The sequence below is a fragment of the Emydura macquarii genome, unplaced genomic scaffold (assembly GCF_026122565.2).
Source record: "Emydura macquarii macquarii isolate MOO-44397 ecotype Brisbane River unplaced genomic scaffold, CSIRO-AGI_Emac_v2 contig_3062, whole genome shotgun sequence".
Lineage (NCBI taxonomy): Eukaryota > Metazoa > Chordata > Testudines > Chelidae > Emydura > Emydura macquarii.
The window spans coordinates 6,709,168-6,781,256 of NW_027133199.1; the positions used below are offsets into that span (position 1 = coordinate 6,709,168).

At 39.8% G+C, this 72,089-nt stretch overlaps 2 protein-coding genes across 3 annotated transcripts; both read right to left on the reverse strand.

Annotated features, from left to right (window-relative positions):
- Positions 1 to 1,999: 1,999 nt before the first annotated feature.
- On the reverse strand, positions 2,000 to 32,137 carry OTOP1 (otopetrin 1). Its single transcript, XM_067530315.1, has 6 exons — positions 31,369 to 32,137; positions 23,292 to 23,428; positions 15,143 to 15,201; positions 10,543 to 10,673; positions 5,075 to 6,003; positions 2,000 to 2,906 (listed from the first exon to the last, which is right to left on the reverse strand). Exons 1-6 carry the CDS (start codon positions 31,787 to 31,789, stop codon positions 2,736 to 2,738), a joined length of 1,848 nt encoding a protein of 615 aa, XP_067386416.1. The 5' UTR covers positions 31,790 to 32,137; the 3' UTR covers positions 2,000 to 2,735.
- A 19,656-nt stretch (positions 32,138 to 51,793) lies between these two features.
- Positions 51,794 to 63,618, reverse strand: TMEM128 (transmembrane protein 128). 2 transcript variants are annotated; one of them, XM_067530318.1, is made up of 5 exons: positions 63,489 to 63,618; positions 61,158 to 61,296; positions 58,128 to 58,289; positions 56,219 to 56,328; positions 51,794 to 54,375 (listed from the first exon to the last, which is right to left on the reverse strand). In XM_067530318.1, exons 1-4 carry the CDS (start codon positions 63,604 to 63,606, stop codon positions 56,229 to 56,231), a joined length of 519 nt encoding a protein of 172 aa, XP_067386419.1. In that variant the 5' UTR covers positions 63,607 to 63,618; the 3' UTR covers positions 51,794 to 54,375; positions 56,219 to 56,228. The 2 variants fall into 2 exon arrangements, with proteins under 2 accessions (XP_067386419.1, XP_067386418.1); XM_067530317.1 differs by having other exon boundaries at positions 61,158 to 61,299.
- Positions 63,619 to 72,089: the final 8,471 nt, after the last annotated feature.

Here is a 72,089-nt window from a genome sequence, read left to right on the forward strand (position 1 = left end):
AAGTTATGGGGCAGAAGGCCCCAGAGGGTCCTGGTGCAAGAATAGGTTAGGGGTCCTCTTCCCAAATCTAAAATTTTGCTCACCCCCAACATCACAGCCCCCAGCCTACCCCACTGCTTCCCAACATCCTCCATTCCTCTCACAGTCCCTCTTACCTCCCCCACCACCTCACTCTGCAGCCCTCCAACACTCCCTACTCTCCCCATAACCCACCAACAACTTGCCCCCATCCACTCCCCCACTGCTTCTGGAACCTTCCTGGCCACAGACCAGTGCACCCCTGGCTTAGCACTCTGCTCCTCTCCCAAGCCTGGGCAGCTTCTCCCGGACCTGCTCTGCTCGCTACCATTGCCCACCCCGCACTCACTTGGTGCAGTTCAAATTTGAGTGATTAGTGAGGTTGTGACTGGACACACAGGTTTGCAGCACTGCTCGGGTTTGGCCTGTCCACGCCTCCGTCATGACCTGTGCTCCAGGTGAAGTGCCAGAGCACCACTTCCTCTGGCTGGGCCTCTATAACCTCATGGGCCCTGGCATGACTGCACCACTTGCCCCATCGTAGCTGTGCCATTGGGTGGTGTCAGTAGCGTGGAAGCTTGCTTAAAGGGGCCAGTCTGGTAGGTGAGCTCTGAGTTTGTTTACCAGAGCACGCCCTGCAGGGGAGTTAGGCAGATGAATGTCTATCTTCCCTTGTTAGGGAATCGCTCTGGCCTTAAGCATCCAAACTCTTGGCATGGGCTACAGTGTGCATGCTCAGAGGTAGAAACGTAGGCGCCTAGGGAACTTTAGGTGCTGAGCAAGTTTAGGCATCTACTGGACTTGGGGCAGCTGAGCGGAGGTTTTTGTGAATTCCAGTGGAGGCTGAGTCTGGGATTTAGGCACCTAAAGTGGCAATAAGGTGCCTAAGACCTTTGAAATTAAATTTGTTAGTTTTTAAAGTGCCACAGAACTCTCGTGGTTAAGACCTTTCATGAATCTAGCCCATAAAGTGCAGTAGATAAGCTACATGGAACTTCACCTGCTCACCTAATATTTCACAGAATAAAAACAAAGCAGTGGGGATACAAAGTGCTCCTTAAATCTAATCACTTAAATTATTTACTGCACTATTCCTGTTTTGCCATGAATTCAATTTTTTTATTGATGTAAGAACACCACCTAGTGGCATGCAGGCAAAATTGTTGTTTTTATCAGTTGAATTTAAGAAGGGTAATCCTTCCTTTGGTAGTTTTTTTCCAATGGTTAATCACTATCAGTGTTAAATATTTGTGCCTAATTTCTCATTAGAATTTCTCTGAATTCAGCTTCCAGCCATTGGCTCTCTTCTGGATTAAAGGATGCTTGACTCCCTGGTATTTTCTCTATGTGAAGGTATTTACACACTGTAATCAAGTCACCTTGTGATCTTCTTTTTCATAAAATAAATAGATTGAGTTCCTTAAGCCTCTCACAGTAAGGAACTTTATGCAGCCCTAAAAGCACTTATACTCCAACAGTTGGTGTGGTATAAGAGAACTGGAAAATCTGTAGGGCAGGGTGGGAGTAAACACTATTTATTCCTGTTACCCCTTTCCTTGTAGGTAGGTTATTCCATAATGGCATATGGCAAGTTTCTTGCTCTTTCCCCTGAAGCATCTGGTATGGGCCACTGTCAGAGACCACTGGTCCACTAACCTGGTTCAATATAGCAGTTCCTATGTTCCTGACACCACATATTCATGGTTCCAACAGCTCATGAAAAATAACAATTACACTATTATATTTCTGTGTGATTTTCCACCCAAGGATCCTGCCAGTCTTCACAGGCATTATTAGCTAAGCCTCACAGCACCAGTGTGAGATAAATAGGTATTATTATCCTCATTTTACAAACAGGAGAATGGAGGTACAGAGAAACTAAGCAACCTCTCCAAAGTCACATGGAAAGTTTGTGGCAGTGCTGTGAATAAACACTGATCACCTGGAGTTGAACATAAACTACAAGACTAGCTTTCCCCTCAAACAGTTTCAAAGATCTGGAAACCAACCTGAACAATTAAAGAAATTAATTTTATTCAAGTTATTTCATATAGTAAGTATAAAACAATGAGGATTCATGGATAAAATCATATTTAATTCATAAGGAATTATGTACAGTACCATATCTAAATCTATATAGTTTCTATATTTTCAAACAGTATACTCAGGAACATAACAACATATTATTTTTCTCAGTCAGAAAATTAAGCATACTATTTCCCCATCTAAATAAGATTGTTTCCAGTTTATGTTATAAAACATCTTGCTAAAAATTGAGGGTGAGATTTTCAAAGGTGCATAAGTAATTTAGGAGCATGGGACTGATGGAAAATCAATGGGATCTTTGCTTCTAATTTTTGAAAAATCCACTTCAGAGGCAATATTCAGAGGAAAACTGCATGGGTACAAATAACACTGAGAATATACCTTGTTTCCACACGGTGAGCCTCAGATGATTTAGACATCAAAAGATTCAGAGACATTTTGATTAACTTTACTCTACAATAACATAGAAAAGTCTGTCTAAAAAATACAGTAAAATTTGGAAGGGGGGGGAATTATATTGAATGTTAAGTTCTATTAACTATAGTCTTGTTTATTAAAATAGTTGTAGAACATATTAAGTATCAAACAGCTGCTGGTAGATTCATTCTTCCAGCCTTTCATTTATTCAGTTATGCATTCAACCAATTTTTCAGTGATAGACTCTATATAGATTATGTTTTGCAATTGACTTCAAAGAGTGAGGCAGCTGAATGCATACGATAGAAAATAGAAAAAGGCATCGCAAGGTTAACAACAATTATCCAAGGTTCAAAGCCAAAAACTATTTCTTCCAGTCCATTGTCATACTCTGGGCGGCAACCAAATGCTGGTGGAATCCAAAGCTGCATGGAAAGAAAACAATACTGGTGTCAGTCATCATCATCATAATGCTTGCGTACTGTGACTGTGATATGACATGTTCATTCTTACTATGCTGCAAATGAGCTAATATAATTCCGTGTCAGAGACCTATGAGCCCAGTTCTCCACTCACATGGATTTCAGCAGTTACTCCTGATTTATTCCAGTGTAAGCAAAAAGAGAATCAGGCCCTTTGTCTTGCTTAGAGCTAACAGATTTGGCCTGAGTTCCTATTCCATATAATACATTAAGAGGTGGCTTGTAATGGAAGACTTATTGCACTTACAATATAATGTATATTGCTTAGTTCCAATAGCAAAATTGCTGGAAAGCACTGTCAGTTTTTAGGCCCAGATCTTTAAAACTATTTAGGGATTGTGCCACTCAACATTTACAGCCTAAATGAATGAGACAACTAAGTTGCATTTTCAAGAGTATATAGGAGCCTAAAGTCCCGCTGATGTTCAATGCAACTTTGGCTCCTAAGGGCCAAATTTTTAAAGGCATATAGGTGCCTGAAATGCAGATAGGTGCCAGTGGGATTTTCCAACATGCCCAAGCATAGTTAGGTGCATAGGAGCTTTTGAAAATCCCACTAAAAAAGAGCTGTCTGCACCTTTAGGCACCTAAATACCTTTCAAAATCTGGCCTCAGGCACCTACCTTCATCTTCAGGCACTGAAATAACTTTACAACTTGCCCTTGGGCCTTGCAGTGCTGAGCAGAGCTATGCCTAAATACCTTTAAAAATCGGGGTCTTCATGACTTTTATAAAACAATTCCACAGCAAGTGAATGAACCATTATCATCAAGAGATTCTTGCCTTAGTGTGTGTGCATAATTAATAGTTACTTTAATGAGAGCTACATTTGTGTATTGGGTTGACAGATAAATAAACTCCTTAAGCCATGTTACACTGGGAAGTTTCACAGAAACAATTCCCACAGGTGTTATCGCAGGGACAGCTGAACCATTCCTAGTACTAGTGGGAGCCCTAGTGTAGACAAGGATCCCATGGATGGGCCCGTTTTTACCATTATGTTAAACATACAATTTAGGGCTAGTTATTTCACAGAATAGGGTCCTATTTTAGAAGGTGATGAGCGCTGTCAGTTGAGGAAGTTTAGTATGTCACAGAATCAGGTCCATAGTGTTTCTGGTTTGTGATTGTGGGACGTGGGTGGTAATGTAGTTATGTACAGTAAATTTTTACATAACTACCTACAAGGTTTAGCCTAAAAATGTATTATTTGCAGGCATCAGCTTCTCATACACAAGCTAAACAATGGGCTTTTAATGGGTTTTGTATTGTCAGCGTCCTCAAAGCAAATCTGTTTGGCAGAGGAGGTTGTGGCACTAGCTAGCCACCCATGTACAATCTTATTTTTAGGTAAGTACTCAGGCAGCTAGCCCATGCAGCTGCTCGCACCACTGAGATTACACCGCTGTTTTCAGCACACTAGTTCAATCAAAAAGGTAATGCATTTACCTGAGCTGGAAATTACACCTCCAGCTACAGTGTAGATGTACCCAAAAAGAAGAACTGTGAAGTCATAATGATGTGGATATGACATCATTCTCAGAATGGGGAGAGGGCTGGCTGGGTGCCTGTCTCAAAAGGCTGGCAATAGGCCCCTGGAATGTTATACCAATAGATCACTGGTTCAAATCTGGCTGACAAAGAACAATAAATTGTCAGCTACTGAGTGGCCAATCTGAAGTGCATTGGGAGTCTTCTATTGGACCACTATCCACACTATAACTGTCACTAATTACATCCTGTCTTGTTAGCAGCCTCAACAGAAAAACCAAGGATTGAGACTGAATTACTCTTTTCTCCTGTGTAAGTAATTCTCCAGGTCATTAGTAGGGCTAATTGACAGGACAGGGATCACCGCCTGTGCAGTTCCTGTACTGCAGGACAGATAAACAGACTTTAGTCTTCAAGGTTAAATACCTTCTCTCATGCCTATTCCCCTTCTAAGCAGATGTTATTCCCCAATGGTGCAGTCAATCCACCTTCTTTCACAAGCACTACAATTCACTTATTATAAAGAGTAAAAGTGAGTAACATTAATATACTTCTCAGTCTTGGTGGTTTTAGGGAGCTTTTTGGTATTCATTTTGGGAATTACATTCAAAATACCTTACCGAAAGATTACACAAGAATAAAAATGCTGCAATGTTCCTCAGGACTCTCCTCTTATTATTAACTGAGTTTCGACTATACAATGAGGTTGAGTGTGTAACTGGACTGCTGGTTGGACTCCTGACTTCATCAAAATCATCACTGCCACTTCTTTCTTTCACACAGATATTCTCATTCAACATGTATGGTAACTTTCCATTGTCCATATCAGCTGCTCCATTGTAAATTTCTTTGTATAATGGGGTAAGTGACAGAGTGCTCCCACTGGATACAGTCACTATTCGAAGAGTTTTAATGTCATCATTCACCTTTTCCTCTTCACGATGTATGGACTCAATGATAAAGACGTTCTGAATATATTTCTCAATAATTACCAGGATGGAATAAGGCAGATTGTACCATGTGTATGCTGGATGGTCCTGGGCACAGATAATTGCTAGGATAGAGCCCCACGAGAGGAGCCAGGAACCTGAAGCCGTACCAACTAATAGGTCTGCATCAAGTTTCCTGGCAGGATTTTTTGAATTATCCAGTGATCTTTCTTCTAGTCTGTAAATTAGAAGGGCGACAATTCCAGCTGCACACATGAGAGTCAGTACGGAGACAGCATATATGTAAAACATAATAAGTGCTAACTCGCTCTTGTGTTTTGAACGTCCTATCTGAATTAAGTACACAACAACGATCGCTATTGTGCTTATCAGCACAATTAGTCCAAAAATCATGCCCACTGCTATACCGTGAAACTTGAACTGGGTTTTGTGTTGTTGGTGGTGTTCTACTTTGCGTCCGATATTCTTCCATACGACATAAAGTACTGTGGATGCTAAAATATGATACTCTATGTTGAAGGGATACAGGTAATATATTCCTTGAGAAAATATCGAACAGAGATTTGCTGTTGTACAATTACATTGAGGTGCATGGTCATCTAAAAGTAAAAAAGGAGAAAGATTAGATTCTCTGGTGCAATAAATGTTTTTTCTTTTAAATGAGAACACCTACAACAGGGAGAATGATGATTTCTGTCAGACAGCTGATGTTGTACATTTAGTCACCTGCAAAAACAAAATTATCTGGGTGTTGGACACTAAAACCACTAGTCTGACAGCAACTTTTGCACCTCCTCCAAAACTTGGACTATAGCCTTTTTACAATTTCTAGGCAAAATCCTCAACAAACATGAATGTTAAAATTACACACACATCTCTTAAAGTTCAGCACCATTTTGATGAGAACGAAATTGGATTTAAAATACTTAAGATATCCAACCAGTAGGGGCTTGATTCTGCAGCCCTTCTGCAGATGACGTTCCTACAGAAGCCAGTAGGAGTTCCACATCTGGAGCAGATGCAGAATTGAATTCTAATGGTATAGAGGCCTAATTCCCCTCTCAGCTATACACCACAGCTGTACACTCCACTGACTATTCCTGATTTACACATGTGTAAGTGACAGGATAATTGGTCCTTTTATACTTACACTTAAATCTTACCAATTTTTTATTTAAAACAAAATATTTAAAAATCAGTTCCCTTCCCATTTATCTGCCAAATGATGAATAAGGGGTTCTATCAACTGTTGTAGGGAAAACACACACTTAATCTTGTCAGGATAGTAAGGAGAAACTAATTATCACTTTTCTTTTGGATTGAATTTATCAGTAATATATAAATTTACATATTATGAGACAAATTTTCAAGCAGGCCACAACTATAGCGTACTAAGACTTTTCCAAAAACCTTTGACAAGGTCCCTCATCAAAAGCTGTTAAACAAACAAAGCAGCCATGGGATAAGAGCAAAGGTCCTCTCATGGATCAGTAACTGGTTAAAAAAGGAAACAAAGGTTAGGAATAAATGGACAATTTTCACAATGGGGAGAAGTAAATAACAGCATCCCCCAAGGAGCTATACTGGCACCTGTGCTGTTCAACATAAGAACAGCCATCCTGGGTCAGACCATTGGTCCATCTAGCCCACTATGGCTTCTTTCAACAGTGGCCAGTGCCAGATGCTTCAAAGTGAGTGAACAATAGAGGCCACTTTATAGAGTCATCCACTCCCTGTCATCCACTCCCAGCTTCTTGTAGTCAGGTGTTTAGGAACACCAAAAGGTGCACCAAAAGTTTGCATTCTTGATCATCTTGGCTAATAGGCATTAATGGACCTAATCTCCATGAATTTATCTGATTCTTTTTTTAAACCAGTTATACTTTTGGCCTTCACAACATCCCCTGGCAATGAGTTCCACAGGTTGACTATGCTTCATGTGAAGAAGTGCTTCCTTAGCTTTGTTTTAAACTTGCTGCCTATTAATTTCATCAATTGACCCCCGGTTCTTGTGTTATGTGAAGGGATAAATAACACTTCCTTATTCACTTTCTCTACACCATTCATGATTTTATAGAACTCTACCATATCCCCCATTAATCATCTCTTTTCCAAGCTGAACAGTCCCAGTCTTTTTAATCTCTCCATGTATGGAAGATGTTCCATACCCCTAACCATTTTTGTTGCCCTTCTCTATACTTTTTCCAATTCTAATATATCTTTATTGAGATGAGGAAACTAGAAGCAATATTCCAGGTGTGGGTATACAATGGATTTATATAGTGGCATTGAGATATTTTCTGTCATATCTATTCCTTTCTAATGGTACCTAACATTCTGTTAGCTTTTTTGACTGTTGCTGCAAACTGAGCAGATGTTTTCAGAGAATTATCTACAGTGATGCTAAGATCTCTTTCTTGAGTGTTATCAGCCAATGTAGACCCCATCATTTTGTATGTATAGTTGGGATTACATTTTCCTATATGCATTGCTTTGCATTTATCAACATTGAATTTCCTCTACCATTTTGTTGCCCAGTTACGCAGTTTTGTGAGATCCCTTCCTTTGTAACTCTTTACAGTCCATTTTGGACCTAATGATCTTGGGTAATTTAGTATCATCTGCAAACTTTGCCACCTCACTATTTACCCCTTTTTCTAGGTCAATTATGAATCTGTTGAACAACACTGGTCCCGATACAGATCCCTTGGGTACCCCGCTCTTTACCTCTCTCCACTGTGAAAGCTGAATATTTATTCCTACCCTTTGTTTCCTATCTTTTAACCAGTTACTGATCCATGAGAGGATCCAAGAGCTTCCCTCTTACCTCATGACTGCTTAGTTTCCTTAAGAGCCTTTGCTGAGGGACCTTGTTAAAGACCTTCTGAAAGCCCAACTTCACTATATGAACTGGATCACCATTGTTCACGTTTGTTGACACCCTCAAAGAATTATAATAGATTGGTGAAGCATGATTTTCATTTATAAAAGACATGTTCACTCCTCAACAAATCATGTTCATCTATATATCTGATAATTCTGTTCTTTACTATAGTTTCAATCAATTTGCCTGTTACTGAAGTTAGGTTTACCAGCCTGTAATTGCCAGGATCAACTCTGTAGCCTTTTTTGTGCCTTATTTGTGCCTGTATTTTTTTTGTTTTGTTTTTGTTTTTAGGCAAACTACACAGAAGTGCAAACAAATAGAGTTCTCAAATCAGTTCTTGGTGTGGTTCACATGTTAATACAGAGGTTGTCTCATGGATCACCTACCCCAGTAATCCACAATTTCATGGACTATCTTTTACTATTTGCAATTGCATAATCTCTGTGGCAACTATAGCCATTTATTGCATAGAAAAGTAATATTAGGAATGTTTTGAACATATTTTAGCTATCTCTCTAAATGCAATTTAACAGATGGAAACTTGAAGGAGAGCCAGTAACCTGCTCACTACTGGCCACTGGCACGTACTCCACAGACTGCCAGTGCTACCTGCAGTACAACTGGAGAAAATCTCTGAACTACATATCTACTGGATCTGCAGCAGCAATCAAGTAGCAGGGCATCTGGAGTCTATTATTTGTACCTATAAGGGACAGTGCTTGTAAATTGCAGGTATGAAACTGTGGGTCCGATTTCAGAGGTAGTTTTTGAAAAAGTGGACTATATTATTAAGCAGTTTATTTTTTTTACCAGTTTTGGAGTTTAACTTGAACTCTACTGGGAGCAATGGAAAATTCCAAACTATTTTCAGCTAATCGGCAATAGAGAGAGGCAAAAATATGGCTGGTTTGGGTTTTTGAAAACCAAAACAAGGGGTTGTTAAAATCCCAGGTGCTATTGGATTCACTCAGGGGGAAAAGAATATTTACACAGAAGCTGCAAAAGTATTCACTCTTTGCAAATCTCTGGTTCCCTCCTCCTCCTCCCCCACACCCATTTGCTCAAAAACAATCCTACAGAATAATTTTGGGAGGGGAAGAGAAGTACTCTTACCTTCTGAGTGCATTTCACTTCCATTTAAACTACTGACTACTCTCAACTTCCCTTGATTTCACTGGAAGTTTAGGGTGCTCAGCACCTCAGAGGATCACATCCATAATTTGTCAAAGTCTGTGACATATTATCATGGAGAAAATTGTCCAATATAAGAAGAGATTCTTACAATATAGAAGGCAAACCAGCACCAACATGAATGTTTACATCAGTGGTGTTAATTGTGGGGGCGGGGCTGGATAGGGTTAGTGAATCCTGCTTCCCCTTTCTCCCCCAGAACTTTTGCACTTGCTTAAAGTTCCATAGGTTACAGAGGCGGGTGCGGGGAGCACAGCCTGACCACTTAAGCAATGGTCCAGTTCTAAATCCGTACACTTGCTGCCAGAATGATCTGGAGCATCGTTTAGGCTGAGTGGCAAAGCCACTGAAATTGGACCTGGCCATCCCTCCCTTGGCACACTGAGAGTCTGTTCCTGTATGGCAGAGGGCAGGGGAGTCCTCTGAGAACTCAACTCCTGGTGCCGCCGGCTCATGTACCATGTTAGTAAGAGAAAGAAGAGACTCCCTGTCCAAGGGAAACTCTGCAGGAGGAGAACCCGGGAATGAGTGGGGATCAGAACAGGGTCCCTGATGGAGTGGCAGGATAGGGACTGGAATTTGTTTCCCTTCCTCAAGAAATATTTGCTTTGGTTGCCACTGGAGCAATTTCATTCAATTCAGTGGGACTCCTCACCTGAGAAGACTTTGCAAGATTGGGCCTATGCCATGAGAGATGCTTACCACTAGTAACATGGCAACAATTAAAATCTCTCAATTAAATGCTTTGTTCACTTTACCCTCCATGCTTCCTTACTGAATGGGTGCTTTGGGGGATTTTATACATCAAAACAAATGTTTACAAGATGCCTTTTTTTTACAGCCTATGGTGGCCCTGATTAGGTAAGGTGCTGAGCACCATCAGTTCCCACTAAAGAAAATGGGAGTTGCAGGTAATCAGGGCCATTACTATGACTATTAGGTATTTATTCAGTGGTGACTCTCTGGTACAATACTCTCCATTGACCTGGTGGTATACCATATTTAGAATGATCATGCATTATAGCAGAAGTTCCAAAAAAGTTCTAACCCTTTAGCTTACCTACTGTTATGTTTCCAAAACCAAGTGTGATTAGTCTTTCCTTGTGTTCATTGAGTTGGTGTTTTGACTCTGTTAACACTCCATTTGTCCACAGGAGTAGATTTGTAAACACAGAATGGATCACCCCAAACCTAGAAAATAGCTTAATTATTGATACAACCTGTACAAAAGATTGTACCCCTTCTATCTTAAATGGAATGCATCACTTTGCGCTGAGTACAACATTTGACACCACTTTAGTCCTCAATGGCAGTAAAACATATGCTAAACAGCCTCCTTACCCAGTATGCTTCATGGTGAAACAGGCTAGATGAGTGGTCTTTCAGGATGTTATAGGAAAGCAATGGTTTAATGTATTAAATTGAATTGTAAGTAGGATGTTGCTCTTATTTGCTACAATCCCTTATATGATGCCATTGTTTATATTTATATGATGACATTATTGCCAGAATTAATGTATATCGTTCTTTGGGAATAGCCATAGATTATATAGCAACTTCCTGGACAGGTTCATATGAAAGTTCACATTTATGACAATGATTTACTAATCTAAACAGGCATTGGTTTATGTTAATAAACTCTGCTGCTCCCATTCCTGCCCAGGAATCCCAAAAGCATTCTGTGTTCCTTCCTCACACCCACTGTAGCCATTCTTTCCTTACCGAGATTCCCCTGCCTTCTCCACATTCCACTCTATTCATTTTCACCTACTGAATGAGATTCCCTGGTTGAAACTGTCAAAGCCACATAGGGGATTTAGCCACACAGTTCCAACTAAAATAAATGGGAGTTATGTGGTTAAACACCATAACAGCTTTGAAATCTCAGTTCCTGAAGGCGAACCGATCTGAAACTCGGTGCAAGAGAAAGATGTCTGGGGTAAGCAGTGGGATAATGGGTCAAAACATAACAGTAAAACTATTGCAAACTGATGTTTTGACCCATTATTGTAAAATACTATGGAGTGAGCCAGTCTTGGGCCCTCCACTTCTCACTGCTTACCGCAGACTTCTTTCTTTTGCACCAAGTTTCAAATCTGTTTGCATTCCTTCTTCTGGGCAGATTCTCTGATCAATTCTTTATCTCACCTTTGCACAAAGTCCCAGATTCACAGGTAACACACTACAAGCAGACCACTTATAAACAGATCTTATTTCACTTGCTCACACTGCAAGCATTATTCTGAAAATAAACTAAAAGAATAGTCTTTTACATGATTAAACAGAACAATGTGTTTTAATGTCACACTGCATAAGAGTTACTGAACAGCATATAACAAAGTCTCTATTGTAGTGCTGCATTGGAGCTAATGATGGAAGTAAAAAACTAGTACATCACAAACGTTTTCAAGAGCATTCCCACAATTGTATGAACTGGCCCCAAACCTTGCTAACAGTGTTAGTTAGTGGTAGTGTGTGTAGATTTTCACAGTTGTGATGCTGAAAAAATATAAAATATGACTTTTTAATTCAGGACTCAGGAACCTGTCTAAAAATGAAAACCAAGTCTGGTCAGATATGTATTATTTGTATAACAATAGCACTTAGAAGCCCCAGCCAAGATCAGGACCTCATTGGCTCTGTGTAAAGACACAGTGAGAAAAAGTCCCTGGCTCAAAGAACTTACAATTTAAATTGACAAGACAAACAAAGGGTGGGAGACAAAACAGAGTGAAAATGACTTGCCCAAGGTCACACAGCAGGTCAGTGGCAGAGCCAGGAATAGAAATCAGCTCTCCCGGTTCCCTGTCCATTGCTGTGTCCATTGGCCCACACTGCCTCCCTTGATCAAGACAGCACACTGGATTACCTCATACTGTCTCTCACTCTTTCAATTTCACTCCTCACAGTAACTATGTAAGGTAGCTGAGTAACATGCAGAACATGATACAAAGAGACATGCTAAGAGCCGCAGAGGGGGTCATCACTGCTGGCAAAATGAGGATTCATGCGTTCCTGGCTCCTAGTACTAAACTTGGGCCACTGGACCACACCTGTCTCTACTCAATACATGAGAAAGCCTTAGTAAATATAGTCATAAGAACTGACCAAGTTTCTTTGCTGTATGCTTACATAATTCTTATTGGCGTTCATGGGATTTACACACAAACCTAAAGAGAACAAAACCCATAGGGGAGGTTTCTGAGTCATTTTCTTGCTTTGTTTTCTATAAATACTTGGCGCAGTTCCTGTAGTTTGTTTAGCACTGATGTTTCAAGATGAGTATTATAAAAAATGTGTCAGGCATCAGCAGATAAACTTGTTGGCCTACATCTGTGGCACTTCATCATTGTATTATACAATACAATGGATGATGACAGGAGGATGAGCATTAAATCCCTCAGCTATTCTATTTTATTGTTGCTATTGATCTGAAATTTAGGGGTAGAGGGTACTCTGAAATCAATGATGGCATATGAAGATCTGAGGTAAAATTTTCAAATGTACTTATGTGACTGAGGAGCTTTAATCCTACTGAAAGTCAATATGACTCAGACTTCTAAGTCACTTAGGCCCTTCTGAAAATTTAATCTCTGGCCATTAATGCACTGTAAGTCTTTTTGCTGATTTCTTCTCCTTTCTCAGTGGTGTTGTCTATATTTTTTTTTAATTTCCTTTTCAATCATGGTTTAATTTTGTCTCTGCTGGAATGCTGCCTGCTGGTGCAACCATAGTTCTAAGAAGTATTTTCATATATGCTACAGTGTTTGACATTTCCATCTATTTAATTAAAAATAAAAAGGGCTATCACTGAGATCAGAAGATGTTGATCTGTATTCCCACATGAGAGACCCCACTGGAGTCTTAAAGAAAAAGAAAGCCAAAAAGGATGGGATGGGAAAAGCAGGAGTTGACACTCAATCCTTCCTTCCTATCTGACTGTGGCTTGGTCTACAATTATCTCGGCGATTCGGCAGCCATTGACAGGAGTTACGCAAAGTACGCAAAGAACTTGCATAACTCCTGTCGACTTCTGTGCTTCTCTTCTGTGCGCCGTCTTTACTGCACTGCGCCGACGGGAACCGTGTTCCTGTCGACTCAGCGCTATGCCATTTGAGGAGGTGGTTTTAGTACGTTGACTTCTGGATCAACTGAGCGGGTCTTCACTGACTGCTCAGTCGATCCAGAAAAATCGATCTGACGGCGGCAACTTTGCCACCATCAGTGTAGACATAGCCTGTGTGTCCATAATATTTCCTGAGGACATAAGCCTTATGCAGGCAAAATTCCCACTAAAGTTAATATCAGCTTTTAAGGATTGTACCCTAAAAGAGAAATGACTTTTTTAAGGTAATTGTAAGACAACTGAGCAGCTCAGGAATTTGGGGATGGGATATAAAAACATTTGTCTGGTGGTCACTGGTTCAGTTTGTGCGCATATGTGAAATCAGCTGGTTATCTCCGTTCTCTGTCTGTAGCACAGTTGACACTAGCTGACACTTTTGCAAGCAAATGGGAGACTACTGTCAGCATTGTTAGTGGTGTTCCTTCCAAGCCAGAGTTCAAACACACTGAGCCTTATTTTAGAGATGCTGAGCTCTCATAGCTCCAAATGAAGTCAATACAGGTTGCAGGGACTCACTGTTTCTGGAAATCAGGCCAACTTCTAGGGAGCAAGGTAGGAAAGTTTTACTGCTGCTGTCTATTCTATACCTATTTTGTGAATAAAGATATGGGTAAAGTCATTGTAATCTAGGACTTTATATTATCTACCTTAGGCACTTATCTGGTCTCCATCTGAGCACCTCACAATCTCTGATACATTTATCCTCACAACAGCCCTGTGAGGTAGGTAAGTACTATTAATTCCATTATACAGATGGGGAACTGAGGTGAAGAGAGACTAAATGACTTGCCCAAAGTCACTCAGGAAGTCTGTGGCAGAACAGAGAATTGAATCGAGATCGCCCAAGCTCCAGACTTAGAGAATATAGTTCTCTATTTCAAGACCATCTGAGTGTATTTAGTGTTTCCAATTAGTGGGATACGTAAATCATGCTGTAGATGCCAAGGTCTGCCCTCAGATGTGTGCACAAATCCATCTGACTTCAATGGGAGCTATATTACGTACCTCAGAGCAGAATTTGTTCCACAGTATATTTGCACATTTGTATCTGGTCCAAAGAAGGAATTCACCCATAACAAATTAAGATGTTGTCAAATGTGTGGCACTGAATCCAAGCTACCGTAAGAGTGACTGATGCCAGTACCCTTCAGACAGCTAAATAAATTAAACATTATGGTGGTTTGTAATCTTGAAACATACAGCTGATATTTCCTTATTTTGAGAAAGGTACTTGTAACTCCAAAAGTTACTATGCTGTAGCAGTCACGTTACATGATTTAATCAGTGGAAAAAATATGCATATTGTTTGACTATTTTTGTTATAGAAGAATAAACACTGTTTAAATGGAAAATATTGATTTAAAAATAATGATTCACCCTCTCACTTACTCCAGTAAATGGAGTTGCACCCAATTTACACAAATATAAGTAAAAGCAGAATCAGACTCCAAAAGTTTTCACCATTTTTATATGATAATACAGTACATGTTAAAACTAGAAGTAACATTCTATAGCTAAATCATACCCATTTTACCTTTCAAGTGTTTTGAAAGACTGGATAATATCCTTGGAATGACACCAAAGAAAATACACCTAAATGGAAATAAATACAGATAAAATACAATCAGTTCATTTGGGTAAATGTGACTATAATGGAGTATTAACGATGAAGGTGGATATACAGGAAAGCACTGATGGCCAGATTCTCTGCTGGTGTAAAGTGGTGCAGATCCATGTGGCTCAACTGATCTGAAATGACCCATGCCTCCCTGTGCCATTCACCCAGAACTTGCCTACCACTCAGAAACATAAAATCGCTTATACTCACAAGACGGTGGGGTGGCTCACAGTAGAAGCTTCATTTAAACATGTCTCATCCAAAATATACCCCATACTTTGAGTTTCTGTAGCTAGAGAGACTTTTCTTTTTCATGTAGTGGTGAAAAATGTGAAGAAAGTGCCAGACTGACAGCACAGAAATATAAAGTCTTCTGTGCACAAGACAGATATTGCAACAGCAACAGTAGCAGTGCCTATATCCTTCTTTGAGAGGAGCATTTTGATGGGTGAGAGGTTAGTATTGATTCCCAACCCATGCAGCAGTTGGTTGAAGCTGCCAACAAGATTTCCTATTAATACAGTGCTCTTATCTTGCAGACACCTGTCAATTAACAGCCATTGTTATTAATTTAAAAGATATGGATCAATGCATTTACATTGGACTTTACAGACCTGATAGAGGGAGAGGAATCCTCTGCCCCCAAGGAATTTAAAATTTAAAATAGACAACAGTAACTAACACACATGAGGCAAGCTACGGGCCAACAGTTCAGGAGAGAGATTATTGGTGAGGGGAACAAGGTAGGAAGAATTCCTGGAAGATGTGAGATTTTAGGGGTGCCATGAAATAGGACTCCCAGTGGACAAGAAATAGGAGACTGCTGCATGAATAAAGTGGCTGCATGGGCAAGGGCACAAAGCCAAAAGAAGGGAAGGGAAAGGATCAGTAAGAAGAGGAGAATGAGAGGAATGTATGGAGTTAAAGTAAGAAGTGAGATCAGAGGTGTAGGCAGCAGTGAGATTTATGTAGGGCCTGGGGAGGCCAAGAATGTTGAATAAGATGAGGTAAGAGAAAGGTCTGTGATGCTGGCTGAATTAGGGGGCCCTTGAGGTGTATTACTCCCTGATTACTCCCTTCTACACCAATCTCACGTTGGGGGTGTCACGCTGGCTGGATTGGAGGGGGGCATTTATATTTTTTAACATCAATACATTAGAATCATAATAATTCATGTGAGATATGCCATGTCAGGTACCGTTAGAAAAGCTATAATGTGCTAAGTAAGATGATCATGTTTATGTTCATGTGTTATATGTGTAATAGAAGTTATGGATATGGTTGATATATCTGTATTTCAAATTGTGCTGTGTCTGGGCGACACCCCAGACAGCATGGCTGCAGCACTAGCCTGCTTAATGGCCCATTAAGAAATTCACAGGTACAAAGGGCCCAGGGGGAGAAGCCAGGGATATACCTGATGAGTCACCAGGACTTACTCATGTGACTCTGGACTCCATTTTGTTCCTGTAAATTTCCACAAGTAGCATGGCAAAAGCCAAAGGACATAAAAGGCAGCTGCACCAGATCCATTTTGTCTTCGGTCTTCAGCCTACCTCTGGATCAACTCGTCTACAACTAAACTGAAGCTGTGAAACAAAAGGACTGAGACCCATCCAGGTACTGGATGTATACCAGAGGGACTGTACAAGCCTGCAAACTCCACAATTCTTCTAGACACCTGATATGTATGGATTTTCAAATCAATTGTATTTGTCTGATTGCTTTAATCCTTTAACACTTCTCTTATAGTTTGTTTCTTTCTTTTTATAATAAACCTTTTAGTTTTATTTACTAAAGGATTGGCTGGCAGCGTGGCATTTTGGGTAAGATCTAAACTTATATTGATCTGGTAGTGTGGCTGACCTTTTGGGGTCAGGAGAAACCTTTTTGGTAAAGAGCATAGAGTTTTAAATAACTGATCTCTTTACTGGACCATAGTGGCCGATTGGGAGCCACAGACTGAAATGCAGTAAAGGGGCCTGTGTATATTTTTATTTTTGCTTCTTGATAACCAGTGTGGGGAATCAGAAGCACTGTTTGTGGCTGGTTGGGAAGTCTGACTTCAGTGTCATCCACCAGTGTTGGGAGAATCTGCTCTCCTTTTACAGCCTGCCCTGACCTTGGCATTTTCAGGTGGCTACCCTGGGCACAGACTGGTCACAAGGCCAATGAAGGGATTTAAGGTGGAGGGGTGCTGTGAAGAGCCTGCAGGGAAGAGAAGTGACATATAGACTGCAAGAGAGAAGGTTGGTAATAATAAATCTGAGAGACAACCACAGCCCAGACAAAGGTTTTAGCAGCCAAGAAAGTGCAGAAAGCTCAGTTTTGGAGGATATTAAAGAGGCAGAGGTAACAGCACATCACTGGAGACTGGATATGAGAGGTGGGGATGAGTGGGAAGAAAGAAGAATCACAGATGATGCTGAGGTTGTGGAAGATAATGGATTGAAACTTCAGGATTTAGTTCCATATTAGAATCATAGAAGATTAGGGTTGGAAGGGACCTCAGGAGGTCATCTAGTCAAACCCCCTCCTGCCCAAATCAGGACCAACCCAACTAAATCATCCCAGCCAGGGCTTTGTCAAGCTGGGCCTTAAAAACCTCTAAGGATGGAGATTCTACCATCTCCCCCTAGATAACCTATTTCAGTGCTTCACCACCCTCCTAGTGAAAAACTTTTTCCTAATATCCAACCTAGACCTCCCCCACTGCAACTTGAGACCATTGCTCCTTGTTCTGTCATCTGCTACCATTGAAAACAGCCTAGTTCCATCCTCCCTTGAACCCCCTTTCAGGTAGTTAAAGGCTGCTATCAAATCTCCCCTCAGTCTTCTCTTCTGCAGACTAAACAAGCCTAGTTCCCTCAGACTCTCCTCATAAGTCTTGTGCTCCAGCCCCCTAATCATTTGGTTGCCCTCCATTGGACTCTCTCCAACTTCTCCACATCCTTTTTGTAGTGGGGGGCCCAAAACTGGACACAATACTCCAAATGCAGCCTCACCAATGCCAAATAGAGGGGAATAATCACTTCCCTCAATCTGCTGACAATGCTCCTACTAATGCAGCCCAATATTCTGTTAACCTTCTTGGCAATAAGGGCACACTGTTGACTCATATTCAGCTTCTTATCCACTGTAACCCCCAGGTCCTTTTCTGCAGAGCTGCTGCCTAGCCAGTCGGTCCCCAGTCTGTAGCAGTGCATGGGATTCTTCCGTCCTAAGTGCAGGACTCTGCACTTCTCCTTGTTGAACCTCATCAGATTTCCTTTGGCCCAATCCTCCAATTTGTCTAGACCAGTCTGTATCATTACCCTACCCTCCATCGTATCTACCACTCCCCCCAGATTAATGTCATCTGCAAACTTGCTAAGGGTGCAACCCTGTCCATCCGCCAGATCATCGATGAAGATGTTAAACAAAACTGGCCCCAGGACTGACTCCTGGGGCACTCTGCTTGTTACCGCCTGCCAACTACACAGTGAGCCGTTGATCATTACCCATTGAGCCTGATGATCTAGCTAGCTTTCTGTCCACCTTATAGTCCATTCATCCAACCCATACTTCTTTAACTTGCAGGCAAGAATACTGTGGGAGACCACATCAAAAGCTTTGCTAAAGTCAAGATATACCACGTCCATGGCTTTCCCTACATCCACAGAGCCAGTCATCTCATCATAGAAGGCAATCAGATTGGTCAGGCATAGAATCATAGAATATTAGAGTTGGAAGGGACCGCAGTAGGTCATCTAGTCCAACCCCCTTGGTGAATCCATGCTGACTATTCCTGATCACCTTCTTCTCTTCCAAGTGCCTCAAAATGGATCCCTTGAGGACCTGCTCCATGATTTTTCTGGGGACTGAGATGAGGCTGACTAGTCCATAGTTCTCCAGATTTTCCTTCTTCCGTTTTTTGAAGAGAGGCACTATATTTGCCTTTTTCCAATCATCTGGGACCTCCCCCAATCGCCACGAGTTTTCAAAGATAATGGCCAATGGCTCTGCAATCACATCAATCAACACCCTCAGCACCCTCGGATGCACTGCATCCGGCCCTATGGAACTTGTGTAAGTCCAACTTTTCTAAATAGTCCTGAACCTGTTCTTTCAGCACTGAGTGCTGCTCACCTCCTCCCCATTCTGTGCTGCCCAGTGCAGTAGTCTAGGAGCTGACCTTGTCTGTGAAGACAGAGGGGGAAAAAATAAAATGTAGTCTATTGGAATGAATGAGGAATGCAAGGTGATAGTGGAATGATACACCAGCTTCCACAGAGATGCTGGCATGGAATTTGAAGACATCAATCGCATTTAATTTCCCAGGATACTGAAGTTTCCAATATGGAAACTTTGAAAAGGGGGCAGGCATAAAGTCATAGAGTTAAAGGCCGGAAGGGACCACCAGTTCATCTAGTCTGACATTATGCATAACACAGGCCACTGACACTCACAATCTAAACCCAACAACCAAAATTAGACCATAATATTACAGCCCACAGGAGTCTAGACTATTATTTGTCACAGGCAGAGAACAGGAGGGACTAGGGTGGCCAGATGTTCCAATTTTATAAGGACAGTCCCAATATCCGGGTCTTTCTCTTATATAGGTACCAATTACACCTCACCCCATCCCAATATTTCACACTTGCTATCTGGTCACCCTAGGAGGCACTGAGGTGCAACAGTGTCCAAGGCCCCTGCAATGGCAGGGAAATGAGTATGTGAGATATACTCAAATAATCTTAGCAAGTGACCAGCATCCACATGCTGCAGAGGAAAGCAAAATACCCCCAGGGTCACTGCCAATCTGACCTGGGAGACAATTCGTTCCTGGACCCACAAAGTTGGAGCTGGGAAGGAATTGTTGGGGACCCTGAGCATGTGAGCACCCTGAGCAGGTGCCAGCCAGCCAAATACCTGAGTGAAAAAATGCTCAGTGCCACCTCACGGCTCTGGCCCACTCCATTCAATGTCCCATCTCTAGCTGTGGCCATCCCTAATGCTTCAAAGGAAGGAGAGAAAAAACAAAAACAAAACAAACCAGAACACTTGAGGAGGTAGGGGGGATCCCTTCCAGATCCCCACAGGTGCCTGGCTGAAACCCTGACACATGAGATTTTAGGAACATAAGACAAACTGGAAATGAGCCCCAGGGCTTGTCCCTACCATCACAAGCAACCCCATCATATAATCACACTCATAAATTTGTCTAGCCCTCTCTTAAAATTAATTGTTTGTCCATACAAGTCCTATTGGGAGGCTATTCCAGAACCTCATCCCTCTGCTGGCTAGAAATCTTCTTCTAATTTCCAGCTTGAATTTGTTCATACTCAGTACATACCCATTTGTTCTTGCACCAACGCTGTCCTTTAGCTTAAATAGCTCCTTACCCTTCCTGGTGTTTACCCACCTATGTATTTATAGAAAGCAATCATATCCCCTCTCAGCCTCTTTTTTGCAAGGCTAAACAAGCCATGCTCTTCCAGTCTCCTCTCATAAAATAAGCCCTCCATTCCCCTGATCATCATAATAACATAAGAATGGCCATACTGAGTAAAAACAATGGTCCATCTAGACCAGAATCTTGTTTCCAACAGTGGCCATAGCCAGATGCTTCAGATGGAGTGAACAGAACAGGACAATTTATAGCAGCACTTCTCTACACCTGTTCCAGTTTGTATTAATCTTTCTTGAACATGGGTGACCAGAACTGTACACAGTATTCCAAATGGGATTTTACCAGTGCCTTTGCAATGGCATTAATGCTTCTCTGTCTCTACTGGAAATGCATTGCCTGATGCATCCTAGGATTACATTTGTCTTTTTCACTGTCACATCATGTTGGTGATTCATAGTCATCCTATGACAACAGATCAAAACAACCAGGTCTTTCTCCTCCTCTCCTGCTTGCAACTGATGAGCCCCTAACTTATGGCAAACATTTTATTAGACCTTAAGTTTATGACTATGCACTTAGTACTTTGAATTTCATCCCATTTGTGTTACTCCAGTCGTCTGTCATCCAGATCTTCCTGGATAATGTTCCAATCCTCCTCTATGCTGGGGATGCCTCCCAACTTTATATCAGCAAATTTCACTAGCACACCCCTACTTTTTGTGATAAAATCATTAATAAAATTAGTGAATTAGATTGGTCTCAAGACTGATCCTTGAGAACTCCACTAGTAACCTCCCTCTAGTCCGATAATTTACCTTTCAGCACAACCTGCTCTCACTTTTATCCGCCTTATAATTCTTGTACTGATCCCCATCTTCTCTACTTTCACTAATAATTTCCCATGCGGCACCATGTTAAATGCTTTACTGAAGTCCAAGTATATTAGATCTAATGCCCTCTTCCCTTATCTAAAAATGGTTCTCCCTTCTCCACAGAACTTTGAAAACAACATTGCATGTCTGCTCTGTCTGCTAATAGTCCCAGCAAAATGGAGTTCTGAGATGTGCAAAACACATTAGATGGTTTTATAATTAATAGTAAATTAAGGCCCAAATTTTCACAAATGTCCAATCATTCTGGATGCCTCAATTTTCGGTGCCAAACTTGAGACATCCAAGACCTGATTTTCTGAAGGGCTGAGCATCCACACTCCCATTGACGTCAGCTGGAATTGTGCATGCTCAACACCTCTGACTTAAGGAACTCAAAGTTAGTAGACACTTTTGAAAATGTGGGCCTAAATCTACACAGCATTTCATTGGCCAAACTGAGAATCCTGATCTTCAGCTACCGAACCAGAAGACTACATGCCTCCTACATTTTCCCATCTGTTCAGTGAAACAGTTGCCAAATTTTAAAAGGAACTAAACCAAAATTCTGTATCAAAAGGCTTTCAAACTTTATGAAAGTTTTGAATCAAATCCAAATTTTCTGACACAGTTCTTATACTGTGCCCATCACCATGTTATCTAAGCACCTTCCAGAAGTGCATTAAGTAATCTAACTAGCATCAGTTATCTGTGTTTTAATTTTTTCCCTTCCTAAGTACAGCGTTTCATTGCACATGGGGGAGCTCAGACTGGAATTCTGCTTCAGAGCTGGTTGTGCAAGGTAATGGAAGTTAGTTGAGCTTCCGCCAACCACACGCTGCACCTGACCACATGTTGGTGCGTAATCTGGCTCACAGTCTGGGAAGGAGAAATCGCAAGAGGATTTTGATTCAGGTATTCAAAATTATGGAAGCTATTGTGAAATCTCATCAACCTCTCCCTTTTGCCCTATTATGTAATAACAAGGGGATAGTCCGTAAAATAAACAGGCAGTCACTTTAAATTTAAATAGAAAAAGAAGCACTTCTTCATGCAACATATAATCAAATGCTGAATTCATTGCCACATAATGACATGTAGACAAATGGCTGGGATTTGAAAATTTGTACACACCTTATTGACTATGTTTGCAGCTATGCACACAATGATGTGCGTAGTCAAATAACATGCTTCAGGGTGAAAACCCATCATTTACAGGTTTCAGGAAGGAATTTCCCCGAGAAACAAGCATTGCAGAACTACATAAGTACATTATGTAGGAGATTTGCCTTCCTTTGACGCATGAGATATTTATTACTACCAGCTGCAGGATACCAAATTGGATGGATCAAAGGACTGAACCAGTATGGCAAGTTCCTGTGCAGAAGCAACAGTGAAATGTATTTATCTTATTTCACATAAAGAATTATGACAGTTATGTAAGTAACAGGAACTACAAAAAGGCATTCCAAATTTAGGATCAAATTTCTAGGATACCTCTTTATTCACATGAAACATTTACACATACATCTCTATGTGTGAAGAGCTATTGAATTTTAGATACAAACAGGCATTTTTGGATACACATTGGGTAACTTCTTACTCAACTGCCTGATCTGCATGCTCAAATCCCAGTTTGCATGCAGAAAGGGGTGTGCACACTAAAAGTTTAGCCTTTAACAACTTATCTCTTAACATTTTTAGACACTAATTTAGCAAAAACAGAGGAAGAGGAACAGACAAAAGTTATGCTTGGTGAGAAAAACAATAATAATAACAAGCTAAGAGTGGTTGCTTTTACCTGTACAAGTGTATGCACTGCATGTGTAACAGGAAAAATGCCTTCAGTTGCTGATAAACAGTTTGAAAATCCAATAAAGTATCCAATTTTAAAAGAATCCAGAATTAAAGTAATCACTGCAAATAACGTGATCCCACCTAAGACAAAAAAAATATTAGAAAATGTCAATATGAAGTTAATGTGTCTTCAGAAAATCTGTACTAATAAATGAAAATTCATTTTTTGAAAAGGCTACATCTACTAATCAGTGAAATAAATAAATGTTCATAAGATCAGGTTATTCCACGCAATAAATCTCTGTAACTCATGAAAGTTCTTTCACAATTTATGATTTAAGCATAACCACAATACATGAATAACTCATGTGGTATGTAAGGTCAAATCTTGCAATTCCCAGAGAGTTGAGGGCATTCAGCATCTTGCAGGAGGTGCTCAGCACCTTGCTGGATCAGAGCCTCAAGTAACTGTAGCACAAAGTCAGTTATACAGTGAAATGAATTAATGCACTATATAGCTACACAGCAAACTATACCGCTCACAGAGCTGAACAATAATGTTACAGTCTCCTGACCCAAGAGTCCTACACTGGGCAGTAATACAATCACTTGGTATGCCATCTCCATTGTTCAGAAGGTTATACTGAACCACTATAAGTCAGAGACCAAAAACTGTATGCTTTTCTTTCTACAAATGAACTCAAAGATTTTAGAATTCATCCTGAGATCCATTACAGTAATCTAAATAAATAAATGTTTGTCTAAATTTTTATATAATATTTTGAAAGGGTTTTTTAAAATGTTTCCTTTTACTGTTTTTTTAGTATAACTCCAATGTCTTTCACTTCAAAGGACTAAATGGGAACTCATTTTGGAAAGCTATATGATAAGATACAGGTATGTTGCTAGTGAACCTTATTGTATCAGCATAATTAAGCAACAAGACACAAACTGGAGATAAAATTACTGAGCCAGACTCTGAGATCTTTGTTCAGTTTTTTTTTTCCTAAGTCCTTACTCAGACAAACTCCCATTGACTTTAACTTAACTTTATCTGAATAAAGACCAGGTGAAAACTGGCTACGGACCCTAAGAACTTAGATCACTGTATTTTTACCCTGTTTCTTATTGCTCAGAGAGGACTGTGATATAAAGATGGCAAATGATATCACAAGAGTTGACTTTGTTCAATGTTTATATTTTGTTCCTTAAAATTAAAGTTAACTAGTCAACCATCTTATAATAACACGTTAAGTACCCTACTAAAAATAAGCTATTTATTTGAAAGAAAATTTTAAAAATATAATGTAATTGTTGCTGTTTGGGAATTATTCATGTTGACAATGTACTCACCAGATTATATTACAAATGGACAAGAAGCTCCAAGGTAGGTGAGGTAATACCTTTTATTGGACCAGAAGTTGGTCCAATAAAAGATATTACCTTACCCACCTTGTCTCCCAGATATCCTGGGACCAACACAGCTACGCCAACACTACATACAAGAAGCTACAAATTAGATGCAAAAAAATACATTAGGAGAAAAAAAATACATTAAAGCCACTTAGCTACAGCCATTTTTTAAAATAACACAGTTTGCTCAGTTCATTAGCTCTTTGTCAATACAAAAAACAGGCTTGGGAACAGAATGCAACCTGAAGGATTTCATTTCCATTAGTATTTTTAGTTTCATATTTTATAAATACTCTCTATATAAAGGAACCAAAGGTCAAAATCCCTAGGGATATATTTTATATGAGCAGAGAATTTGGCCTTAACTTTTCACTTTCATAGTTCAAAAGCTAAGGGCCCAATCCTGCAAGCACCTATGTGTGTGAGTAATTTTACTCAAGTGAGTATTCCCATTGAGTTCAGTTGGACTAGTTATTATGTGAGGAAGTTACTCACATCTGGAAATGTTTGCATAATTGGACCCCAGATTTAATTACACAAGTTGTATAACTTTTTATTATGTACACAAGTAAATTGTATTGTAAGGTGGTAGATTCTAGAGTGCTTTAGCAGTTAGGCATATAGGTTTCCGCTACAAAGAATTACTATTGTTCTAAAGGGAATTAGTATTGTTTAATCCCATTAAAATAATCTGCAGGACTAATTTCTAAAAATAACGAGGAAATGACTACCTAAAAGTGCAATTTTAAAAATCTGTCTATTTAGATATTTTTCCTAATAGTTTCAACATGCCTTAGGGATTTATTTCTTTTTTAATATACTAATTGTCTCATCAACAGGAAACCATATCCTTCTGCAGCAACAGTTTAGATCACACTGGAGAAAAACTAGTCTGGTTCTTGTTTAATAATTTCTTATACATAGACTAACTTGGTACATGATAGGAAATTATTTTAGACTCTAATCCTGATCCCAGTGGGAAAACTCTCATTGAGTTCAATGATGTAGGCTCAAACCCTAAGAAGTAACCTTAGTTAAGTACCTAATTTTAAAAAAGAAATTGTGTATAAGTATATTTATAATTTAAAACTGTGCAAAATGGTAAAGTAATGTAATTGGTGAAAAGGATGTACAGTCCGAGGGTCTGATTCTGCAAGCTTTTTTTCATTACTCATGAGAAAAGTTCAATTGAGTTTAAGGCATTACTAAGGTGAAGAAAGAAAGCAAGAAAGAAAGTCAAGCTTAAACCTACAAAAGCAAAAAATTCACATTTTAGATTCCTGATCAGACCCCTCCACTATGCACATACCTTATTTTTGCATGAATCAGCTGTTGTATATTTATTGTTAACTCCCTTCCATGTAGCTTTGTATTACACAGGACCATGGATTTCTTTTGATGTGGGTTCTAGATTTCATTAGTTTTAGACAATTATTCTAACTGGCCAGTGGAGAAACACTTATTTTCCCCTCACATAACGTTATCATGATTTATGTCATAATGAATATTTCTGCACACATACTTCCTTTGGTTCTCTCCAAATATGCTATGGGTTCAAACCTGTTCCCATTGAAGTCAATGAGAATGGTGCCATTGACTTCAAGGAAGCTGGATTAGGTCTTCTGTGACTCATATAAAATTAAAAATATTTTGTTTGGGCTGGGTCAAACAACAAGTAGTCCCACTAATGTCTGAGGACAATACACCAACAAAATACACAAAATGCCCAACATTCAAATTTGAGACTAAGTGTCATAGCTTTGCTTCCACTGAAAGCAATGGGAATTTCTCCTTAGTCAATTCAAAATGTGTACAGATGTCTCCAGACCACATTTGCAATGAATATACAATATGCCAAATATTCTTGTAATGACTCTTATCTTACCTCTTCTTGGTGGACATATTAGTGCTATTTTTGTTTTACTAACATTGAATATTTGACACACATCAATACTGATAACAAGACAAAGGTACTTTAGCAATCTCTATCTAAAAATAATGGGAAATATGAAATTAGGATTACTGAATATTATATATATCATATCAACAAAAATTGGTTCATGATGTCTTAATCCCTTTTTAAAGTGTTTTAAGGAGGCTTGGGAATTGTTTTCAAATATTTTGCTGAAATCTATACATTTGGGCATATTACATGTGGGATTTTCAAAATCGCTCAGTGTTGGCCTAGTTCTTAACATTAACTTAGAACAATGGAAGGGACTCCAATGGGAGAAGAGCTAGGTCAACATCAAATACTTATGAAAATCCCACTCTAAAATGATTGTATTGTTTTGGGTTTAGTGACAGATGAAGACAGAGATTGGTGCAAAGAGGGAGGAGGTAAATTTGAAGCCTGCCAAAATCTATAATGTAAATTAACTAGGCTGGCCATAATTTAGGTGTAACTTGTGCTGTTGGAGAAAAGAATAGGATAAACTTGCTCATGTGAGCAATTTATTTCTCTCTTTTTTTTAAGGAGATTTACTTCATTTGATTGATCTTCATTGCTTTCTTATGTAGTGCCCTTGGCTCTTTTTGAACCATGGGATCCAGACAGGAAAATGCCACGTTGGAGTAAGTCAGGCAAAGGACTTCATTTATGCATCTTACTTGCTGAATTTGACAAAATTATTACTTGGGGCATGCTCATATAATCCTAATGGAAGCAAAACACCCACTGAAATCAATGGAAGCATTGCCTGCATTAAGACTGCAGGAGATATGCTTTGTATGCCACACAAATTGGGAAAGAACAATGCTCTAAGGTTCAAACTGCCAATATCTAGTCACAAAAGGATCAGGTTAGAAATGGCTTATTTTGAATGAAACCCTATTTATTGCATAGTTCACTAAATGTATTTTACATCTTAGCTAACTATATAAAAAGATGTTTTTGTTCAGTAATTCTCATGCAACATTTATGCTGGTAAAATGCAAGCCATAAGTGGTCAGACAGTTACAGTTTTTCACCATGGTATTCACTGGCTAAAGAAAATACATACAATACGTCATTGAGTGGGTATCAAAAGGCTGGACAATTAAATCTAACTAGTAATCTAGATAAGTATTAACATTTTCTAGTCTAACCAGTCTTTTTCTAGTCTTACCAGTTAATTCATGCACATTTTCTTTTTACAATGAGAACAAAGAGGCACATTCTGAAAAACTAGCTAATACAGGTGGCCAAAAAATGAGGAAAACTTGTGAAAATTATCATGAAAATGGTGAGAGTAATTAACAGTGAAAGTGATTAAACAGTGGAACAGTTTACCAAGGGCCCTGGTGGATTGTCCATTCCTGATACTTTTAAAATCAAGATTGGATATTCTTTCTAAGAGATCTGCTTTAGGAATTATTTTGCAGAAGTTCTATGGCCTTTGTTATACAGGAGATCAGACTAGATGGTCAAAGTGGTCCCTTCTGGCCTTGGAGTCTATGAATCAATGATAAAATGTTTCCTTTTTTTTTCTTCAAACTTTTAAATAGTTCTATTAGCTATTTATTTGTTAATTACAAAATTATTAATGCTTTTTAAGACATCAGTACTGTAGTTCTAACTCTGGAAAAGGAAAGTAATCAGAGTCTTGCCAGAGTAAGTACTGCAGGATTGGACCTTTTTAAATAAACCTAGGTATGTTTTCTTCTATTAACATTGGTTAAAGGAATTGTCTAGGATTGTCCAAGCAATGAGAAACAACTAAGCATAGGAAAATGTGGTCTGAATATCAGGAAAATTTTCCTAACAATGAGATGTATTAGACATCCAATGGAAGTTGTGGAAGATTCATCACTTGGCAGAGCATTAAAGAATATACTATAAAGAGCAATCCTGCATTGGCAGGAAAAATGGATAAAATGACCAAATAATTCTTTTACATAGCTCATTTCTAAGATTTTATGATTCATTATCCTCCAGGGCAAGTGAAAGAATGTGCCACAAAGATAAAGGACCAGATTTTGTTACCCTTACTTATGTTGAGTAGTATCTTACTCCTCAAATAATGGAACTACTCAAGGAGTAAAGTGCTATTTAACGTGAGTGAAGGTGGCAAAACTTGGCCCAAAATAAAGCCAAATTCCACTCTGGCATAATTCAAATGACAGCCATAAAGAATTTGGCCCATATATCCTCCTAAAATAAATTTATTTAACTACCAAGATTTGGCTAAGAATGGCATATTATTATGGGAAATAATAAATAATAGTCAGTGAGTATTTATGTGATGGCAAGTGAATAGTATAAATTTTTAGCAAATTAATTATGCAGAAAACAGATGTATAACTTTGGGCATAAAATGGTTTTAATAAAACCATATAAATTGCAAGTACTGTTAATACTGGCAATAAGAGACGAAAGAAGTCACAACAGTAGGGGCTGAGAAAGAATGAAGTTTAATAGCAACTACTTATTGTTTTGAATTATCACATTTTGGTCTTAGTGTTTTTCATCTAAATGATGGTCACTAGTTGCTGTACAGGGAATTTTCTGTATTTGCATCAAAGCTGTGAGATATTATTTTAAAAAAATTCTTTGGACACAGTGGTTTATGCAACCTCTGTACTGCATTTAACACACCCGTGTGTCCAGTCTACCATTTACAGCGCTACAGGCAGAAAAAAAGATAGTTGATAATAACAACCTTGCCAGTTGGGATTCCAAACTACAGCTCAATGGTTACTACAAAGGACTTTGCTTTTTTCCTGCGACCCTGAAACACAACATTCTTTTAAGTTAACATGACTTTGTCATACTATTCTACACACCATTAAATAAAACCATTGTGGGCCTACATCCCATATGCACATGACTCTGCAAATAACTGCTGCTGCAAAAACCTGGCAAAACATCCCAGAAATTCCCTTTTTGCCTATAGGAGCTACCTGAATGGTACACATAGTTCACATCCTGAATGGCAAGCTCCTTGAGGAAGGGTCCTTGTCTTCTTGTCTTTCTGAAAAGCACCATAAATACTTATAGCACCATAAGAACATAAGAATGGCCATATTGGGTCAGACCAATGGTCCATCTAGCCCAGTATCCTCTCTTCCAACAGTGTCCAGTGCCAGATGCTTCAGAGGGAATAAACAGAACAGGGCAATTATTGAGTGATCTATCCCCAGCATCTGTCTTAGGGACACCAGAGCCTGGGATTTCATCCCTGACCATTTTGGTTTATAGCCATTGATGACCTGCCCTCCATGAACTTATCTAAATCTTTTTTGAACACAGTTATACTTTGGCCTTCACATTGGCAATGAGTTCCACAGATTGAAAGTGCATTGTGTGAAGAAGTACTTCCGTAGGTTTGTTTTAAACCTGCTGCCTATTAATTTCATCGAGTGACCCCTGGTTCATGTGTTATGTGAAGGGGTAAATAAGACTTCCTTATTCACTTCTCCAAACCATTCATGATTTTAGAATCATAGGACTGGAAAGGACCTTAAGAGGACATCTAGTCCAGTCCCCTGCACTTATGGCAGGACTAAGTATTATCTAGACCATCACTGCCAGGTGTTTGTCTAACCTGCTCTTAAAAATCTCCAATGATGGAGATTCCACAACCTCTCTAGGCAATTTATTCCAGTACTTAACCACCCTGAACTCTCATATAGAACTCTATCATAATCCCACTTCAGTCATCTCTTTAACAAGCTGAACAGTCCCAATCTTTTTAATATTTCCTCACAAGGAAGCTTTTCCACACCCTCTAATCATTTATGTTGCCCTTCTCTGTGTTTCTTTCAGTTCTAATACAGGTATATCTTTTTTGAGATGGGGTGACCAGCACTGCATGCAGTATTCAAGGTTTAGGTGTACCATGGATTTATATATTGGCATTATGATATTTATTGTCTTATCTATTCCTCTCCTACAGGTAATACAGGTAATAAATCATAATAGCTTATTTGTATAGATAGACTGTGATGCATTCTGTGATAAAATAAATAATATTGCATTGCTTGAAAAGAGTGCACATCCCAAACCCCAATTCCTCTAGACAGACAAATAGACTCACACCTACATAATTGCCTGATCTAATTTAACTATCCTGTTTTCAATGTGCCTGCCATCCTTGTATCTAGGTATTATGTAAGTAGGGTGTTCGTTTTTTATCTCTAGTATGTTCAGCTGTATGACTGCTATCCATATCATCTACAGCTATATCTATATCTAGCTATAATTATATAGCTGATTTTATTCGTTATTTATTTGGTTGGTTTTTATTGTTTTTGGATGGGAAATATGAAAATGATCATTATGAAGAACAGAAGAATAACATCTAAAATTGAAAGGGAACTTCTGATATATTGGTGTCAAGCATATCTCTGGATCTGATAGGACAGAAATTAGAGGTTTTCAGGGGAACACTCTGAGAGTGAAATTTTTCTTTTAACAGATCACTGTAACCTGATGGACAAGTTGCAGGTTGCATGGAATGAATCCACTAGAAACTTCCATTCTACTTGAGTATAGGGACCTTCACTGCTATACGGCCAAGGCTAGAGGAAGTACACACACCATGGATTTGGCCCTAAGAGGTACTGAGTCTATGGGTGATTGCTGGGGCTTCCGCGCCTCTCAGGATCTGGCTAACCTTGCTGGGGGAAAGAAAACCAAAGGGCAGACTTGGCTGTACCAGTATATGGAAGTGGGACTCGCTACTTACACTTTAACCAGCGGGCTCCTGCGTGGGTGTCTTTCTCTTGGATCAGTCTCCTCTGGGTATGGCTCCTGAAGATGTAACACAGCATCCAGAGGACCTGGACGAGCATGATAGTGATGAGATAGGAGAGCAGATCTTGCTTCCCGATGCCCACCGCATGCACAGCCCAGGAGAACATGAGCAGCAGCCCGGCCATGAACACGTTGATGCCGTACTGGCTGCTCAGGATCTCGGCGTTTTTCTGCGGATAGCTGCCTCCCAGCAAGCGGCTTCCTGCGTGCTGCGCTGCTGGCGACCCCTGCCCCTGCCTCTCCATCTCCCTCAACTCCGGCTGCCGGCTGCTTGGGCAAGGCTGCGGGTCGGGGCACCCCTCGCGGCTGTTGTCCCCCGAGCTGGAGGTGGGGTCTGCCTTATCTTCCACCATAGCGGCCCCCAGCGAACAACCAAGGCGCCCTGGAAGTGGCCGAGGTCCGCCCCGGGACTCGCTGCTGGGGGTGGACGGGGGGTGACAAGCAGACAAGGCCCCCACACAGCAGAGCCCAAGAACCCCCCCTACCCTCTCTGCTCGGGTCTCCCCTCCTGGCCCCGACGCGTTCCTTTCTGCTGCCTGGACCCGCCTGCCTCACTCGGCGCCCTCCGCGCTCCCTTCCACGCGCGCGGGCGGCCGGGCGGGCTGCAAAGTTCCTCTCTCCTCGCCCGAGCCTGGCGACGGGCTGCCCTAGAGCAGCGCGGCTCCTCGCACGCGCTCTCCCTCTCCCCAGGGGCTCAGGTCCCCCGCCTGCTCCCGCGCCCTCGCAACGCCGGGCATTGGCTCCGCTTGCTTATATAGCCCGCTGGGCTGGCTGGGGGAGCCTCCCGCTGCCATTGCCCGCGGGTGGGCAGGGCCGGGCCGGCGCGGGCGGGGATTAGATTTCAGCCGCACGCTGCTCTCGAGAGGGTGACCCCCGGCCCCGGACGGTGCACACGCGGAAGCCAGCCCTGGGTTCCCATCCCGCCTTCTGTCCGTGCCCCGGGAGCGGCGGGGTGTCTGCGCGGGGACCCAGGCGGGGTGTGCATGAGAAAGGGGGCGGAGTGTGCGCCTGGGTAGGAGGAGGTGGGTCTGGGGGCACCTAGGGAGATGGGGGGGCGGACGCTGGAGAGCGCCCACGGGGGGGGGGGGTTAGGAGTGGGTGCAGGTGCAGCCAGAGAACAGTGCGTGTGTGTGTGTGTGTGTGTGGGGGGAGGGGCTGCGCGTGTAACGGTGGCGAGAGCGGTGTGTAAGGGCTGGAAGGCAGGGGGAGGGGATTTGTCGGGGTGTGAAGCTGAGGAGTGCAGGTGCCAGTCACCCCGGCGGGCCGGGTGCAGGGCTGAAGGAGCTAGCGGGAGCTGGATGGTTTCCTTTTTGGGGGTGGTATGGAGAGGTGTGGAGGGAGGGCTCCGAGGACTGTCCGAGTGCAGGGCGAGGGCTGCGCGATGGTGCTGTGCTGGTGGGAGTTAGAATCATAGAATATTAGAGTTGGAAGGGACCTCAGGAGGTATCTAGTCCAACCCCCTGCTCAAAGCAGGACTAACCTCAGCTATATCATCCCAGCCAGGGCTTTGTCAAGCCTCAGCTTAAAAACCTCTAAGGATGGAGATTCCACCACCTCCCTAGGTAACCCATCCCAGTGCTTCACCACCATCCTAGTGAAAAACTTTTTCCTAATGTCCAACCTAGACCTCCCCAAATGCAACTTGAGACCGTTTCTCCTTGTTCTGTCATCTGCCACCATTGAGAACAGCCTAGCCCCATCCTCCCTGGAACCCCCTTTCAGGTAGTTAAAGGCTGCTATCAAATCTCCCCTCATTCTTCTCTTTTGCAGACTAAACAAGCCCAGTTTCCTTAGCCTCTCCTCATAAGTCCTGTGCTCCAGCCCCCTAATCATTTTTGTTGCCCTCTGCTGTACTCTCTCCAACTTCTCCACAACCTTTTTGTAGTGGGGGGCCCAAAACTGGACACAATACTCTAAATGCGGCCTTACCGATGCCAAATAGAGGGGAATAATCACTTCCCGTGACCTGCTGGCAATGCTCCTCCTAATGCAGCCCAATATGCTATTAGCCTTCTTGACAACCAGGGCACACTGCTGACTTATATCCAGCTTTTTATTCACTGTTACCCCCAGGTCCTTTTCTGCAGAACTGCTGCCTAGGTCGTCAGTCCCCAATCTATAGCTGTGCATGGGATTCTTCCTTCCTAAGTGGAGGACTCTGCACTTTTCTTTGTTGAACCTCATTAGATTTCTTTTGGCCCAATCCTCCAGTTTGTTTAGGTCCTTCTGTATCCTATCCCTACCTTCCAGCTATGCGTGAAGGGTATGGGGAAGAGAGGCGAAGGGGCTCCGCAAGCAGAGGCTTGAAGAAGGGGCGGTTTGTCAGTGCGGGAGGAGGGGGCGAGTGGATTGGCTCTCAGTGTTTGGGTGGTGAGTGTGCAAGGGAGGTGTAGGACTGAGTGTGGAGCAGGGTGGGAAGTTGGTCAGTGCCTAGAGTAGGGGTGCAGGAAACGAAGGGTAGAGGTGTGATGTGCTTTGGAGAAAGGGGGAAGGAAGAGAGGGAATAATCAGTGCAGAAAAACCCATTAGCTAATTAATTTTTCCCAGGAGAGTTTTGTGGAAGGGTTCCACAAATAATTACAAAGAGCTAAGCCACGTGATATTAACAGAGAGATAGAATGTCAGTGTTTCCTAGACAGATTCCTGAAAGGCATATGGAGTCTGGGATGCAGTGGGGGGAAATGAATAACAGGTAATTCAATCCCATCTCATTCAAGTGGAAATGTGGTAACTGCCATGCTCTGGGACTTTCATTCCCTCTCATCTTGTTTTTGGCAGGTGGCACTTCAGCTGGCTATAAAATACCTTTCTTTTCAAGCAGCATCTCTGTTACCGAAGGGAGTGTAATCTGGTAGGTACAGCAAGGAACTAAGAGTCATAACTGCCAGGCATTGCTGTGTAACATAGGCAAGTCACATATGGCCTGATCCTGTGATTTTCTGAGAAACACCTGGGAAGTGCTGAGACTCCCTCAGTTCCCATTAAAGACAGGAGAACCAAGGGTACTCAGCATCCTGCAGAACTGCTCACTAAACCCCCTGCTCCTAAATAACAAGAGTGGTGTGATGCTTAACTAATTAACTTTGGTAAGTTACTCTGAGGTCCTTCAATGGAATAGTTACATATGTGGTATTATAACCTTCGCTTCCTAGAGAATGCCAAAGTCAAGGTTTCAAAACAGGCTTAGTTATAACCTCCTATTTTTACTTACATAAAACATAAAATAAATAATTTTTAAAAAACACCCTCTGTATGGACTGAAATGGTCCATTCTTGCTAAATAATTTCCTTTTAAGAACAGAAAATTGATGCATATTTTTCCAGTTAGTGTGGACTGGAAAAGATAGGAGAGTTTATTCTAAAAATTTAATGTCACACTTCCACCTCTCTGTGCCTACTCCCACCACATCCCCAGCAGAAAACTGTAGCTCACCCACACTCTTTGTGACATACAAGCACACTTATTATTTGCTTAGCATGAAAGATATAGGGACACAATTTGCATAAGCGAGCTTAAAATATCTCATTGAATGACATGAAGTAAAAGCCTCCAAATCCACCACCTTAACCACTATAGCCAGAATGTGGATATCATATTTTTTAGTGTTTCATCAAAATTACTGCTGCATTCTGCAACACTCTTACCTTTTTTCAGGAAAAAAAAAGATTTTATATTTTTAGCTGCCAAAATACAGCCTTCAAAGAATCAAGTATATTGCTGCCTTGTTAACTGGATCTTGGAGAACATTGTTTGCAACTAAGCAATAGCAAGTCAAATCTTCAGGCTTGGTACCTATCATTTAAAATGCTTAGTTGCTGATTTGAACACCTAAATGCAAGAGAGGCACTTAATAAAGTCTAACTTATCCATGGCTTAATTAAGGACAAGGGCTATATCACAAACTGGCCCAGTCCCGCTCCGGATGGACATCAGTCTGTTGTGAGTGGACTCAACCAGTGGATCCCATTTGCTTCTAAGCCAACTGGGTCTATGCATACCTTGATCATTGTTCCTAACTCTAGGTCTGTAAGACACATTCCACATTCAGACCACTTGATTAAGCCCTTCCATGAGGTGTGCGACTCCAATGTCCTGCTGTCTCCACACTCTAGAACCATTGCCTCAGACTTCCTGAGCCTCCACAGTCACTTACACACACCCTCAGAGCACCACCTAGTCTGTAGTCCAGTGGTGTCCAAACTTTTCTGGGTGCACCCCCTGCTCCACTAGTGGAATCTGTCTGCACCCTACTATATTATTGCACAGTGGCTGTCTTCAGCCCACGAAGACTGAAGACAGAGTTGGGAGCAGAACTGGGATTGGGGGTGGAGAGGAAATGAGGGCAGAGCACGGAGCAAAGATACAGCTGGGACTGTAGCTGGGCTAGGGCTGTAGCTGGTGTCAGGGACTGCGGTCAGAAGTGAAGCCAGGGGCTGCAGCTGGGGGCAGAACCATGACCGGGGCCAGGACTGGAGTCGGGGACCAGGACTGGAGCCGGGGGATGCGACCAGAAGCCAGGAGTGGAGCCACAGGCTGCAGCCAGGAACAGAGTCAGAGACTGTGGTTGGGCCAGAGCCAGGGCCAGAGCTGGGAAGTGGAGTCGGGGGCTGCAGGAGTTGATCCACAGCCAGCAGCCAGGGCCGGGACCACAGTGGGGCTAGGTGGCACTCCCTCCCCACCCCTATGGGGGCTAGGCTGGGCCCCACCACACCCCCCAAATGTTCCTCCATGCCCCCTGAGGGTGTGTGTGCCACAGTTGGAGACCACTGTTCTAGTCACTTTGGGGTTCTAGGTTAACCACTTAGAGGACAACATGGCAAAAAGTCAAGGAACACAGGCTTAGCCAAGGAATTTCTTAACCATTGTCACTTTACTCTTAAAAAAGACTAGAGAGTTAAAGATCTTTACAAAATAGCAAAAGTTCTGAGACACCCTCTTCCCTAGCCTAATCTCACCCCTTCTGAGATCTTGCCAGCATTTCAGGCCAGGCAGAGTCCCCCCAGGCCTTCTCTCTCTCCAACCAGTTCTTTTTCCATCTGGCAGTGGATAATCCCACGCTACTGAGAAGCCCTCCTCTTTAAATACAGTCTCTGTGTTCTTGTGCCATGTACCCACACTGAGAAATTCCAGCCTCTTCCCCCAATCAGGCATCTGTGCAGAGAGCTCATTATTCCATGGGACTGGAGCAGCAGTCAAGAAACACAATTTATGGCTCTTTGATGGCTTCTCAGTCATAGTCATTCAGCTAGGTGTCAAACCTTTTTTGTGGGCTGCCCACCTATCTGAAATGCAGTGTAAGATGGACCTTACTAAGGTTTTTTTTAACACAGAATACAAAATGGTAATCAACGCACAAAATGGAAGACCATGTACAAAATGGAAGTCATAATTTGTCAGAGATCTCCTACACTGTCACAGCCCCATTCTTTTATGTGTTACTGAAAACTGCTTGGCCATTTTTGGCCTCTTTGATTCCAGCTGGCTATTTGGTCCAGCATGAACCAAAATGGAATCACCAGAGAGATGAGGTGGCTATGCATTTGCATCCATCCTGAAGTACAGGGAGTCTTCTACCATAAGACTACATCAAATAAGTGTGTTCATCTAGCATGTGTGTCCCCTCATGGTGTTAAATTGGGATTAGAGTTGGTCTACTGATTCCCACACTGCACTACAAAGTCCCTGAGTAACTGATGAGGTGTACACACTGCAGTGGCATTGGAAACAGCAAAGCTGATAGTGCTTGGTGACTTCAACATCTGGGTGGATGGTGAATCCTTAGAATCAGCTCAGGATTTCAATGCCACCATAACAACCATAACAACCAGGTGGCTATTGCCTTGCTGACATAGCTAGACCAACCATAATCTCATTTTAAGGTCAGGGTGCACATACACTGACAAGACTAAGGACCTGTTTTGACAGCCCACCCACAGCACCAAAGTACTTCCATAAGAACTTCAGAGATGTACATTTCTTCTGATAGGTCATTCTATCCAGAGTTTGGTAGAGTTTTATAATAATCTTCCATTTTCAGCTCTTGATTGAAGGCACCCTATGCACTTTCTTGTTTAGCTTTGCTCTCACAAAGCCTTTTTAGTTTGCCAAAGCTGATGGAAGTAAACACATTGCTGTAGCCTGTCATATCAACCTCTTGTCTGACTTAGACAATAATCTCTTTGGGGTAGGAACTATATTTTTGTTGTGCTTGTAGAGCACTTAGCACAACTGAGTCCTGCTCCTGCATAAACACATGCATGTTGACCATTGAAGGGGAGGGCTTCCACTTGTGTCTACGTTTGTGGCAGACCTCGCCTGAGTCACTGTGCAAATTGCTGTCAGGTGTATCTGGGTAAACAATTCATAGTAGATAACATTCAGCAAATATGTTTCAACACTTAGGGACTTCTGTGTACAGGTGACAGTAGCCAATGAAACATTCAAATAGTTACATCACTATTTGCCTGAAAACTTCTCATACAGAGGCTTCTTAAAAGAACTGATTCAATAGTCAGGATAAGAAGCTTCTTCAATACAGCAGCATATATACCAATCTGCCTTACTATTGATGCCGTATTACCTACAGACTACAGCATCTTGTCTGTTTTACCTCCTTGGTATTTTGTGCGGCACCTCAAGCTTTTTCCTGCATCTTGTGACAACTCTCTTCTATATAGCTGCTGTGCTTGCTGTGCATGATTGGTAGTAGGACCCAACAGGGCCTAAGGGACATCTTTGTTATTAATGGTTATGCTTGATAATCATTCCTAGAGCATGAGATCACTGCCTATCATGCTGACTAATATTGTCTCATTGTTCCCATATACTCGATTGTATCCATCTCTTGTCTTATATTTAGCTCTGGTCTAGATTACAGAGTTAGACTGACACAAGGCAGCTTATGTCGACCTAACTCTGTAAGTGTCTATGGTACAATTTTGCTCCTGCTGACATAAATCGCCCACTACACTGACTTCCCGAGAGGCATAGAGTGAATGTTGATGTAGTTATGTTGATGCAGTGTCAGTGTAGACACTGCTTTGCTTACATAGAGTCTTGCTGGCTTTCAGAAGCCGTCCCACAATGCCCCACACTGACAGTTCAACTGGTGCAAATGCTTCTGATGAGGACATGCACCGCTGGCACAAGTAGCAAAGTGAAGATACACACAAGTGATGTAATAACTGTGGTGGCTGTATGCTGACGTAAGTTAGGTTTACTTAATTTTGTAACGTAGACATGCCCTTAGATTGTAAACTGCTTGGGACAGGGATTGCCTAGCACAATGGGGTTCTAGTTCATGTCTAGGGCTCCTAGATGCTACAGTAATACAAATAATAATAATAATGTATATGGGCCCCTTCTGCCTGGGTGTTATTGCCCTCTGTGTTGCTCTCCATTTTGCAACAATTGTGCTGCATCTGCTGTGGATTCACTTTACTAGGAGCTTTTGTTTTTCAAAATGATAACAAAATATTCCTTGGAGCAGGTTCCTGAATGAGATGCACGTCAAAGTCAATATTAAAAACTGTGGGTGTGTACCATGAGCAATTTTTTTCAGAGGCAAAAATAGCTGCCACTGGGTGTGCAAATGACTGTGTCAGTCTGAGTACGACACTGGAGTTGGCAGCATGGGAAGGATTGCACATAGCCTCCTATCCTTGTACTGCCTCAGACGTGCTGACATTCCTTAATATACTAAGACGACAGATGGCTTCCATGCTGTGCTCATGCAGCTATGGTGTTTTGTGACTGGGCGTCTTAAGTCACATATCCACAGGCTCTGGTCTATGTCCAAGCCTCTATCCAGTCCCTTGGGAGAGACCCCATTTTATGTTCCCTGGCCTAAGGCCCCACATACTTCCACAGAGGCAGTTGCATTGCCTCCAAGACTCTAAAACTGGGCCTTTAGGCATGAGTTATCTTTGTCTCTCTCCGTGGCTCCCTTCAGTGAATCCAGGCAAGTCAGTCTCCTGTGAGAGACATGTACTTCAGGACACAATGCTCTCAGTATTTGCAGTGACACGAGGCAGCTTTTCCAGAACAAGGAAACAATTAGTCATGTGGCAGAGAGATTCTGAAAGTCCTTAGGTTAACAGAGAGGCAAAGGTTAAGATAGAGTTCAGTCTGGCCATCACCAAGCATGGGCACCCTTGAGCCATGCTGCTATCGAAGCTATCTTGGCTCTGTGTCTCTGTTCCTTTGTCCTTAGTCCAAGGTGAAAGCTGCTGAGTGTCTTCCAGCAGTCAACTCTTAACCCCCCATTGACCCATGCTGAGTTCACATGTTCCACCTGATGAAGATTCCCACGAATAAGTGTCAATTGTTCAATCCTTGGAGGCTCACATTATCTTGGTGGATCCTCCCAGTTGATATGGGTCAGTTTCAGCCAGTCCCTTAACAATCCATTAACTCCACTTCAGATGGTTATGTGAGACTATACCGCATGTCTCCCACTCTGCCCCAAGAGCAGCTTAACTCTTTTGCACCCACTGGGTAGCAATGCAAAGTACAGAGGGAAACTGAGGCACACATAGGCATCATAGAAATATTACAGAAAATTCCCATTTCATGAGAGCTTGCCATGTGGATCATTGAGTCATTGCTTGCTGAAGGATCAATATTTGAGGAATTCAAATAGCTTTTATAAAAGCAACATTTACATGTGAAATGAATACAAATCAAAGATTTGCTACATCCCTGATTAAATAACACCTGTGTTTCAAAAATACAGGCAGTCATTATTCAGTAAATACCATTAGAAATGTTTCTTCTTGGTGCTGATGATGAGGTGGTAAGAAAAAACTGAGCAGTTGGCAACATGCATTGTACTGCTCTGGCAAAAGGGAAACATTTCCAGAAATATTTGCTGCCATCCATGTTAATTCACTGACGAATGCTTAAAAAAATATAACAATTATCCTTGGGGCCTTGTTTTGCAACAGCCGCTCTTGACATTCTTTATCTTTTCACATACACTACAGCTTTCTGTGATCAGCTTCTTCCCTTCCTTTTGACACATGCTAAACAGACTCAGATGGGGGAGTAGTGCTGTTGCTAGTTGGGCTGGTCAGAATGAGCAAGAACTAGCCATGCCTTCTTTAGAATCTGGTCCTCAAAGGGTATAAACATCCATTGCTTATTTTCTTCCCTTTCTCCTGTGTTTTATAGTTTCCTTTAAGTGTCTGGATAACTTTATGATCATTGTTACCATTAACAGCTGTGCAAGATAAAGACAATATTATACATTCATATCTCAAAATTTGGAGTATCAACCGATTGCTTGCAGGACTGGGGAAGGAATTTACTTCAGTTTAAAACATTGCACAAGCTGTTCAGGTGAATTGTGGGTCAGATAGGGCATGTCTCTTTCTTTCTGTCACATCACATATTGGCCACAGCTGGAGGCAAAATACCAAACTAGATTGGTCTGTGATCTGATTTGGTGTGATGATTCTTACCTCTTGTTTTTTCTGCATGTGGTTTGTGCATAGCACCTTTTAAAGTATTTTAAATATATTACAATACTTTACCAAAAAAACCCCAAACAAACAAACAAAAAAAACCCATTCAGCTCAAATGTCCAGGCTAGGCCATTCAATTTTTTATTTTAATTTTTTCTGAGTAGTCATAATGTCTTGCATTGTTTCAACGAATTAAGATGACAGATCCAGATGCAGTTAAAGCTGGAAAGAAGTGGAAAAATAAAAGCACCTGTCTCATTTTCCTGACCACCAGCACCACTATCCAGTGATCTAAACACCCTTAGGGTATGCGGGTGCAACACGATTGCTTCTTAAAAGAGACAGCAGACACTGAGTGTCCTGAAGTGGCTAATTAAAATACTGACTGCTGACTATTAAAAATTCTTCTTATTTTTTACCTCCTCTTAGCATCAAATATGTTACACTGTTTCTCAAATGTCATAATTTTTCTAACTTAAAAATATCTGTATATTATATATACACCTTTAATTTTAGATTTGAAAAGAACCTGGATACCACAGCGATGGGCCTTGTATAACAACTGACTAGAACGTAAAATAAAATAAAAGAGAAGGACTGTGGGAAGGACAGCTGTGGCCCATAACATTAAATGTAAGCACAGTATAGATGGATAGGAAGTCAATTAAATGTAATAAAGAGGAGAGACATGAAGAGTGAGTAAGAGAAAACACCAGTTAGACATAGTGTTAGATATAATAAAGTGGATAACCAAGAGAGGACTTTGGAAGACCAGAATAGCAGAGAGCGACATATCCATAATAATGGACATTCAACACACGGATTAAAACTTTGTAAAGTTTCTTCTTTTCCAGAGCCATGACTTAGTGAAAAACTACTTTTGTTAAGTAATAAGGATTATTCTGAAAGATACATAGGCTTCTAATATTAGGGTTACTGATAAAGAAAATGGAAACATGATTTAAGTGCAGGAAATTGAGTGAATTTTGTGCAATGACCTATTCAGACCAATAGGATGCAAATGTTTTGGGGAGGAAATGATCATTCATGTCCTTTGTCACTGTTCTTACATAACAAAATATCTACTCTCAGGGCTCAGCTACTTGAGCATTTGGTTTGTGACAAGCCTGGGTATAAATCTACCCCATACTAGCCTGCTGCACACTAAGTGTCAATGTGGATCCCGCTGACACACTCCTTTGACACAGTTCCTTTGTGTGTTCTGATCTACTCCCGTTTTGAAGTGGAGTAGATCATTGAATACTAAAGAACTATTAATGCATGTTAGCAGGGTTCATACAGACATTTAATATGCAGCAAGTTTGTGCTGGGAGATTCATACCCCAGCTTGCTGAGAGCTGAATGTTTGTGTAGACAAGCTTTTAAGTGACTTGTGAATAACAGCAAAGGAGGACTTCCCATACCACACACCCCTCTCAAGTATTAAGCCTTATTTTCTGATCTACTGTAGACTATTGCTGGAGATCTTCTTGTAAAGTATTAAGAATCTGATCATTAACAATTTTCCATCTGTGTGATTTAAGGAACAATTGTTTTATCTGTAATACACATGTATAAAATTGAAGAGTTTAGCCATATGAGATTGTTTTTGTAGGTGACACAATGTAATCAAAAATAGTAAAGCTAGGCAAGAGACAATTGCAAGTAACTTGATTCTTCATCCTCATCACATAGCTACATCTGTCAGTTTTTGAACCTTAGGAAAGGGTAAGTCATCCCTAATTTTATTTCATTTAACCTGACTTAAACAGCTATGGAATTGATTTTATACAACTCACTTTGATGGGATAAATACTTCAGTTAGACAAATAACTATACCTGGTCAAAGAGTTATTTTCTATATATATATATTTGTAACAGGGTATACTGGCCCTTTAAGACTAGAGGGGACCAGAAGCCCCCATTCCAGGAATGCTGGAATAAACAAAGATCCGGAAATGGTCTTGTTGCAGAACTGTTTCCTCACTTCCTGCTGAATTAGTAGTTGGATGGGGGAAACCAGGACATTGTGCCTTTAAGGGCTTGGGACAGGGAGCCCTGTAGCTTAGAGTGAGGCAGTGTTCAGGGGAGGCCCTCTCCCCAAACCAATCAGTGGGAAGCGCTCTGAAGGAGGGCAGTATTTATGCTGCCTTCCCACTCAGAAAGGATGAGGGATGGCTGATAGGGAGAAGAAAGCCAAAACCAGTAGGCTAAGCTCTCCCTAGGAAGGATGTGCTCTGTGAAGAGACGTCTGGGGAGAATAAGAGCTCTGTGTCCGTGGCCGAAAAGCCAGAGATGATTATGAACTTTTGTGTTGTTGTGATGGACTTTATTTTTTGGGGACACCGAACGCTATTTTGAACAGCATTTGGCTATTAAGCTAGCCCTCAGTGGTGGTTGGTGATAGTCCTGAGAGACTGTAGGGAGTTCCTAAAGGGCATTGAAGAAAGCAACGCAGGTAGGATGGTGCAGAGGCATCTCTGGCCACTATGGGACTCCCATTAAATAGCAAGCCTGTTATAATATTCCTATTTTATCTACCATTTAAGTATTTATAGGATATTGAAATACCATAGACTCTGTCCACTAGTCATTCATATCATATTTGCTATATTATTTTAACAGGGTGGCAAGGATTTAATCAGACATTTTAATCATGATTTAAATCAGCAGTCAGAAAACCTTGTTTTAAACAATTGATTTTAATCTTATTTTGCATTTGTACTTTATTTTCCTAAAAAAGGTTCTCTCATTTAATGGGATAGCCATGAAAACCTGTTGATTTGCAACCAAATGTTGAATTTATGCAAAATTTGGTAGTTTAGCCACCCAGTAGGAACCATTATATATATATATGTACTTATTTTAAGATATATGGTTTCTTAACATTTATTCAGATTTATTCTTCATGATGTCAGAAAATGGTGAATGACATTTCTTGTTTAATAAATAACCTTTTACAGTAGAACCTCAGAGTTACAAACACCTCGGGAACAGAGGTTTTTCATAACTCTGAAATGTTTGTAACTCTGAACAAAACATAGTTGTTCTTTCAAAAGTTAACTGAACATTGACTTAATGCAGCTTTGAAATTTTACTATGCAGAAGAAAAATGCTGTTTTCCCTTTATTTTTTTAGTTTATATTTAACACAGCACTGTTCTTGCTTTTTTTTTTTTGGGGGGGGGGGGGAGAGGTTGGGGGGGTTTGTTGCTGCTGCTGCTGCGGCCTGACTGCATACTTCCAGTTCCAAATGAGGGGTGTGGTTGGCTGGTCAGTTTGTAACTCAGGTGTTCGTAACTCTGAGGTTCTACTGTACTTGGGATTTGTGGCAAGCTGTCTTTGGAGGAAATTAGAATTAAATAAATATATAACCATTTTAAATTGTTTTTATTAGTTAAATAAAAGTACCTTATATGTGATGGATACATAAGAAAAAGAAGTTTATTAAATCAGTTGTAAGTTTAAAAAAATTGATAAACAAAGGAAATATTAACTGTAGCTAGTAATTGTTGGATTGTTTCTGGTCACCATAGGGCATAGGACAGATTTTCAAAGGTAATTATGTACCTAAAAATGCAGGTCCAGATCTACAGAAGGATTAGGCATTACTTTGATTCAAAAAATCCCCATTCAGCTGCCATCTAAATATGTAGGCCCCTAAATTAACTTAGTGCCTAAAATTTTGCTGTAAAAGTTCACTAGGCACTTACGTTTCTGCCTCAGGTGCATGGATGTCTAGCGTAAGGTATTATATGCATGCCCAATCTCATGCCTAAACCCCAGCTCAAGCCTCAAAGCAGGTGGAGATATATAGGTGAACACCTTTCTCACCTGCAGGGCCCCTTTCAAAATCCAGGAAGAGATAGTAATGATGCCTCCCTTATAATTTAACCCAATGGTTAGAACACTTAACTGGGATATAGGAACCTGTAATTCCATTCCCTTGTCTGCCTGATGAGAAGGGAGACTCAGACTCATAGACTACAAGGTCAGAAGGGACCAATATGATCATCTAGTCTGACCTCTTGCACAACGCAGGCCACAGAACTTCACACACCCACTCCTGTAATAGACCCATAACCTAAGACTGAGTTATTGAAGTCCTCAAATAAAGATTTAAAGATTCCAAGGTACAGAGAAACCACCAGCAAGGGACCCGTACCCTATACTACAGAGGAAGGTGAAAAACCCCTGGGGCCTTTGCCAATCTGCTCCAGGGGAAAATTCCTTCCCAATCCCAAATATGGCAATCAGTTAAACCCTGAGCATGTGGGCAAGACTCACCAGCCAGACACCCAGAAAGAATTCTCTGTAGTAACTCAGAACCCACCCCATCTAACATCCCTTTACAGGCCATCGGATATATTTACTGCTAGTAATCTAAGATCAGTCAATTACCAAATTAGGCTGTCCCCTCATAAATTTATTAAGCTCAGTCTTGAAGCAAGCTAGGTTTCTTGTCCCACTGCTCCCCTTGGAAGGCTGTTCCAGAACTTCACTCCTGATTGTTAGAAACCTTCATCTAAATTTCAAGTCTAAACTTCCTGATGGCCAGTTTATATCCATTTGCTCTTGTGTCCACATTGGTGCTGAACCTAAATAACTCCTCTCCCACCTTGGTATTTATCCCTTTGATGTATTTATAGAGAACAATCGTATCTCCCCACAACCTTCTTTTGGTTAGGCTAAATAAGCCAAGTTCCTTGAGTCTCCTCTCATAAGGCTGGTTTTCTATTCCTCAGATCATCCTAGTAGCCCTTCTCTGCACCTGTTCCAGTCTGAATTCATCTTTCTTAAACATGGGGGACCAGAACTGCACACAATATTCCAGATGAGGTCTCATCAACACCTGGCATAATGGTACTAACTGGAAATACCTTGCCTGATGCATCCTAGGACTGCATTAGCTTTTTTTATGGCCACATCACACTGGCGGCTCATAGTCATCCTGTGATCAATCACTAAACCCAGGTTCGTCTCTTCCTCTGTCAATTCCACATGATGTGTCCCCAGCTTACAGCAAAAGTTCTTGTTATTACTTCCTAAGTGCATGACTTTGCACTTTCCACTGTTAAATTTCATCCTATTTCTATTACTCCAGTTTACAAGGTCATCCAGACCTTGTTGTATGATATCCCGGTCTCTCTCTCTATTGGCAATACCTTCCAGCTTTGTATCATCTGCAAACTTTATTAGCACGCTGCTGCTTTTTTTGCCAAGGTCACTAATAAAAAGGTCGGTCCCAAGACCAATCCCTGAGGAACTCCACTAGTAACCTCCCTCCAGCCTGACAGTTTACCTTTAAATTAGATCCACTGCATTCCCTTTGTCTAAAAAATCTGTTATCTTCTGAAAAAAGGAGATCAGGTTGGTCTGGCATGATCTACCTTTTGTAAAGCCATGTTGTATTTTGTCCCAATTACCATTAACCTCAGTGTCCTTAACTACTTTCTCTTTCAAAAAATTTTCCAACATGCTACTGACGTAGAACTAATGGGCCTTTAATTATCCAGATCACTTTTTTCCCTTTTCTTAAAAATATGAACTATGTTAGCAGTTCTCCAGTGATAGGGTACAACCCCTGAGTTTACAGATTCATTAAAAATTCTTGCTAATGGGCTTGCAATTTCATGTGCTAGTTCCTTTAATATTCTTGCATGGAGATTATCCAGCCCATCCGATATAGTCCCATTAAGCTGTTTGTTTGGCTTTTACCTCGAATGTGGTAATTTCTACCTTCATAGCCTCAAACCCATTATGCCCCCTGCCACTATCCCTAAATCTTCATTAGCCTCATTTAAAAACTGAGGCAAAGTATTTATTAGATATTGGACCGTGCCTAGATTATCCTTAACCTCCACCCCATCCTCAGTGTTTAGTGATCCCATTTCTTCTTTCTTTGTTTTCTTCCTGTTTATGTGGCTGTAGAACCTTTTACTATTGGTTTTAATTCCCTTTGCAAGGTCCAACTCTACTTGGCTTTTGGCATTTTTCACTTTGTCTCTACATGTTCTAGCCTCCAAGAGACAGCTTTCCTTGCTGATCCCTCCCATCTTCCACTCCTTGTAGGCATTCTGCTTTCTCTTAATGACCTGTCTGAGATGCTTGCTCATCCATCTTGGTCTACAATCCTTGCCTATGAATTTTTCCCCCTTTCTTGGGATGCAGGCTTCAGATAGTTCCTGCAACTTTGACTTGAAGTAATTCCAAGCCTGCTCTGCCTTTAGATCCATGAGTTCTTCAGTCCAGTCCACTTCCCTAACTAATTCCCTTAATCTTTTAAAGTTAGCCCTTTTGAAATCAAAGACCCTAGTCACAGATTTATTTTTGTTTATCCTTCCATTTAGTTTGAACTGAATTAGCTCATGGTCACTCGAACCAACATTGTCCCCTACAATCAATTCTTCTATGAGATCCTCACTACTCACCAATACCAAATCTAAAATGGCATCCCCTCTTGTTGGTTCAGCAACTATCTGATTAAGGAATCTGTCAGCTATCACTTCCAGGAAAATTTGAGCCCTATTATTATTACTAGCACTAATCTTCCAGTCTATATCTGGGAAATTATGGGATATTTTAATCACACAGTTGCCAGTAGAATTTACTTCATTAAAAGCCTTAAGGAGGTCTCTATCCATATCCAAACTGGATCCCGGTGGTCTGTAGCACACTCCAAGCACTATCACAGGGGAAGCTTTAGCAGTTTTCTTCCTCAATGTGATTTTTGCCCAGACAGACTCTCTTATCCATTACATCACTTCTAATTTCTTTACAGTCTACTTCATTATTGATATACAATGCTACTCCACCACCTTTGCCTTTCCTAAACAGCACATACCCATCAATACTTGGAATAGTAGTCATGACTGGAGTACACTATGTTCAGACCCCTGTTCAATTCCTGTCTCTCAGAGCACCCTAATCATTGGGCTAAGGGATATTCTGATATGGGTCTCTCTCAATCACTCATTTTGAAGCAATTCCACTTTGGATAGTCATTGGGCCAAAGAGAGAGAGTGACTGACACCCTAGCCTGCTGATTAGGGCACGCACTTGGGAGTTGCAGGCTCCAGTCCCTCTACTCCAATGACTTGATTATTTTACACACAACAGCTTTAACAGGAGAGACAAGAAACCCACATCAGAATACCTCATAAGGTATTAAGAAAAGATTTGAACAGACATCTTTTACCTTTCTCCAGACCAGGAAGAAGGTGGAACTGAACCCGTCTCCCACATCCATTGAGTTTTCTAATCGCTGGGCTAAAAGTTAAGAACCCCCACCCCTGGAAAAAAAAAACAACCCCAAAACTAACAAACAGCATAGGCATTTAGTTCCAGGAGAAGGTTCACAGCAGTGGATCCCAAGCAGAGGGAGGTGTCTACCTCCAGCCTGGGTCTGAGACAGAAGAAACATCATTATCTCCATCTCCCACTAGCTACCCTAGGCAGCTCCCAACCTAGCATGCTGGATTTTTGTGGATTCCGTTCCTAGGTGCCTATTTATCTCCATGCATGGTAAAGGGAGCTGAACCTCTCAACACCTAAGTCCCTAGGTGGAAGTGGGCTACAGTGCCTAAACAGATTAGGAGCCTAATTTCCAAGGATTTCAATGGGAGTCAGGCACCTAACCTGCCAAGGCACTTTTCAAAGTCACATTAGGCACCTCTACATCTTTAGATACCTAACTACCTTTGAAAATCTGTCCCCATGTTCTTCGAGTTTTCAAAATTAGCAGACCTCTTTTCTCAGCTGGTCTTTATTCATATACTGGAAGAGGAAAACAAGTGTTCCTGCTTCTTCAGCTACCAATTGGTTTGAATTAACTAATCCAAATGAAGAAAGTACTCTCTACCCCTACTAGCTAAACTGAAACAAAATTAAATAAAACAAAAGCTTTTCTGTGCAGCAGAAACAAAGTATTTTCACTTGAGAAAAATGTAAATACTGGCATTCACTCCATCCTAAAGGCTGAAAATATATCTACTTAATGTAGTAGATTACATTGTGCCATTTATAAAGCTTGTGTTGACATCAAAAGTTGAGATGTTTTACCAGATTCTGTTTCTAGTTTAAAAAACACATCAGCACCTTTTAACTCATTAAAGTTTGAGGGCTTACTGATGAAATTGTTTAAACGATTTTAATAGATTATAGTAAATGCAGGCATTACCATAGGTTATCAATTTCAGATTTTAAATGTGTTTAAGAAACTTATTTAACTTTAATTAATATACCCTGCATTTTAGGAAGAAACCACCACCTTTTTCTCCTCATCCTTCAACATGTTATACCAACTGACTCTGCCCAGCTGTTGTCTATTTTAGACTTAGGGGCTTGTCTACACTACAAATGCTTTGCGGCTATAGCACTCTTCACAACTCAGTTCACACACAATTCAAGGATGCTGATAAATACAGAGAACCATGAGCATGATTAAAGGATTAAAAAATATGCTTCATAGTGAAACTCAAGAAGCTCAATCTATTTATCTTAACAAATAGAAGATTAAGCAGTGACTCACTCAGTCTACATGGGGAACAAATGTTTGAAAGTGGCTCTAATTTAGCAGAGAAAAGGTACAACAAAGATCCAATGGCTGGAAGTTGAAGACAAATTCAGAATGGAAATAAGGCACAGTGAGGGTAATTAGCTATTGGAAGAGTTTACCAAGGGGTATGGTGGATTCTCCATCATTGGCAACTTTAAAAAATATCCAATCTTGATATAAAAAAAGTCATACTCTAAAGGAATTGTCTTGAGGAAGTTCTATGGCCTGTATTACACAGGAGGACAGAGTGGATCCCCTTCTGGCCCCGGACTCTATTAACGTGTCATGAAAGTCTAACATTTACACAAGTGTGGCTCTGACAAAACCCATGGCTGTGGAAGTGCTGGTGGCAGAATTTAACTTCCAAAATGTTTAATCTATAATCCAGAAATCAGTAAAATATTCATAGCCAGTGTCTTAACATTTCCTACCACCACCGTGTGTACGCTACTAGTACTTACCCCAACACCTACAAAGATGCAAGATGAGTGAGCAGCTAGGACAAGTATTTCATAAACTTCTACATGGCCAACTGCAAAACAACTCTTCTACACATGGACAAGACCCTGGCTTCAATGAATTTGTTCCAACTGGTTATATGGAATATTTATATCATCTTAGTATCTGTAATAAACTAGCAATCAAGTTTTGGTAAATAAGGTATTCCAACCATTTAGAATTTCAGACCCAGTTCAAGGATGCAGTTGAACATACACCTCGCTGTAACCTACTCCTCATAATTTGGGTGTAAAAAAAGTAATAGAGGGAATGATCTCACACTTGAGGTATAAGTTCTGTTTGGATAGTCCAGCCCAGGAGGCTGCTGGTTAGTGAACACTTCATAAAATTTAACTCTGATCAACTTTGGGTCACTTCTGAAAACATTAGTGGATCAGTACATTTACTATCCTTTACCATCAGTGAGATGGCTTGGAGGACCTTCCTACTAAGTCTAAGTGCAGTATTAAAAAGTTATGAGCCCATCTTGTATTTAATTTAGGACTATCTGGGCCCAAAGAGTTAAATGTTAGCAGATCTCAAACTTTCCAACACTAAACAAGATTCAGGGTTTGGTATACCTTCACCTACTTAGTACCATGACACTATTAAAAATCTATTAACCTTTTAATAAAGTGCAGCAAAGATAGTCATAGCATTTGAAATGTAAAGTAAAGGGTTTCATTGTAACAACATCCTTTGTTCCCTTTCCTTTTAGCAGGAGACAATGCTCTTGTCCCCTCTCTTTTGATGGTCTCTTCCATAGTATTAAAGATAGCCATAACTGTTCTTTTTGAAAAAGAGGTTAGTTGAGATGGGCTGGAGCTGCTGCTGTTAAAAGTCCAATCCTGTTTCCTAAAAGGCAAAACAAGACAAACACACAAAAGGGAAAAGAGAATAGCAAAGACAGAAAATACAGCTTCCATCTCTGACTTTCACATGCAAACTTGCTCCTGGAAAAATGCAGGTACAGCACTGGGTGTTATAAGCCACTTTGAAATCTGGCAAAATTGTACCTGCAACAGGGCGTTTAGGCGTTACATTTCTAGTTACACACTTACACCAGTGTTGAAAGATATGCAGCCTTGACCAGCTAAGAGAGATTCTTTTAGACAAAAGGAAAGATGAGGGATACAAAAGAGAAAAAATAAAGTAGTGCACGCATGTGTGCACAAGAGAGAGAGACATCCCCCCCTTCCAGTAGAGATTTACCTGGAGCAGGTAGACGTGGAGATATCTTATGTCCCTCTCTCTGTTCCAGGCTGCTCAGAACCTCTCTCTGGATTAGGACAAAAGATCCTGTACCCCAGGAAATGGTGGTGGTGGCAGCCATGATAGGTAAGCTCTACTCCTTCCCCTTCTCTTGTTTTTCTATCAGCCAGCATTTCCACAAAAGTTGCTTTTTGAGGACCTCAGAAGGGAGTGATGTGTAGAATATCTCATTCCCTTATTATTTTGCCTACCAGTTTGCTTAATTTTCAATACACTAATTTTGGTCCATTGATTTCTGATCCCACACTTTCGTTTACCACATATGATCTTAACAGTCCTTGAATTGTAGCGGTAGGCCTCTTTGTTTGGACTAATTTCATAACCACTCTGCCTCCCCAACATTTATTATAGATAACACTTTATGAACTTTCATTTATTTTACAGTCAAACTCGTAATTAGGGTAAATTCATAGGTCCATTACCTGCTTCACAAATCTACTTGTTTATGGTGTTAGAGAACACAGTAATCAGATTTTTTAAGCAATTAAGTACTGAAAATGAATCAGTCATCTCTATATAATATTTTTATTAAAAGCTTCCAGTCAGAATAACTTCGTAAAATTAAGTGTGCTGTATAGTGTTTTATTAATGAAAAAATACAATTTACATTTAAAGTAATAGATTTATGTAATTGATGTATACAATGACAGAACTACTATCCCTGAGCAAAACATTTGAAGTATGATAAACAAAATGCATCTCAAATTAATATATAAATACAGAAACTGTGGGAATTTTTCGTCAAGAAAAGTTGAAAACTCTGAGCCTGTGGAAAGTCTCCCTTTTAATATTTGAGAAAAATATTCTAGCTCTCATTAGATCTGCAAGGCTAAAATTAAGTGACTTACTCAAGCTGTCAATTTATTGTACCAGCTCGACAAATAATCTAAGTATAATTTTAATTTGATGGGTCACGTATGTTGCATGCTTTCAGTAATATGTTTGCCCTCAATGAAGCAATTTGTTTAGGCCAGATTAGAGTATATAAGAATGATGGCTATTCCCATAAGCCACTAGATGTTGACAAACTTCATATACTGTGGAACTAGCACTAGTACTGATTCTATAACTTGAGTTATGAATATTTATACAAGTTAAATGATTTAGCCTCTAGTCATTATATGCTGTCTAGCCATCCCAGATTTCAAGTAACAATCACAAGGAATAATTTCAGTACATAGTAGATTTGAGTTGAAGTTTTAAAATGCTTGGTTTTGGTTGTATCTTAGACTAAGTACTCTACACAGTCTGGGTGGTTAATTGCTGTAGTTTTCTAGAAAAATATTTGTTAATCTTAACCAAAATGAATTACCAGTTTTACATTCCCATTGTTCCATGACTAGTGGCCTTTAAATTATTAGTTTTTCCCTCTTATTGAGAAAAGAAAGGGATATCTGATTAATAGGCACTCTTCCGCATAATATAAAAAATTAATTTAACAGCAGATAGTGAGGAGGAATGGTGAATACAGTGTAATTTAAAAATTCCCACAATCCTGTATCAGAGAAGCAAACATCATGAGAATAAGCTGCACTTGTACTTTTCACAACTTACTGTCTCTTGGAAAAAACTCAAAATTAAGTGTCTGAACTGGCAAAGAAATGTGTACTAATACTTTATGGATAAATCATTTTTCTAGACATAGAGCACATTTTCTGTTGTAGTATGGTGTACACTGCTGGCAAAATCTGGCTATAGAGCCACTATATTTGGCAACGAGAGGATCACACCACACAGAGGGAACCTCTAGAGCATCTCAGAGGAATGGGTGCCACTAATTTATGCCAGGACACTAAAGTTGTTAACAGTGCTACCAGGAAAAAGGGTATGCAAACATGAGGGCTACACCACTTTTGAAGGCCCCTTCCCATACCTGCATGTGTTTTTTTTGCTACTGCAGATAATCTAGCCCTGAAGTTTTAATGGAGGTAAAGCCATAGGCAACAGCACAGAATATTTCTTTAAAGAAAACATATGGCATACCAGAAGTTTATAAACATAGTGAATCAGGTGCAGTCAGATTGACCGATTCCATATGCCAATAGTTTAGCAGAAGATACACGAACAAAAAACGAACTGATGGACAGGGATAAGCCTGAGTTAGAATTGCCATCTACTGTAGGATTACTTTTAGAATTCAAATGGAATGAGTAATTATGTTTAAAAATGGTTTAATTATGTTAATGTGTACAAAATTGAAATCAAAATCAAGTATTTCCAAGTCAATTGATTTTTATTTTTAGACAAAATTCATTTAAGAATACACCACTCACTTGTTACCTACTTTTGTAATACTATACATAAACTTTGTCAAGAAATAATGGGCAGAGTCATAAGTTTTGGATCACTAAAATAGGTTCTACATTACTGCCTTTATATACTTTTTTGATAAAAGTCAACTGACTGACAAGCCATTGGCTGAGATCTTACAAAACTTTTGAGTTTAAATAGAGATTCTCAGAATTATTTTTTAAAAGGTCTTATAGTTTCCTTTTAAACTAATTCCAGTGCTCTGTGGCCCTATAATTTGAAACAGTGAGCTCTTGACATACAAAGCTTAAGGGAGCAAACTTACAAAAAAATATTGGAGGGCCAACAGTTTACAATCAATTTCAAATTAGACCCTGTACACAAACTTATACTGCACTATGATTTGATGAGTTTGCATCATTAAATTCAATACACAATTCAGAGGTTATGTTCAGAATTTACTTGCGCTGTTCAAGTTGAAAGTCCTGATAAATGTCAACTATTCAGAAGAGATATGTAATCCAACTCACTTCCCACTCTTCCAGGCATCTGCTACTAAAAACATACCAATCTATGACTCTTTATCAATATGTTAATTTGACCAGTTCTTTAATTCAGCCTAATAGCTTCTGGGCATTGCAGCACGTGCACCTCTTTCCCCCCCCCTGCAATATCCAACGATACACAGCTAGTGACTGACGGAACAGGCATGAACTGCAAATTGGTTTGCTTTTGTAAATGTGAATCAGATTCTTAATGTAATATTAAAGATGTTTTTGAAATACAATATTGCATGTTTTTCAGCCAAAGTTCACAGGGAACCCAGAGTATTTAAAGTCTGCACATAGTGTAGTGAACCAAGTTAGTTACCTCCTTGCAAAGGCAGATTTCTTGACACCTAGAAACTCAAAGAAAAGGAAGGATTAGTTATAATATTTTTGCTCTTTTATGCAAACAAAAGCAAATCAGCATTACATATTGTCAGAATTAAATATCTTATAGGTGCTAGCATTAAAGTTATCAGAGATTGACACTAAAAGAGGGCACATTACATTCTTTATCATAGTATTCACGTAAAGGCATGCTGGCCTTCTTAGAGGGTGGGACCAACAGGACAAGTAAACTTGCTAGGCTACCCTCTAACAAAGTCAGCCAGCAAACCAGCTTCTCTATAAGGGGAACTCTCATTGGATAATTCAGGTGTCTGTTGCACAGGACAGTTAATAAAGAGCCAGGCTAAACAGAAGAGGGCCTCTTTCTTAGCTTCACCGTCCACCAGCTGGTATGAACTGTTTTTGCTGAATTGGCATGGATATGTTTAGTTTGTGTTCTGCAGCTTGGATTTTTGTTTATTTGTTTTACTTTCAAATGATCAAAACTTTGGGTGATAGGTCCTGTCAGATGCCCTATTCAGCAGGGTAGTTGTCTCAAATCTACAAGGGGAAAACTCTTTTCCCATAGAAAAGAGGGCTGACATGCAGGGTGCCTGAGCCATCTCATGAGGCTTGGTGGTTTCTCAAGCCACTCTGGATTGCAGACCAAGAAAGGCCTCTGTTTAAGTGGGCAGGATGAGACCTAAAATTGTATGCTCTGAATTTGAGTATCAAAAAAAGGAGAGAAATGGTAAAAAAATGGGTATCAATAAGTTTTCTCCTTTTTCCTTTGCTACCAGGACAGAATGCCCCCAGAAGCAATCCTGTTCTAATTTAATGAAGTTACAGCCACTTGGCCAAAAGTTCCAGATCTCTAAATTCATTGTTCCTCACTACTTACAACTCAGATTGACAATGTTTTAGTGGGGGGTGGGAGGGAGACGGGACTCCCCTCAGTTACCAGAGCATGTGTATCTTATTTCCCATATTCCAAAGCTTGTGGGAGAAATGGAGGAGGAAAGCTAAAAGTTTCCACTGTCCTTGAATGAGAGAGGTGCAGGAAGGAAAAGGTTGAGGTGAAGAATTCATATTCCTTGAGGGAAAAGAAAACTGCAATGTTCTTCTCAAGTCACTAGTGCTCTAATACCACATTTATAAGGAGCACTGGGAATTTTAGTAGACTCTGGTCCAAATTCTTCCCTCAGATATTGACATAACATTTTAGTTAGGGACTTTGTTTTTTGCATATTTGCCAATATATGCATTTTAATGGCATATTGGGAACAACTTAATTCTTCAGAAGGTGGCAATGGTTCCACCTCACTCCAATGCTCTATACAGAGAGCATGCTTTGTAATTCCTGCTTCTAGTCCCTAACGCTTTTAGTAGCTGCCACTTCTCCTTTCAACCAGCTGAAACACCAGTACAGTGTGCACTCACCTACGCACCACTCCATTCTCAGTCAACCAGCAGTCCATCTCCCTGCCAGACCACTTAATCCTATTCCGTAGTCCATTTCTTTCCTACACTATGGCCAAAGCACCACCAAGACACACACTTATACCACCACCTACCCAACATCTCTACCCACTAGTTCCAACACAGGTGTGACAAATTCCAACCCTGGTTCATTCCTGAATTATTTTTCAACTTTCAGGAATAAAGAGGGGGAAAAGGATTAGTTTATAGGATGTAAAAACTGCATATTTCGTATAAGGACTAATTTACAGACAAGATATATTGACTATACTTGTTAAAGTGCTGTTTCTTGCATCTCTGTTAGAGTGCAATTGATTTGTTGAATGAATGAGTTCGTGTAATTCAAAATACAGGTTTGTGGATGTACATAGATATTTAAAAGTGTGTTACCTTAGTGGATTTATCCCAGCAGTGACACAAGCATCACAACACCCATAAACTGAGTGAACAGCAACAGAGGGGTGAGAAATGACCATACAGGCCACAAGGCAATGTTGAAACTGGAAATAAAACCAAGAAATGTAAATGTTTTTAGTAGTTCTGACATCATGTACTATGTCCTGCACATATTTGGCATATTGTACCAGAAGTAGTAAGATTAAGGACTCAACTCCCCAAGCTTGAAAGAGAAATTTTATTTGAAAATAGTATTGTAATAAATTCTCTTCTTCTGCCATACAATTAAATAATCTTTATTATGGTCTGAAAGACAACTAAGAGTGGCACGATGTTATTACACACCTTTGCCTCTATTCCTTGGTTTACTAGAAACCCCTCCCCCCCAAAAAAACAGCTATAAATAATTGTCCTATACAACAAATATCACAGCCATGGAAAAGAGAGCATCATCATACAGGACTTTTAATTTAAGGCTTTTTACTGTCTGTATTTATGTAGGAAATAAGACTAGCAGTTTGATTTTCAGATAGCTTTTTATAACTGCTAGTGTTCAGGGTTTTTAGACCTTCCAGCTAAGCAGACTTGATTATGAATTACCTGACAGAGAACTCCAAGATATTCTTGGATAATCTGAGCATAAGATTTGACTTCAGCAACAAAAACAGAAATTTTAAGCCAAGTGTGACCATTTATCTTCTTTTACCCTCCCCTTTATTCTCAACTTTTTCTGCAAATGTGTCATAAGGTCACCTACAGGCACTGTCTGAAAACTCATGCAATCAAAATTGACTCCATCTTTTTTAAACTGAATTGGAAAGCAAAGGAAACACAAACTTGTTGTTTTGCAGATTTCTTTTTCTGCCCCTATGCCCAATTGCTAAACTTATTCCCAGTTTTATAAAGCAAGGTCAGGCTTTAACATTTCAGTAAGAGACAAGTTATAAAAACCCTTGAAAAATAATCTTTCCAAAAAAGTCACAGCTAAGAGCACATATTGAAATTTTTCTACATATGCAGTGTTCTGCAAGTTTGAGAAAAGCTATCTGTATTGACCACCAATTTGGCTATAAAGCAATTTGAGACAGTTTCCACTTTGAAAAAAAGTGTGTACAGAGAATATTTAGTTTTGTCTAGCTTGGTCTAGGCTAGTCTAACTAGCTTGGTTAGTTATATACTTTATCATCTCAGCTTTATTTGTAACAATCATCTTTAAATTAACAAGACTAGCTAAAGGCTTTCCTATCTTCATAACATCTGGGGAAAAAATAGAAAATCCAGTATGCCCAGAAGTGCACTTAATTTACAATTTCAACCATTACTGACCTCAGCTCCAGTCTGCAATCACAGCTTTCCAACAATTAGGAGTTCACTTTTTCAATTAAAGGAAAATGCAACCAAAAATGATGCAAGTGTGATGTCTAAAATTCTTGTTTCAGCAGTTTTGTTCTCTTCATAGGTTTTAACCTAGCATTTGTTTACTCTGTCAATGATGTACTCTGTCTTATTTTTTATATAAGAGATTTTGTTTTAAGGTTTTTAGGGACCTGGCCTTATGTCTACTACCTTTACTAAAAGACAGTAAATTACTCCATGAGTAAGACATTTGATTTATAGGAGACTACTCATGAAACAAGGTACTAGTAAACATGAATAAGGATGGCAGAATCTGGTCCATGGTATCCATGAATGATAAAAATGGAAATAAGGACTTTATGCTAAATAGAACTAATTCAGATTGTGAGCAACATTTCTGGAATGGATCAAAATCTACAGAAGCGACCATTCCATCGGTGTCCACCAGTGCTGCTAAATTTGAGAGCCTGTTGGCGTTACCATTGGTAATCCCTCTTCAGGTTTTGAAAAGCTATTTTTTGTGTATTTCTGCAGAACTTTAACTTACCAAACTGCTGCTGCAATAAAAGTGGCAGTTGTGATAGGTATCAGTACTGGATACTGAGCATCATAGTCCTCAATTCCACAATACCACTCCAGATATATTATGCAGTAAAAAGCAATAGCTAAGCTTGCAACTAACAAACAGCTGCCAAGAACAAAGCACCAACTGCAAAGAAATAAATATCAATTAGGTACAGCCAAATTTAAATTTGCATGTTATTATCCATCACAGTATTATCTAATTCACAGCAGTGTCTTACTTCATAGATTTAAAAAAAAAATTAAAAAAAAATCTTTAGACACCCCCTCTTGCTGACATTGATATATTGGCAAAAGTACAGTAGAACCTCAGCGTTAAACACCTTGGAATGAAAGTTGTTTGTAATTCCGAACAAAATAATGGTTGTTCCTTCAAAAGTTTACAACTGAACATTGACTTAATACAGGTTTGAAACTTTACTATGCAAGAGAAAAATGCTGCTTTAAACCATCTTAATTTAAATTAAACAAGCACAGAACGTTTCCTTATCTTGTCAATCTTTTTCTAAACTTTCTTTTTTGTTTTTAGAATTCACATTTAACACAGGTTCTACTGTATTTAGCTTAGACCTGGCCATGTTCCCAAGTGAGAGAATAATCCTACATTTGTATTTTATGACAGTTTATATGTCTAGATCTTATATGACGTGAAGTTCTGAGCTCTTTATTGAACGTTATCAAACAGAAGCCTTCCTGAATTAACTAAAGTTTAATTCCACTTTAGTTCTGCTATATTGCAACCCTTAGAAAAGTTACCTTTTTAAAATACACTGCATTACCTTGTTTTCAATTGCTAAACTGCAGTATTTTTTCAGTTAGATCATTCTCAGACTGAAAATTAGTAAAAGGTTTTAATAAACTTTCACATCTATAAACTCAAATTACAGAATTCTAATAGAGTCAAACAGTTTAATACACTGGCTAAACAAAACCATAATGAAAAATTATTTCAAAGCTAGGGATAACAGTGTATGGAACTCAAGGGTATAGAACTTAGAAAGCTACAAATTATGGACTACAGAAATTTTCTTCTGGAATAAAGGATGGGAAAAAGACAACTAGAAGTAAACAAATTTTATTATTTTCTGGTGAAATATGTCCAAATAAAGTTCCAATGTGCTCAACTTCACAAATGAAGTGAATTTATATTATCTCACTTAAATTTACTAAACCACAATGGACAGCAGAGCAACTGTATTTGTTCAAGAGATCACCTGTTCTGAAATATTGTAGCAAAGCTCTTAGATGTGCATTAGTAGATACGAAGGGACACTTGGGACCTTATCCTGCAAGTTGCTAAGTGCTATGAAATCATTGGGAATTGAGAACAGCTCAGTACAGAACTGGACCCTCAACCACATTTGTGGACAGATTTCCAAAAATGCTCATCATCCACCGGCTTCTACTGAAAACAATGTAAAAGTGTTAGGCATAACTAGAGTATAGAAATGCACTTTCTATTCTATTCAGAAAGAAAGTTATTGATCTGATCCTAAACAATTTTTAAATTTAAAGAAAAAATACACATCAGAAAACAAGTTGATATTAAATTTCATGACCTCTGCTCTGTAAACTTCTCTGTTATGGATTTTAAATCTGTTCATATGTGGTGGAACAGTTACAGGTGTATGCATGGATGAGAAGAGTTAAGGGAGTGAGAATCAATAATAAAAGTGAGATTACCCAAAATCCTACAGGGATTGCATTTGTTTAAAACTAATTTAATAAGGAACTAGGATCTGTTTAATAAAAAAAGTATAGTAAAGAAGGCAAACCTAATCCATCCAATGATTGTGTATGAAAGCTCTTATCAGCAACAATTATCTGGTTGCCTGAAACATAAAACTGTCTATCTAAAATTCACAATGTTTGTCGAATAATGTTTGGCACAAAATTAAGTCACTGTAAGCAGCTACTTCATTAAAAAAAGCTTGCCACCTCTCCTCACCATGATAGCAATGTTCATAAAGAGCCCAGAAAATATCAGCCATATTCAAAGCGGATAACCTAGTAATACACGCATATATGATTAAGAAAAACTTAATTTGCTACAAATCAATTATTATGACTGTGTCTGCTATATGTGCAATGTATAGAATTTACAGATTAGCCCACATAATATTATGTAAGAATTTTAGATTTCCTCCAATATCCCAAAAATTCTCAGTAGGATTAGTTCATGACTTGTATTACCCCTACTTCAAACCAGCTCAAATCTTTACTCCAATTCAGCTGTGAAACTGGAATTTCTATTAACAAGCATGCAGTCTTAGACCCCAATCCTGCAAATACGCACTTTACTGCTATGGGTAGTCCCACTGAAATCAATGCATTATTCATAGTAGTAAAGCTTAAGTGTATGTGTTTGCATGACTGAGGCCATAAAAAATTACTTTAAAAGACCCCAATCCTCAATTTGTTCCTTCAAAACCAATGGATGTTTTGAGTTAATGGTTTCAACTCAACCCCCACAAACAGATTAGCTCTGTAAAGTAATTCCATAGGACAAATTGCCATGAAAATAAATATCTTTTTATCCTTTGGTGTCTAATTATCTTAAATCCAGGTATTATTCCTTCACTTTTACAATTTAATTCCCTTTCCCTCGTAGGAGCAGTACGCCATCCTTGATTAAAGGTGTTAACTCCTTTCAATCTTAATCAATTTTCCAAAAACAGGCAGAAAGTTTAAAACACAGTATGTCCTTCCCAAATAGATAATGAACATGCTTGCTACTCAGTACAGGACCAAAAGACAGAATGCAAATTCTAAATTCTGTTCCCATACATTATAGCAAAATAATGTGCTATCACTAGATTGCTGGGTCCTGTGTTACTGTGTAAGAAAAATCAAACTTGTAAGGAAAAATTCACTTGTTAATTGACCACAAAGATGAAAGCTATTGTAATAATGCAAAAGTTTAAAAATACCATATTTTGTGTATGATGTTGAAGATACACATATAACTTTTCTTTTTAAGAACAAGTTCCCTTACCTATCTGCTTGAATGGTCTCTTTAAGAGTTTTAAAAAATTCAACATAATATGTCACAGCAATTGATGCCAAAATCCAGAATGCAGAGTGAGTATTAAGTCTGGGAAGAGGCTTCTCTTTTTTCTCTATATTTGTAGATTCTTCTGTAAATAAAATCATGAATTATTCTGTTATAACCACCAGTAAATGGAGTATCATTTTATGGAAATTAAATATTACACTTAATCCTTCTAATTCATTCTTCTTTGAAGATTAACGTGTTCACTATAAAAATGTATTTTGAATTTAAAAAGAAGCATTTAAAAAAAGGTTCTGCACATTTCCTGAAATAAAACAAAAACTAAGCAAGGTGCCTTTTGAGAGGGGGAAAAAAAAAATCAAGTAAATAATCAGCATATACTCTGTTTGTGTATCTTTCCAGAAACACTATTTACACTGTTGAAAAGGTTATTAATCACTTAAGAATCATCTATTATAATGAAAGATTATATTCATTTGATATGAAAAACAAACATGGAAAAGTAAGGCCAGTTTTACACGCACTAATTTCTTTGATGTTTGCCCAGAGATCATCTTTCTACCTTCAACTGCATTAATGTCACATGTCAAGTTTTCAATTTCAAGAGCTAGCTTGTTAGCCAGATGATATTAACTGTATTTAGAGCAGTTACAGTAAAAAGAGTGATCACATAGAAATCTAGACTTTTCTACTTCTCTCATCACTGTAATATCTGAGTGCCTTACAAATTTTATAGCAGACAGAATCAATATGAGGACAAAGGAGCATCCGATTTTGAAGGCAAAGGTATATGTAATTTTACATGTGGTGTTGAAGGACCAGCTCATTAAACAAAACACACACACTTAGAATAAAATAAAGTAAACCAAATTGATCATAGAATCATAATATTAGGGTTGGAAAGGGACCTCAGGAAGTCAACTAGTCTAATCCCCTGCTCAGAGCAGGACCAACCCCAGCTAATGGGGCTGATGGGAATACCTGTGGAAGTATTTGTATATTTGAACATTTCATGTATTTTAAGCCTCCTTTATTGAGGCAAGCAAGTTATTTGTAACTGTCCTGGTTTTGCCTCTCTCTGTTCCCTAGTTCAAAACATTCAGTAAAACCCTTGCCATGGTAATGTATTTTACAGAAAAATACAAAGTGAAGTGATTGGCATAATCATTTGCTAAATCTATGAAGATACCATTTACCTAAGCTTACCACTTTGGAACCATCCTTTGTCCCAACTCTTTTTGGTCCACGGTTCCAGGGCCTTTATGTGGCCTATAAACACTAGTTTGTGATCTGATTCTTGTATTCCTCCCCTCCTCTACAATCTAGGGTGTGGGACCTCTTTGAGTTTTTCCACCTCAGTCTCACACCTCAGATTTTTGTACAGGTCTTCCTGCCTCTCTGTCTCCCCCTCCCCCATTAACATTTTAATAGCTTCATAACTAATATGGGGCAGATAATTTTAATAGCTATGCTCCTGTGAAGCTATGTTCATTCATAGCTTCATTAACATTTTAATAGCTTCATAACTAATATGGGGGCAGAGAATACCTTAATGGACAGTGCCAGCTATTAGAACTCACACACAATGGGGCTTTGTCCACGAGATAGCGAGAGGTACAACACCTCCTGGCCCCCCAGAACATACACCCCTACTGTGGATGTAGTTACAGCAGGGCAAATGTGATTTCGCCTACTATAGAAAGGTGATTTCTATGCTTCCTATGGGAAAGGTAGTAACTATACTAACATGAGCCACATTTATACTGGTAGAACAGTGGCCACACTGGGGCTTTTACCGGTGTTACCTACTTCAATTAAACACCCCTAACCGACACACACACCCCTGAAACTTAAATGAAGAGCTGGTTCCGTGTAATACTCCTGGAACTAGGGCACTTTCTCCCCTAGACCATGCATCTACCTCAGACACCGGCAGCCCCGTCTCCTATCTCCACCCTCACCCTGAGGCTCCGTCTCCCTGCCTGTCTCTTTCGGCTTCGTCTGCCCGGCACTCCTGAGTCCCCTCCCCAGCGCTCCCCCCCTCGAAAGCCCCGAAGGCACAGCGCGCTCTAGACAACGTCGCAGAATGGCCGGCACTAGCCAGCGCCCTGCACGTCCCGGATTCCAGAGCGGAGCCTCCCTCCGCCCCGTGGCTGCCCTCAGGCACCGCTCCGCTGCCCCCACTGGAAGGGGGCTAAGCTAGGGGCTGGGGCGCCCAGGCCCTGCCCTCTTCTCCCAAAGTCGTGGGGGAGGAGGGGAGCGCCTTGCCCCGCCTTAAGGGAAGGGGTTCCCCGGGCTCCGGGAATCACCTACCAGCCACTCCCCCGCCCTCAGAGGGAGGCTGTAGCAGCAGCGCCTGGGGCTCTACCTCCTCTCTCAAGTGGCGTCTCAACCGCAGCAGCGGCTCCCTCTCATCCATCCCCGCCGCCATCTTGGGCTGCTCCGGAAGTGACGCCACAAGGAGAAGAAAGCGGCGGAAGTGCCGTAGCAAGCGGGCGAGCGAGCTATAAATGGAAGCCGCGTTTCGTTACACCCAAACAGTTCTAGCTGTTGATTTGAGCGGCTCGCGCTGGTGACTGTTTGTGGGGGAGAGCGTCAGTGTTTGTTGTGTTTCGAGCTAGTTTTCTGCAGTTTGTCCTTTTTTTGTTAAAAATAATAACTTTGGGATTGAGCTTTTGTAGCTTGTCCTAAAAACAGGAGTCTTACAGAGACCCTGCCCTCTCTATGGTGATTTCATTTGTTGCTGGCCAGGGTAACTAAGCCTGTAGCAGTGGTGGCCATGTCTTTACCACAGTCACTGGGGTAGGTGGGTGCTTGTGCCTTGCTCATGGTGCTACAACAGCTATGCCTATTTCAACCTCAGAAAGGCTCCTCTGGTGGGTGCATATCATTGGCCCCTAGCATAGGTGCAGGATACAGGGAGACCAGTAATTTGGTAGTGATGTGTCTAGGATTGGTTTGAGCCCATTGGAAAGATACATGGTGTGTACTGGTACATTCAAATACTTTGCAAGAGGTTTGCATTGCATTTTCATGTGTCCCACCAAGGTGTCATCTCTGGCAAGGGGTGATTTAGCAATGCCTAGAGAGTGGGTAATCTCCTTTTGAAGTATGTTAGTCACCTCTTTTCAGTTTGGTGGTGGAATTGAGAGCTTCCTCCAGCCCATCACTGTCAGACTTGCTCAAAATGTGTGTGGCCAGCAGAGAGAGCTCCTATGGCCCTTCAGTCCATATAAGTCATACTACAACTAAGAACATGGAAATTCTCCTATTCCTCAAGAACTGGTTGTTTTTTAAAAAAAAAAAACACTTGGAGTACTTTTTGCCATGTTATTTTGGTGCATGAGGTGCTTACATGTTTGGAGCAAGAGGTCTGGCTTTTATCGTGTTTATAGTTAAGTTCTGAGTAGCCAAACTCCTCAGAATGCTTGATGGCTGAGACCTATAGTGATGTGCTATATATAGCCATTGATATATAAATCGATTGCTTTTTTACAGCTACACAGGAGAGTCTACATATGGTAAAACAGGAGCCATAGAAAGGTGTCAGGCCTATTTGCAGTTTTTCAGTTTCTTTCCAGACAGTAGGCTTAAATATGTCAATACGTGTTCACTCTTTATTGAGTGAAAATAAGAAAATAGGCTTGTCCTATACATTATCATAAAATATAAATCAAATTTGTATATAATGGCTTTTTATATTTTTTACATATATTTTTCTCTAAATATTGTAAAATCATGTCTTTACCTTCAAGAGTCCATCTACCTGACAAATACAGAAGAGGGGACCCAGTTGGTTGTCCCCAAACCCATGTACAAATTGTACCCAGAGGGGCAGCCTCACCAGGAGGGATTTTTAGCAGTGGGAGAGGGTTGCTGTTTTCCCTAATCTGGGATAATCTGTTAGAGAAGTAAATCTTTAATTTATGGCTAGAGCATTATATGAACCTGCCAGTGAAATTTTTGAGATATACTTATTTGCTTTAACATTTTATAGGTTAAAAGGGCACAAAATATTCTTAACAAGAAAAATACTGTGCTATATTATAGTTGTTAGTCAGTTTGTAACTGAAGGTGTTTACTCTGTAATTACTTTGAGGGCTATTGTAACTGTTGGTTTGGACTACAGGGGAGACTGCTATATTTGAAACTTGACAAAACAATTGTATTTACCTGAACTTTGGCAAAGAAGATAAAGGCAAACCATTTCAAAATTTCATGGGATGGCTGAAGACCTCATAGGTGGTCTAAATCAGAAACATTTTCAGTAATTGAGTAACAAGAATAGAAGTAATTATCTGATATTTATATGTGGAGTGTTTATTTTCTGTAGAAAATCAGTAGGTCCATTTCATTAAGTATGTTTTTCCAAAGGAGTGGAAAGAGAATAATCTGTAGGTGAAAATGTTTTAAATTGTACTAAATTTCCCCTATCTCCCTCTGGTAGATCATAACCAGAACAAGCCAGTTGTTGGTCACCGTCTTGATTACTTGATACCTAAAAGGGAACCTTACTTGTATTCAGCAGATTGCTGCAGTGTTGGTGCCTGAGCCTGTGAACTAGAACAATTTTGGAGGAAATGATATAACTGTATGAGAAGAGTAAGGTTGAGGTCTGTTTCTGTATACATGTATTATTCTCCCGTTGGCTTTCTACCTCTGACAGATCAGTGAAATTACAAATGTATGTTAACCTGTCTAATGTATTTTATAATTTAACTACAAGGTTATATCTACCTTTCACAGTACATCAGGGGTTCACTTCATTGTGTTAGAGTCCAGATCTTAGTCATTCTGGGTCATGTTGTTTTATAGTAAATATATATTTTAAAGTATTGTGAGCAATGCTGTTATGAAAACCTGTGTATATTCATAAGAAATCAGTCCACTTAATCAATACCTCTGCTCTATCATAGTTATCGTACCCAAATTGTTAAATGCTTTTATATAGCTATTACAAATTTTGTCCAGCTTTCCCAGAGCACTGAATTTTTCTATTTATTCACAGAACAATATTCTTCTCCAATGTGTCTTTGATATGGTTTGGAGGAATCATGCCATGCTAGGCACCAGATATTATGATTTGAAGGGCTTGAGAGTAGATCAGTCTGCAGACCCATTCAGCTTTTGGCCTCGCTGCAGAGAATATTGATAATGTGCTATTTGTGGTACTAGTTTAACATCTGTCTTTGAGGGACTATCATATAAGCCACTCAGGCCCAGATCTACAAAGGGATTTAGGCACTGTTCTAAACCCCAGTTTTAGTCACTGCTGTGATCCACAAATTCCCTGCTTGGCTGCCATCCAACCCTGTAGGCATATAAACTCACTCAGTGCCTAAATATTTTCTGTAAAAGCTCTCTAGATGCCTATGTTTTTGTCACTGGGCATGCACACTGCTTCCAGGCATCTAGATGCCTAATCCACTACATGATCTTCAATCCAGGGGAATATATTCCCCCATCTATCTTGCCTGTTGGGCCTGATCTGGTAGACACCAACCAGATCAGGCCCCATCACCAGCCAGATTCTGAGGGTGCCACCTCCCTTATAATTTTTGACCCAGGATTAGAACACTTTCCTGGGATGTGGGAGACTTGGGTCCAATTCCTTCCTCTGTCTGATAGAAAGACTTTTTCCAATCCTGTCTCCCATCTCTCAGGTTAGTGCCTTAGCCCAAGTGATATGGGTCTCCCTCAGTCTGTTCTGTAGAAGCCATTGCTCAGGTGCTTAAACTTAGTCATATGTTTAAGTACCTTGCTGAACTAGTATCTCAGTGGGTATAACCTCACACAATATCCATCCTATCAGGAAAATAATCTTCTTAGTATTAGACTTCAAATTATGTTCACATAGAAGAGGAAGCTTTTTTCTGGTGGTTGGAGTACAGGACTGGAAGCTAAGAGTTTTGGGTACTACTGGGTTACAAACCAGTTCTACCACAGGCTACTAATGAGGCAAGTCACTTAGGCCTGATTTTGCAAACCTGTAGGTGAAAATGCTCATGCAGAAACTGGAAGAACTTTCATCCGTTCAAAGATCAGAAGCAGTACCATATGATATTGCTAATCTGATCAGCCAGACTTAAACACCACAATTCAAATAATTAATGTATTCAGTGCTCTAGGAAAACACTTTGCAATGTTTTTTTAAAATGTACCACAAATTTCTGAATGACTTAAAATAATGAGTAATCAGGAGAAAATCTCAATCTTTTTATAAATATTCTGTGATTAGAAAACAATTCTAAGTTAGTTGGATAAATTATTAATTACAGATCATTCACGCAGGTCCAATAAAATGCTTTTCATTTCATTCAGGTTCTTTACTTTCTGTTCCGTAGGTCATTTCTCACTTCTTACCAATACAAGCTTCTTCCTGCATGAATTGCTTCAGGAAGAGAGATACAATTTGCACATGTTTTCTAGGGAGAGACAATTTTATGCATTCACCCACGACCAATGCTGACTATTGCCCCAATCCAACAATTGAATCTTGTGTGAATCCACACAAACAGACCTTTGTAGCACACAGAGCACCAGTGAAGTCAGTGCTCGGTAACTGTGGATCCAGCTTCAGAATTGAGGCCCATAATATCAAAATAATTTTAAATGGGGACTCTCTAGGTTCTTTTGGCTGTCTCATTCTGTAGCATTTAATCAGTCTAATGGTTTCCCTTTAGTTTTTTCTCTCTATTACTTTGATTTATGGAACAAAGTACAGTGGTTTTGTCAGATTTTATCAGAATGAAACATGGGAGCTGGTTCTTGGACATATTCCATTGCAAAAATAAGTCAAACATAACATTTTAATTTTTTTTATTCTCTGCTTTTTTTATGGACAGTTTTAAAAACTTGTGTTTTTTGAATATTTATTTAATCTATTTTATAGAGGAGTGGCACTTCTGTGTTAATGGAGGACATCTTTTATCAGCTGAGCTGTAAATATGTTTAATTACATGAAAAGATAAGATGAATGTATATTTGTTGAGTTATGGTAGGTGAATTTAAACTGTTATTGGACTGTAATTACTAAGGCGTGTGTGTGTGTGTGTGTGTGTGTGTGTGTGTGTGTAATCACAACCCTATTGAAGTCAGAGGGAGTTTTGCCATTGACATCACTGGGCTCAGGATTTCACCAATTGTGTACTTAGATTGTAACTTCTTCAAGCCAGGAGCTGTGTACTTTGTTTGTACAATGATGTTGGGCCCTTATTTATTTGCAGTACAAATAAATAAGAAGAATTGTGTTATTTTTATACATAGTTCTTTGGCAAGACTTCAAAGGAATATTTTGCAAACTGTACTTTCTCAGCATCAGTTTACAAAGCAGATATTGCACCTCAAAAGGATGGCTAGACAAATGCTAGAGATACAAAAAGGAGATTGTGGCAATTCACTGTGAGCCAAATCCTGTAGATCTTACTTTAGAACCTGATGCTTCAGGATCTAAAATCCTAGCTACATATCTTTTTCCAAATGTAGTCCCAACTTCAAAAGTATAAAAATGTAATGCATATATTTATGTTAAAATTATTTCTGTAAAACAGTCTAAATTCAGCCCTATTCTTCACACTTACAAAGGCTTTTGCAACCCTTATGGTGCAGTTGCATCCTTAGAGCAAAGATAGAACAAAGGTCTAGACAGGAGTCAAATATAAGGGTTTTGGAGTTATGAGAACTCTGGGTATCCTGTAATATTGTGGGAGAAACCTATAATTGAATTTAATAACCAGGTTCTTGGTACTAAAACAGAAGATAAAAAGAAAAGTAAAAAAAACCTAATAAAACAGTACAATAGATTGCCTTTGTTTCGACTCTCAGTGGATGAATTATCTGTCATATAACTACTTTTGATAAATTCACATAAGCATGTTTCAGTAAGCACAGCCCACAGGGTATCTAATAAGCTTACTGTATAGTTGCTTTCTTTGTTACTCAAGCATATGGACAAGGTAAAAATTAGGACTCAAAATTTATTTATCTAGTCCATTTATCTTTGGTGTTTATAAGATGTCTGTTACATTTTCATCCATTAGTATCTTTAATGATAATTGAATAAATACAATTATGAAGTATGTAGATTTGTATAGTTTTTTATAAGGCCACAAACAAACATATCAATTATTAATTACTAGTAGTAATAATTCATTAGAAAAGGTAATGCTATTTTGTGTTATCTTTGATTACTGATGTAGTACTGGCATTTGAATCAGTAATTTCAATGGGAGTTTTACGTAAGTAAAGACTGCAGGAAAGCCCAATATCTGTTACTGTCAAGGTTAAACGTTCTCAAAACTTTAGTGGTGAACGATCACACAGGAGCAAATGAAAAATTAATCTCTAGTAGCTGGTCAGCTGTTGGTAGCTTCTCACTGGAAAAAGAAAAATAGCCCAACCATAGAGGAATGGTTCAAAAAATATGGGAAGTTGTGGTTATGGGAAAATTCACATGTTGATGTATTCAGCAAAAAAAAAGAGGGCAGATAGATACTTAGATATCTGGTTACCTTTTATTCAATACTCCAGACAAAGTACGTTCACCTTCAAAAAATCAGTACACTTGTCCACTTATTTTGAGTAAGTGTCTGGTCTGTTAAATATGTGTGTATATATAGAGATTTCACTCAATTCAATAAAATCTCTTGACGTGACATACTATAGGTGTAATGATGCTTGCTCTGTAATATGGCAACACCCTGTTAAATAGAAAGATCTGATGGCTATATCCCTGTCTCTTTAAACAAAAGCTAACTCTTGTAATAAGTGTTGTGTTTCTGACATTTACATGACAAGGATTTATAAACTTGTTAAAACTTTCTAAATAAATAAAAATCTTTAGTGATTGAATTTGTGCAGAAATACTTTAGAAATATATATGTTGCCTGTATTTGCTATATTATTTCTACCAACTGCATCTGAGGAAGTGAGGTGCAACTCACGAAAGCTTATGCCTACTGAAATTAAATTTGTTAGTCTTTAAAGTGCTACCGAACTCTGGTCGTTTTTAGTGAAAATGTTTGAGTTAGGATCTGTTGATAAGAAACTGTTGCTGGATTAAAGAAAATAAATAATTTCTGTATTGTGTTGCTTTACAACCTATGGGCTGTAACCTGAAATCCAAGCACAATAAGATGGATAGTAAGTGTTTAAGTTTTAAGTTTAAGTTATATTACATTTTAAATTATTGCATAGATAGGGAGTACCTATTTACATGGGGAAGCAAAGAAATGTGGTGGGAAAAATTCTTAATCAAAGAGTTATCATAGTTTATTGATGTATATATCTGGAAGAATAGATTACAGTATGCTTTACCTTTAAAAGGTACCATGCCGAATATTTTGCATAGAACCTTTGGTTAAAACAATGCTATGAGAAATGTATACAAAATCCCCCTCCCCCCAATTTTGTGGAGACTCTCCACAACCTCATTCAGAGAATAATTAGGAAGTAGAAAAGATGGAGGAGTTGTTTGCTATAGTTAAACAACAATATACTTAATCACTGCACTACTTCACATAGTAGGTAACCCTAAAATTGGAGTGGAAGCCAATTGCTAGAGTCATTTAAAAGTGAACTGGACAGAGCCCTGGAGAACATACTATACTGTATGGAACACCTCTGAACTGGCAGGGTAGCTAAGGGCCTGATTCAAAGCCCACTGAAGTCAGTGGAAAGATCAAGGTCCTAATGAACTAATAGCAATTACAGTGTAATTCATTACTGTGTTACTCCAGTTTTATGATAGTGTAACTCATTTATTTCAGTAATTTCACCAGCTAAAACCAGTGTAATGGAGGGAAAATCAATCCCCTGGTGTCTATACTATTCTCTTTTCCAGCTATTGTAACATTTTAAGCAAACTATATTTTTAAAAAAGCTCACTTTGTTCTCTGGACCTCTCTGAAACCTAAAAGAAAAACAAGCAGTTAGGCACGTTCACTGTGTAATTAGACAAGATGAGATTAGTTTTGGAGTTGACACAGTTTTGGCATATAACAACTGTGAAACATCTACCAAATTTTTTTGGAACACGGTCTGGTTCCTCTGAACAAAGGAGATGCTTGTAAGATTGTCTAATCTTTCAAGGCTGGAGCATACTAGAATGGAGTTTGACAAGGACTGTAGGGAACAGCTAGAATAGAACTTGTCACTGAATGAGTCTGATTGCTGCACAACAGTAGAACCCACTGCCGTTTAATGAAACTGAGAGATACAAAAACAATTAACACCCTCACCCTTCCATGTAGAATCCAATGCTGTAATACAAAAATGGATATACATATTTGCTGTCAACAATGTCACATCTGCACCAAAAGTAGATAGAATGCTGCACAGTAGCTACTCAATAGCGATGTCACTTAAAAAAACCCCAGATTAGTTCGGCTATGTAATTTCCAGTCGGGCTCCACTTCAATCCTCAACTGTCAGGACGTTAGTCTGACAATAATTAAATGTATATTTAAAATATTGAGCAAGGAGCATTGTAGGGGTGGTATAAGCAGTGTATGCTATATATTGCATGTGTGGACAATGAAGAACCAGTCCTGCAGACTTTATGCACATAAAACTCCCTTTGACTTCTCCATAAAGATTGTGAGAATAGGTCTACCTTGCTGCCCCAGTACCCCTCAAATGTGGAATGTGACATTATGCCAGCCAGTTGTCACCTGATGACCCAGGCACTGAGAGGAGCCAATCAGCCATGGCTGAAGTTGAGAGAAGAGAGGTTCAGAAGACTGCTGGCCCAGCTTTCTTAACCAAAAGCAGTTAAAGTAAGAAAGAAGTTAGGCAAGGGGGTTACCCATCTCTGCTTGACTAGCTTCTCTTTTCCTAGTCTTTCTGGGGGGTCGAGGGTCCCAGCTCTGGCAGGGATCTTCACTTCTTCCCAGACACCTTGGGATGTGGAATCTT

Bases quoted from the DNA above. Each gene is read 5' to 3' on its own strand.
- OTOP1 (XM_067530315.1), bottom strand. From the start codon at position 31,789: ATGGTGGAAGATAAGGCAGACCCCACCTCCAGCTCGGGGGACAACAGC. The intron at 15,202-23,291 runs GTAAAAGCAACC...ATTTCCATTTAG, and splicing joins CAGTGCATACACTTGTACAG to GTGTATTTTCTTTGGTGTCA. The intron at 6,004-10,542 runs GTAAGCTAAAGG...TTTTACTTTTAG, and splicing joins TTTTGGAAACATAACAGTAG to ATGACCATGCACCTCAATGT.
- TMEM128 (XM_067530317.1), bottom strand. From the start codon at position 63,606: ATGGCGGCGGGGATGGATGAGAGGGAGCCGCTGCTGCGGTTGAGACGC. The intron at 61,300-63,488 runs GTAGGTGATTCC...TTTTATTTACAG, and splicing joins TGAGGGCGGGGGAGTGGCTG to AAGAATCTACAAATATAGAG. The intron at 56,329-58,127 runs GTAAGTTAAAGT...TTTTATTTCCAG, and splicing joins TTTATTGCAGCAGCAGTTTG to TTTCAACATTGCCTTGTGGC.